This window comes from Harpia harpyja, chromosome 9 (assembly GCF_026419915.1).
Source record: "Harpia harpyja isolate bHarHar1 chromosome 9, bHarHar1 primary haplotype, whole genome shotgun sequence".
In the NCBI taxonomy this organism is placed as follows: domain Eukaryota; kingdom Metazoa; phylum Chordata; class Aves; order Accipitriformes; family Accipitridae; genus Harpia; species Harpia harpyja.
Genome location: NC_068948.1, coordinates 29,335,700 through 29,403,319, shown reverse-complemented (window position 1 = coordinate 29,403,319; position 67,620 = coordinate 29,335,700).

Below are 67,620 nucleotides of genomic sequence, written 5' to 3'. Positions count from 1 at the left end.
AAAGCACAGATCCCCACTGCTGTTGTGCCTGTAGATAGGGCGCCAAGTGACCGTGAAGAGCAGCAAGAGCTTTCAGGGCTGGGCCCTTCCTTGTGGGAGAAGGAGCCGGATGGTTGCCTTTTCGGCAAGAGGCTCTGCCTCGGCCGAGCGCCATGAGATGTTGCGTGTCTGGGAAAGCACAGATCCCCAGTGCTGTTGTGCCTGTAGATAGGGCACCAGGGCACCGTGAAGTGCAGCAAGAGCTTTCAGGGCTGGGCCCTTCCTTGTGGCAGAAGGAGCCGGACGGTTGCCTTTTCGGCAAGAGGCTCTGCTGCGGCCGAGCGCCATGAGATGTTGCGTCTCTGGGAAAGCACAGATCCCCAGTGCTGTTGTGCCTGTAGATAGGGCGCCAAGGGTAGGTGAGAAGCAGCAACAGCTTTCAGGGCTGGGCCCTTCCTTGTGGGAGAAGGAGCTGGACGTTTGCCTTTTCGGCAAGAGGCTCTGCCTCGGCCGAGCGCCATGAGATGTTGCGTCTCTGGGAAAGCACAGATCCCCAGTGCTGTTGTGTCTGTAGATAGGGCACCAGGGCACCGTGAAGAGCAGCAAGAGCTTTCAGGGCTGGGCCCTTCCTTGTGGCAGAAGGAGCTGGACGTTTGCCTTTTCGGCAGGAGGCTCTGCCGCGGCCGAGCACCATGAGATGTTGCGTCTCTGGGAAAGCACAGATCCCCAGTGCTGTTGTGCCTGTAGATAGGGTGCCAGGGCACAGTGAACAGCAGCAAGAGCTTTCAGGGCTGGGCCCTTCCTTGTGGGAGAAGGAGCCGGACGTTTGCCTTTTCGGCAAGAGGCTCTGCCGCGGCCGAGCACCATGAGATGTTGCGTCTCTGGGAAAGCACAGATCCCCAGTGCTGTTGTGCCTGTAGATAGGGCACCAGGGCACTGTGAAGAGCAGCAAGAGCTTTCAGGGCTGGGCCCTTCCTTGTGGGAGAAGGAGCCGGAGGTTGGCCTTTTGCGGCAATAGGCTCTGCTGCGGCCGAGCGCCATGAGATGTTGCGTCTCTGGGAAAGCACAGATCCCCAGTGCTGTTGTGCCTGTAGATAGGGCGGCAAGGGTAGGTGAGAAGCAGCAACAGCTTTCAGGGCTCTGCCCTTAATTCTGGGACAAGGAGCTGGACGGTTGCCTTTTCGGCAAGAGGCTCTGCCGCAGCCGAGCGCCATGAGATGTTGCGTCTCTGGGAAAGCACAGATCCCCAGTGCTGTTGTGCCTGTAGATAGGGCGCCAAGTGACCGTGAAGAGCAGCAAGAGCTTTCAGGGCTGGGCCCTTCCTTGTGGGAGAAGGAGCCGGACGTTTGCCTTTTCGGCAAGAGGCTCTGCCGCGGCCGAGCGCCATGAGATGTTGCGTCTCTGGGAAAGCACAGATCCCCAGTGCTGTTGTGCCTGTAGATAGGGCGCCAAGGGTAGGTGAGAAGCAGCAACAGCTTTCAGGGCTGGGCCCTTCCTTGTGGGAGAAGGAGCTGGACGTTTGCCTTTTCGGCAAGAGGCTCTGCCTCGGCCGAGCGCCATGAGATGTTGCGTCTCTGGGAAAGCACAGATCCCCAGTGCTTTTGGGCCTGTAGATAGGGCGCCGAGTGACTGTGAAGAGCAGCAAGAGCTTTCAGGGCTGGGCCCTTCCTTGTGGGAGAAGGAGCCGGACGTTTGCCTTTTCGGCAAGAGGCTCTGCCGCGGACGAGCGCCATGAGATGTTGCGTCTCTGGGAAAGCACAGATCCCCAGTGCTGTTGTGCCTGTAGATAGGGCGCCAAGGGTAGGTGAGAAGCAGCAACAGCTTTAAGGGCTCTGCCCTTAATTCTGGGACAAGGAGCTGGACGTTTGCCTTTTCGGCATGAGGCTCTGCCGCGGCGAAGCGCCATGAGATGTTGCGTCTCTGGGAAAGCACAGATCCCCACTGCTGTTGTGTCTGTAGATAGGGCACCAGGGCACCGTGAAGAGCAGCAAGAGCTTTCAGGGCTGGGCCCTTCCTTGTGGGAGAAGGAGCCGGACGTTTGCCTTTTCGGCAGGAGGCTCTGCCGCGGCCGAGCACCATGAGATGTTGCGTCTCTGGGAAAGCACAGATCCCCAGTGCTGTTGTGCCTGTAGATAGGGTGCCAGGGCACAGTGAAGAGCAGCAAGAGCTTTCAGGGCTGGGTCCTTCCTTGTGGGAGAAGGAGCCGGACGTTTGCCTTTTCGGCAAGAGGCTCTGCCGCGGCCGAGCGCCATGAGATGTTGCGTCTCTGGGAAAGCACAGATCCCCACTGCTGTTGTGTCTGTAGATAGGGCGCCAAGTGACCGTGAAGAGCAGCAATAGCTTTTAGGGCTGGGCCCTTCCTTGTGGGAGAAGGAGCCGGATGGTTGCCTTTTCGGCAAGAGGCTCTGCCTCGGCCGAGCTCCATGAGATGTTGCGTGTCTGGGAAAGCACAGATCCCCAGTGCTGTTGTGCCTGTAGATAGGGCACCAGGGCACCGTGAAGTGCAGCAAGAGCTTTCAGGGCTGGGCCCTTCCTTGTGGGAAAAGGAGCCGGACGTTTGCCTTTTCGACAAGAGAGTCTGCCGCGGACGAGCGCCATGAGATGTTGCGTGTCTGGGAAAGCACAGATCCCCACTGCTGTTGTGCCTGTAGATAGGGCACCAGGGCACTGTGAAGAGCAGCAATAGCTTTCAGGGCTGGGCCCTTCCTTGTGGCAGAAGGAGCCGGAGGTTTGCCTTTTCGGCATGAGGATCTGCCGCGGTCGAGCGCCATGAGATGTTGCGTCTCTGGGAAAGCACAGTTCCCCACTGCTGTTGTGCCTGTAGATAGGGCGCCAAGGGTAGGTGAGAAGCAGCAAGAGCTTTCAGGGCTGTGCCCTTCCTTGTGGGAGAAGGAGCCGGACGTTTGCCTTTTCGGCAAGAGGCTCTGCCGCGGCCGAGCACCATGAGATGTTGCGTCTCTGGGAAAGCACAGATCCCCAGTGCTGTTGTGCCTGTAGATAGGGCGCCAAGTGACCGTGAAGAGCAGCAAGAGCTTTCAGGGCTGGGCCCTTCCTTGTGGGAGAAGGAGCCGGACGTTTGCCTTTTCGGCAAGAGGCTCTGCCGCGGCCGAGCGCCATGAGATGTTGCGTCTCTGGGAAAGCACAGATCCCCACTGCTGTTGTGCCTGTAGATAGGGCGCCAAGTGACCGTGAAGAGCAGCAAGAGCTTTCAGGGCTGGGCCCTTCCTTGTGGGAGAAGGAGCCGGATGGTTGCCTTTTCGGCAAGAGGCTCTGCCTCGGCCGAGCGCCATGAGATGTTGCGTGTCTGGGAAAGCACAGATCCCCAGTGCTGTTGTGCCTGTAGATAGGGCACCAGGGCACCGTGAAGTGCAGCAAGAGCTTTCAGGGCTGGGCCCTTCCTTGTGGGAAAAGGAGCCGGACGTTTGCCTTTTCGACAAGAGAGTCTGCCGCGGACGAGCGCCATGAGATGTTGCGTCTCTGGGAAAGCACAGATCCCCACTGCTGTTGTGCCTGTAGATAGGGCGCCAGGGCACCGTGAAGAGCAGCAAGAGCTTTCAGGGCTGGGCCCTTCCTTGTGGCAGAAGGAGCCGGAGGTTTGCCTTTTCGGCATGAGGATCTGCCGCGGTCGAGCGCCATGAGATGTTGCGTCTCTGGGAAAGCACAGTTCCCCACTGCTGTTGTGCCTGTAGATAGGGCGCCAAGGGTAGGTGAGAAGCAGCAAGAGCTTTCAGGGCTGTGCCCTTCCTTGTGGGAGAAGGAGCCGGACGTTTGCCTTTTCGGCAAGAGGCTCTGCCGCGGCCGAGCACCATGAGATGTTGCGTCTCTGGGAAAGCACAGATCCCCAGTGCTGTTGTGCCTGTAGATAGGGCGCCAAGTGACCGTGAAGAGCAGCAAGAGCTTTCAGGGCTGGGCCCTTCCTTGTGGGAGAAGGAGCCGGACGTTTGCCTTTTCGGCAAGAGGCTCTGCCGCGGCCGAGCGCCATGAGATGTTGCGTCTCTGGGAAAGCACAGATCCCCACTGCTGTTGTGCCTGTAGATAGGGCGCCAATTGACCGTGAAGAGCAGCAAGAGCTTTCAGGGCTGGGCCCTTCCTTGTGGGAGAAGGAGCCGGATGGTTGCCTTTTTGGCAAGAGGCTCTGCCTCGGCCGAGCGCCATGAGATGTTGCGTGTCTGGGAAAGCACAGATCCCCAGTGCTGTTGTGCCTGTAGATAGGGCACCAGGGCACCGTGAAGTGCAGCAAGAGCTTTCAGGGCTGGGCCCTTCCTTGTGGGAAAAGGAGCCGGACATTTGCCTTTTCGACAAGAGAGTCTGCCGCGGAAGAGCGCCATGAGATGTTGCGTCTCTGGGAAAGCACAGATCCCCACTGCTGTTGTGCCTGTAGATAGGGCACCAGGGCACTGTGAAGAGCAGCAAGAGCTTTCAGGGCTGGGCCCTTCCTTGTGGGAGAAGGAGCCGGACGTTTGCCTTTTCGGCAAGAGGCTCTGCCGCGGACGAGCGCCATGAGATGTTGCGTCTCTGGGAAAGCACAGATCCCCAGTGCTGTTGTGCCTGTAGATAGGGCGCCAAGGGTAGGTGAGAAGCAGCAACAGCTTTAAGGGCTCTGCCCTTAATTCTGGGACAAGGAGCTGGACGTTTGCCTTTTCGGCATGAGGCTCTGCCGCGGCGAAGCGCCATGAGATGTTGCGTCTCTGGGAAAGCACAGATCCCCACTGCTGTTGTGTCTGTAGATAGGGCACCAGGGCACCGTGAAGAGCAGCAAGAGCTTTCAGGGCTGGGCCCTTCCTTGTGGGAGAAGGAGCCGGACGTTTGCCTTTTCGGCAGGAGGCTCTGCCGCGGCCGAGCACCATGAGATGTTGCGTCTCTGGGAAAGCACAGATCCCCAGTGCTGTTGTGCCTGTAGATAGGGTGCCAGGGCACAGTGAAGAGCAGCAAGAGCTTTCAGGGCTGGGTCCTTCCTTGTGGGAGAAGGAGCCGGACGTTTGCCTTTTCGGCAAGAGGCTCTGCCGCGGCCGAGCGCCATGAGATGTTGCGTCTCTGGGAAAGCACAGATCCCCACTGCTGTTGTGCCTGTAGATAGGGCGCCAAGTGACCGTGAAGAGCAGCAAGAGCTTTCAGGGCTGGGCCCTTCCTTGTGGGAGAAGGAGCCGGATGGTTGCCTTTTCGGCAAGAGGCTCTGCCTCGGCCGAGCGCCATGAGATGTTGCGTGTCTGGGAAAGCACAGATCCGCAGTGCTGTTGTGCCTGTAGATAGGGCACCAGGGCACCGTGAAGTGCAGCAAGAGCTTTCAGGGCTGGGCCCTTCCTTGTGGGAAAAGGAGCCGGACGTTTGCCTTTTCGACAAGAGAGTCTGCCGCGGACGAGCGCCATGAGATGTTGCGTGTCTGGGAAAGCACAGATCCCCACTGCTGTTGTGCCTGTAGATAGGGCGCCAGGGCACCGTGAAGAGCAGCAAGAGCTTTCAGGGCTGGGCCCTTCCTTGTGGCAGAAGGAGCCGGAGGTTTGCCTTTTCGGCATGAGGATCTGCCGCGGTCGAGCGCCATGAGATGTTGCGTCTCTGGGAAAGCACAGTTCCCCACTGCTGTTGTGCCTGTAGATAGGGCGCCAAGGGTAGGTGAGAAGCAGCAAGAGCTTTCAGGGCTGTGCCCTTCCTTGTGGGAGAAGGAGCCGGACGTTTGCCTTTTCGGCAAGAGGCTCTGCCGCGGCCGAGCACCATGAGATGTTGCGTCTCTGGGAAAGCACAGATCCCCAGTGCTGTTGTGCCTGTAGATAGGGCGCCAAGTGACCGTGAAGAGCAGCAAGAGCTTTCAGGGCTGGGCCCTTCCTTGTGGGAGAAGGAGCCGGACGTTTGCCTTTTCGGCAAGAGGCTCTGCCGCGGCTGAGCGCCATGAGATGTTGCGTCTCTGGGAAAGCACAGATCCCCACTGCTGTTGTGCCTGTAGATAGGGCGCCAATTGACCGTGAAGAGCAGCAAGAGCTTTCAGGGCTGGGCCCTTCCTTGTGGGAGAAGGAGCCGGATGGTTGCCTTTTTGGCAAGAGGCTCTGCCTCGGCCGAGCGCCATGAGATGTTGCGTGTCTGGGAAAGCACAGATCCCCAGTGCTGTTGTGCCTGTAGATAGGGCACCAGGGCACCGTGAAGTGCAGCAAGAGCTTTCAGGGCTGGGCCCTTCCTTGTGGGAAAAGGAGCCGGACGTTTGCCTTTTCGACAAGAGAGTCTGCCGCGGAAGAGCGCCATGAGATGTTGCGTCTCTGGGAAAGCACAGATCCCCACTGCTGTTGTGCCTGTAGATAGGGCACCAGGGCACTGTGAAGAGCAGCAAGAGCTTTCAGGGCTGGGCCCTTCCTTGTGGGAGAAGGAGCCGGACGTTTGCCTTTTCGGCAAGAGGCTCTGCCGCGGACGAGCGCCATGAGATGTTGCGTCTCTGGGAAAGCACAGATCCCCAGTGCTGTTGGGCCTGTAGATAGGGCGCCAAGGGTAGGTGAGAAGCAGCAACAGCTTTAAGGGCTCTGCCCTTAATTCTGGGACAAGGAGCTGGACGTTTGCCTTTTCGACAAGAGAGTCTGCCGCGGAAGAGCGCCATGAGATGTTGCGTCTCTGGGAAAGCACAGATCCCCACTGCTGTTGTGTCTGTAGATAGGGCACCAGGGCACCGTGAAGAGCAGCAAGAGCTTTCAGGGCTGGGCCCTTCCTTGTGGGAGAAGGAGCCGGACGTTTGCCTTTTCGGCAGGAGGCTCTGCCGCGGCCGAGCACCATGAGATGTTGCGTCTCTGGGAAAGCACAGATCCCCAGTGCTGTTGTGCCTGTAGATAGGGTGCCAGGGCACAGTGAAGAGCAGCAAGAGCTTTCAGGGCTGGGTCCTTCCTTGTGGGAGAAGGAGCCGGACGTTTGCCTTTTCGGCAAGAGGCTCTGCCGCGGCCGAGCGCCATGAGATGTTGCGTCTCTGGGAAAGCACAGATCCCCACTGCTGTTGTGCCTGTAGATAGGGCGCCAAGTGACCGTGAAGAGCAGCAAGAGCTTTCAGGGCTGGGCCCTTCCTTGTGGCAGAAGGAGCCGGAGGTTTGCCTTTTCGGCATGAGGATCTGCCGCGGTCGAGCGCCATGAGATGTTGCGTCTCTGGGAAAGCACAGTTCCCCACTGCTGTTGTGCCTGTAGATAGGGCGCCAAGGGTAGGTGAGAAGCAGCAAGAGCTTTCAGGGCTGTGCCCTTCCTTGTGGGAGAAGGAGCCGGACGTTTGCCTTTTCGGCAAGAGGCTCTGCCGCGGCCGAGCGCCATGAGATGTTGCGTCTCTGGGAAAGCACAGATCCCCAGTGCTGTTGTGCCTGTAGATAGGGCGCCAAGTGACCGTGAAGAGCAGCAAGAGCTTTCAGGGCTGGGCCCTTCCTTGTGAGAGAAGGAGCCGGACGTTTGCCTTTTCGGCAAGAGGCTCTGCCGCGGCCGAGCGCCATGAGATGTTGCGTCTCTGGGAAAGCACAGATCCCCACTGCTGTTGTGCCTGTAGATAGGGCGCCAATTGACCGTGAAGAGCAGCAAGAGCTTTCAGGGCTGGGCCCTTCCTTGTGGGAGAAGGAGCCGGATGGTTGCCTTTTCGGCAAGAGGCTCTGCCTCGGCCGAGCGCCATGAGATGTTGCGTGTCTGGGAAAGCACAGATCCCCAGTGCTGTTGTGCCTGTAGATAGGGCACCAGGGCACCGTGAAGTGCAGCAAGAGCTTTCAGGGCTGGGCCCTTCCTTGTGGGAAAAGGAGCCGGACGTTTGCCTTTTCGACAAGAGAGTCTGCCGCGGAAGAGCGCCATGAGATGTTGCGTCTCTGGGAAAGCACAGATCCCCACTGCTGTTGTGCCTGTAGATAGGGCACCAGGGCACTGTGAAGAGCAGCAATAGCTTTCAGGGCTGGGCCCTTCCTTGTGGCAGAAGGAGCCGGAGGTTTGCCTTTTCGGCATGAGGATCTGCCGCGGTCGAGCGCCATGAGATGTTGCGTCTCTGGGAAAGCACAGTTCCCCACTGCTGTTGTGCCTGTAGATAGGGCGCCAAGGGTAGGTGAGAAGCAGCAAGAGCTTTCAGGGCTGTGCCCTTCCTTGTGGGAGAAGGAGCCGGACGTTTGCCTTTTCGGCAAGAGGCTCTGCCGCGGCCGAGCACCATGAGATGTTGCGTCTCTGGGAAAGCACAGATCCCCAGTGCTGTTGTGCCTGTAGATAGGGCGCCAAGTGACCGTGAAGAGCAGCAAGAGCTTTCAGGGCTGGGCCCTTCCTTGTGAGAGAAGGAGCCGGACGTTTGCCTTTTCGGCAAGAGGCTCTGCCGCGGCCGAGCGCCATGAGATGTTGCGTCTCTGGGAAAGCACAGATCCCCACTGCTGTTGTGCCTGTAGATAGGGCACCAGGGCACCGTGAAGAGCAGCAAGACCTTTCAGGGCTGGGCCCTTCCTTGTGGGAGAAGGAGCCGGACGTTTGCCTTTTCGGCAAGAGGCTCTGCCGCGGCCGAGCGCCATGAGATGTTGCGTCTCTGGGAAAGCACAGATCCCCACTGCTGTTGTGCCTGTAGATAGGGCGCCAAGGGTAGGTGAGAAGCAGCAACAGCTTTCAGGGCTGGGCCCTTAATTCTGGGAGAAGGAGCTGGACGTTTGCCTTTTCGGCAAGAGGCTCTGCCGCGGCCGAGCGCCATGAGATGTTGCGTCTCTGGGAAAGCACAGATCCCCAGTGCTGTTGTGCCTGTAGATAGGGCGCCAATTGACCGTGAAGAGCAGCAAGAGCTTTCAGGGCTGGGCCCTTCCTTGTGGGAGAAGGAGCCGGATGGTTGCCTTTTCGGCAAGAGGCTCTGCCTCGGCCGAGCGCCATGAGATGTTGCGTGTCTGGGAAAGCACAGATCCCCAGTGCTGTTGTGCCTGTAGATAGGGCACCAGGGCACCGTGAAGTGCAGCAAGAGCTTTCAGGGCTGGGCCCTTCCTTGTGGGAAAAGGAGCCGGACGTTTGCCTTTTCGACAAGAGAGTCTGCCGCGGACGAGCGCCATGAGATGTTGCGTCTCTGGGAAAGCACAGATCCCCACTGCTGTTGTGCCTGTAGATAGGGCACCAGGGCACTGTGAAGAGCAGCAATAGCTTTCAGGGCTGGGCCCTTCCTTGTGGCAGAAGGAGCCGGAGGTTTGCCTTTTCGGCATGAGGATGTGCCGCGGTCGAGCGCCATGAGATGTTGCGTCTCTGGGAAAGCACAGTTCCCCACTGCTGTTGTGCCTGTAGATAGGGCGCCAAGGGTAGGTGAGAAGCAGCAAGAGCTTTCAGGGCTGTGCCCTTCCTTGTGGGAGAAGGAGCCGGACGTTTGCCTTTTCGGCAAGAGGCTCTGCCGTGGCCGAGCACCATGAGATGTTGCGTGTCTGGGAAAGCACAGATCCCCAGTGCTGTTGTGCCTGTAGATAGGGCGCCAAGTGACCGTGAAGAGCAGCAAGAGCTTTCAGGGCTGGGCCCTTCCTTGTGAGAGAAGGAGCCGGACGTTTGCCTTTTCGGCAAGAGGCTCTGCCGCGGCCGAGCGCCATGAGATGTTGCGTCTCTGGGAAAGCACAGATCCCCACTGCTGTTGTGCCTGTAGATAGGGCGCCAAGGGTAGGTGAGAAGCAGCAACAGCTTTAAGGGCTCTGCCCTTAATTCTGGGACAAGGAGCTGGACGTTTGCCTTTTCGGCAAGAGGCTCTGCCGCGGCGAAGCGCCATGAGATGTTGCGTCTCTGGGAAAGCACAGATCCCCACTGCTGTTGTGTCTGTAGATAGGGCACCAGGGCACCGTGAAGAGCAGCAAGAGCTTTCAGGGCTGGGCCCTTCGTTGTGGGAGAAGGAGCCGGACGTTTGCCTTTTCGGCAGGAGGCTCTGCCGCGGCCGAGCACCATGAGATGTTGCGTCTCTGGGAAAGCACAGATCCCCAGTGCTGTTGTGCCTGTAGATAGGGTGCCAGGGCACAGTGAAGAGCAGCAAGAGCTTTCAGGGCTGGGCCCTTCCTTGTGTGAGAAGGAGCCGGACGTTTGCCTTTTCGGCAAGAGGCTCTGCCGCGGCCGAGCGCCATGAGATGTTGCGTCTCTGGGAAAGCACAGATCCCCACTGCTGTTGTGCCTGTAGATAGGGCGCCAAGTGACCGTGAAGAGCAGCAAGAGCTTTCAGGGCTGGGCCCTTCCTTGTGGGAGAAGGAGCCGGATGGTTGCCTTTTCGGCAAGAGGCTCTGCCTCGGCCGAGCGCCATGAGATGTTGCGTGTCTGGGAAAGCACAGATCCCCAGTGCTGTTGTGCCTGTAGATAGGGCACCAGGGCACCGTGAAGTGCAGCAAGAGCTTTCAGGGCTGGGCCCTTCCTTGTGGGAAAAGGAGCCGGACGTTTGCCTTTTCGACAAGAGAGTCTGCCGCGGACGAGCGCCATGAGATGTTGCGTGTCTGGGAAAGCACAGATCCCCACTGCTGTTGTGCCTGTAGATAGGGCGCCAGGGCACCGTGAAGAGCAGCAAGAGCTTTCAGGGCTGGGCCCTTCCTTGTGGCAGAAGGAGCCGGAGGTTTGCCTTTTCGGCATGAGGATCTGCCGCGGTCGAGCGCCATGAGATGTTGCGTGTCTGGGAAAGCACAGTTCCCCACTGCTGTTGTGCCTGTAGATAGGGCGCCAAGGGTAGGTGAGAAGCAGCAAGAGCTTTCAGGGCTGTGCCCTTCCTTGTGGGAGAAGGAGCCGGACGTTTGCCTTTTCGGCAAGAGGCTCTGCCGCGTCCGAGCACCATGAGATGTTGCGTCTCTGGGAAAGCACAGATCCCCAGTGCTGTTGTGCCTGTAGATAGGGCGCCAAGTGACCGTGAAGAGCAGCAAGAGCTTTCAGGGCTGGGCCCTTCCTTGTGGGAGAAGGAGCCGGACGTTTGCCTTTTCGGCAAGAGGCTCTGCCGCGGCCGAGCGCCATGAGATGTTGCGTCTCTGGGAAAGCACAGATCCCCACTGCTGTTGTGCCTGTAGATAGGGCGCCAATTGACCGTGAAGAGCAGCAAGAGCTTTCAGGGCTGGGCCCTTCCTTGTGGGAGAAGGAGCCGGATGGTTGCCTTTTTGGCAAGAGGCTCTGCCTCGGCCGAGCGCCATGAGATGTTGCGTGTCTGGGAAAGCACAGATCCCCAGTGCTGTTGTGCCTGTAGATAGGGCACCAGGGCACCGTGAAGTGCAGCAAGAGCTTTCAGGGCTGGGCCCTTCCTTGTGGGAAAAGGAGCCGGACGTTTGCCTTTTCGACAAGAGAGTCTGCCGCGGAAGAGCGCCATGAGATGTTGCGTCTCTGGGAAAGCACAGATCCCCACTGCTGTTGTGCCTGTAGATAGGGCACCAGGGCACTGTGAAGAGCAGCAAGAGCTTTCAGGGCTGGGCCCTTCCTTGTGGGAGAAGGAGCCGGACGTTTGCCTTTTCGGCAAGAGGCTCTGCCGCGGACGAGCGCCATGAGATGTTGCGTCTCTGGGAAAGCACAGATCCCCAGTGCTGTTGGGCCTGTAGATAGGGCGCCAAGGGTAGGTGAGAAGCAGCAACAGCTTTAAGGGCTCTGCCCTTAATTCTGGGACAAGGAGCTGGACGTTTGCCTTTTCGACAAGAGAGTCTGCCGCGGAAGAGCGCCATGAGATGTTGCGTCTCTGGGAAAGCACAGATCCCCACTGCTGTTGTGTCTGTAGATAGGGCACCAGGGCACCGTGAAGAGCAGCAAGAGCTTTCAGGGCTGGGCCCTTCCTTGTGGGAGAAGGAGCCGGACGTTTGCCTTTTCGGCAGGAGGCTCTGCCGCGGCCGAGCACCATGAGATGTTGCGTCTCTGGGAAAGCACAGATCCCCAGTGCTGTTGTGCCTGTAGATAGGGTGCCAGGGCACAGTGAAGAGCAGCAAGAGCTTTCAGGGCTGGGTCCTTCCTTGTGGGAGAAGGAGCCGGACGTTTGCCTTTTCGGCAAGAGGCTCTGCCGCGGCCGAGCGCCATGAGATGTTGCGTCTCTGGGAAAGCACAGATCCCCACTGCTGTTGTGCCTGTAGATAGGGCGCCAAGTGACCGTGAAGAGCAGCAAGAGCTTTCAGGGCTGGGCCCTTCCTTGTGGCAGAAGGAGCCGGAGGTTTGCCTTTTCGGCATGAGGATCTGCCGCGGTCGAGCGCCATGAGATGTTGCGTCTCTGGGAAACACAGTTCCCCACTGCTGTTGTGCCTGTAGATAGGGCGCCAAGGGTAGGTGAGAAGCAGCAAGAGCTTTCAGGGCTGTGCCCTTCCTTGTGGGAGAAGGAGCCGGACGTTTGCCTTTTCGGCAAGAGGCTCTGCCGCGGCCGAGCGCCATGAGATGTTGCGTCTCTGGGAAAGCACAGATCCCCAGTGCTGTTGTGCCTGTAGATAGGGCGCCAAGTGACCGTGAAGAGCAGCAAGAGCTTTCAGGGCTGGGCCCTTCCTTGTGAGAGAAGGAGCCGGACGTTTGCCTTTTCGGCAAGAGGCTCTGCCGCGGCCGAGCGCCATGAGATGTTGCGTCTCTGGGAAAGCACAGATCCCCAGTGCTGTTGTGCCTGTAGATAGGGCGCCAATTGACCGTGAAGAGCAGCAAGAGCTTTCAGGGCTGGGCCCTTCCTTGTGGGAGAAGGAGCCGGATGGTTGCCTTTTCGGCAAGAGGCTCTGCCTCGGCCGAGCGCCATGAGATGTTGCGTGTCTGGGAAAGCACAGATCCCCAGTGCTGTTGTGCCTGTAGATAGGGCACCAGGGCACCGTGAAGTGCAGCAAGAGCTTTCAGGGCTGGGCCCTTCCTTGTGGGAAAAGGAGCCGGACGTTTGCCTTTTCGACAAGAGAGTCTGCCGCGGAAGAGCGCCATGAGATGTTGCGTCTCTGGGAAAGCACAGATCCCCACTGCTGTTGTGCCTGTAGATAGGGCACCAGGGCACTGTGAAGAGCAGCAATAGCTTTCAGGGCTGGGCCCTTCCTTGTGGCAGAAGGAGCCGGAGGTTTGCCTTTTCGGCATGAGGATCTGCCGCGGTCGAGCGCCATGAGATGTTGCGTCTCTGGGAAAGCACAGTTCCCCACTGCTGTTGTGCCTGTAGATAGGGCGCCAAGGGTAGGTGAGAAGCAGCAAGAGCTTTCAGGGCTGTGCCCTTCCTTGTGGGAGAAGGAGCCGGACGTTTGCCTTTTCGGCAAGAGGCTCTGCCGCGGCCGAGCACCATGAGATGTTGCGTCTCTGGGAAAGCACAGATCCCCAGTGCTGTTGTGCCTGTAGATAGGGCGCCAAGTGACCGTGAAGAGCAGCAAGAGCTTTCAGGGCTGGGCCCTTCCTTGTGAGAGAAGGAGCCGGACGTTTGCCTTTTCGGCAAGAGGCTCTGCCGCGGCCGAGCGCCATGAGATGTTGCGTCTCTGGGAAAGCACAGATCCCCACTGCTGTTGTGCCTGTAGATAGGGCACCAGGGCACCGTGAAGAGCAGCAAGACCTTTCAGGGCTGGGCCCTTCCTTGTGGGAGAAGGAGCCGGACGTTTGCCTTTTCGGCAAGAGGCTCTGCCGCGGCCCGAGCGCCATGAGATGTTGCGTCTCTGGGAAAGCACAGATCCCCAGTGCTGTTGGGCCTGTAGATAGGGCGCCAAGGGTAGGTGAGAAGCAGCAACAGCTTTCAGGGCTGGGCCCTTAATTCTGGGAGAAGGAGCTGGACGTTTGCCTTTTCGGCAAGAGGCTCTGCCGCGGCCGAGCGCCATGAGATGTTGCGTCTCTGGGAAAGCACAGATCCCCAGTGCTGTTGTGCCTGTAGATAGGGCGCCAATTGACCGTGAAGAGCAGCAAGAGCTTTCAGGGCTGGGCCCTTCCTTGTGGGAGAAGGAGCCGGATGGTTGCCTTTTCGGCAAGAGGCTCTGCCTCGGCCGAGCGCCATGAGATGTTGCGTGTCTGGGAAAGCACAGATCCCCAGTGCTGTTGTGCCTGTAGATAGGGCACCAGGGCACCGTGAAGTGCAGCAAGAGCTTTCAGGGCTGGGCCCTTCCTTGTGGGAAAAGGAGCCGGACGTTTGCCTTTTCGACAAGAGAGTCTGCCGCGGACGAGCGCCATGAGATGTTGCGTCTCTGGGAAAGCACAGATCCCCACTGCTGTTGTGCCTGTAGATAGGGCACCAGGGCACTGTGAAGAGCAGCAATAGCTTTCAGGGCTGGGCCCTTCCTTGTGGCAGAAGGAGCCGGAGGTTTGCCTTTTCGGCATGAGGATGTGCCGCGGTCGAGCGCCATGAGATGTTGCGTCTCTGGGAAAGCACAGTTCCCCACTGCTGTTGTGCCTGTAGATAGGGCGCCAAGGGTAGGTGAGAAGCAGCAAGAGCTTTCAGGGCTGTGCCCTTCCTTGTGGGAGAAGGAGCCGGACGTTTGCCTTTTCGGCAAGAGGCTCTGCCGTGGCCGAGCACCATGAGATGTTGCGTGTCTGGGAAAGCACAGATCCCCAGTGCTGTTGTGCCTGTAGATAGGGCGCCAAGTGACCGTGAAGAGCAGCAAGAGCTTTCAGGGCTGGGCCCTTCCTTGTGAGAGAAGGAGCCGGACGTTTGCCTTTTCGGCAAGAGGCTCTGCCGCGGCCGAGCGCCATGAGATGTTGCGTCTCTGGGAAAGCACAGATCCCCACTGCTGTTGTGCCTGTAGATAGGGCGCCAAGGGTAGGTGAGAAGCAGCAACAGCTTTAAGGGCTCTGCCCTTAATTCTGGGACAAGGAGCTGGACGTTTGCCTTTTCGGCAAGAGGCTCTGCCGCGGCGAAGCGCCATGAGATGTTGCGTCTCTGGGAAAGCACAGATCCCCACTGCTGTTGTGTCTGTAGATAGGGCACCAGGGCACCGTGAAGAGCAGCAAGAGCTTTCAGGGCTGGGCCCTTCGTTGTGGGAGAAGGAGCCGGACGTTTGCCTTTTCGGCAGGAGGCTCTGCCGCGGCCGAGCACCATGAGATGTTGCGTCTCTGGGAAAGCACAGATCCCCAGTGCTGTTGTGCCTGTAGATAGGGTGCCAGGGCACAGTGAAGAGCAGCAAGAGCTTTCAGGGCTGGGCCCTTCCTTGTGTGAGAAGGAGCCGGACGTTTGCCTTTTCGGCAAGAGGCTCTGCCGCGGCCGAGCGCCATGAGATGTTGCGTCTCTGGGAAAGCACAGATCCCCACTGCTGTTGTGCCTGTAGATAGGGCGCCAAGTGACCGTGAAGAGCAGCAAGAGCTTTCAGGGCTGGGCCCTTCCTTGTGGGAGAAGGAGCCGGATGGTTGCCTTTTCGGCAAGAGGCTCTGCCTCGGCCGAGCGCCATGAGATGTTGCGTGTCTGGGAAAGCACAGATCCCCAGTGCTGTTGTGCCTGTAGATAGGGCACCAGGGCACCGTGAAGTGCAGCAAGAGCTTTCAGGGCTGGGCCCTTCCTTGTGGGAGAAGGAGCCGGACGTTTGCCTTTTCGGCAAGAGGCACTGCCGCGGCCGAGCTCCATGAGAGGTTGAGTCACTGGGAAAGCACAGATCCCCAGTGCTGTTGGGCCTGTAGATAGGGTGCCAGGGCACCGTGAAGAGCAGCAAGAGCTTTCAGGGCTGGGCCCTTCCTTGTGGCAGAAGGAGCCGGACGGTTGCCTTTTCGGCAAGAGGCTCTGCTGCGGCCGAACGCCATGAGATGTTGCGTCTCTGGGAAAGCACAGATCCCCAGTGCTGTTGTGCCTGTAGTTAGGGCGCCAAGGGTAGGTGAGAAGCAGCAACAGCTTTCAGGGCTGGGCCCTTCCTTGTGGGAGAAGGAGCTGGACGTTTGCCTTTTCGGCAAGAGGCTCTGCCTCGGCCGAGCGCCATGAGATGTTGCGTCTCTGGGAAAGCACAGATCCCCAGTGCTGTTGTGTCTGTAGATAGGGCACCAGGGCACCGTGAAGAGCAGCAAGAGCTTTCAGGGCTGGGCCCTTCCTTGTGGCAGAAGGAGCTGGACATTTGCCTTTTCGGCAGGAGGCTCTGCCGCGGCCGAGCACCATGAGATGTTGCGTCTCTGGGAAAGCACAGATCCCCAGTGCTGTTGTGCCTGTAGATAGGGCGCCAAGGGTAGGTGAGAAGCAGCAACAGCTTTCAGGGCTCTGCCCTTAATTCTGGGACAAGGAGCTGGACGTTTACCTTTTCGGCAACAGAGTCTGCCGCGGCCGAGCGCCATGAGATGTTGCGTCTCTGGGAAAGCACAGATCCCCAGTGCTGTTGTGCCTGTAGATAGGGTGCCAAAGGACTGTGAAGAGCAGCAAGAGCTTTCAGGGCTGGGCCCTTCCTTGTGGGACAAGGAGTCGGAGGTTTGCCTTTTGCGGCAATAGGCTCTGCTGCGGCCGAGCGCCATGAGATGTTGCGTCTCTGGGAAAGCACAGATCCCCAGTGCTGTTGTGCCTGTAGATAGGGCGGCAAGGGTAGGTGAGAAGCAGCAACAGCTTTCAGGGCTCTGCCCTTCCTTGTGGGAGAAGGAGCTGGACGTTTGCCTTTTCGGCAAGAGGCTCTGCCGCGGCCGAGCGCCATGAGATGTTGCGTCTCTGGGAAAGCACAGATCCCCAGTGCTGTTGTGCCTGTAGATAGGGCGCCAAGTGACCGTGAAGAGCAGCAAGAGCTTTCAGGGCTGGGCCCTTCCTTGTGGGAGAAGGAGCCGGACGTTTGCCTTTTCGGCAAGAGGCTCTGCCGCGGCCGAGCGCCATGAGATGTTGCGTCTCTGGGAAAGCACAGATCCCCAGTGCTGTTGTGCCTGTAGATAGGGCGCCAAGGGTAGGTGAGAAGCAGCAACAGCTTTCAGGGCTGGGCCCTTCCTTGTGGGAGAAGGAGCTGGACGTTTGCCTTTTCGGCAAGAGGCTCTGCCTCGGCCGAGCGCCATGAGATGTTGCGTCTCTGGGAAAGCACAGATCCCCAGTGCTTTTGGGCCTGTAGATAGGGCGCCGAGTGACTGTGAAGAGCAGCAAGAGCTTTCAGGGCTGGGCCCTTCCTTGTGGGAGAAGGAGCCGGACGTTTGCCTTTTCGGCAAGAGGCTCTGCCGCGGACGAGCGCCATGAGATGTTGCGTCTCTGGGAAAGCACAGATCCCCAGTGCTGTTGTGCCTGTAGATAGGGCGCCAAGGGTAGGTGAGAAGCAGCAACAGCTTTAAGGGCTCTGCCCTTAATTCTGGGACAAGGAGCTGGACGTTTGCCTTTTCGGCATGAGGCTCTGCCGCGGCGAAGCGCCATGAGATGTTGCGTCTCTGGGAAAGCACAGATCCCCACTGCTGTTGTGTCTGTAGATAGGGCACCAGGGCACCGTGAAGAGCAGCAAGAGCTTTCAGGGCTGGGCCCTTCCTTGTGGGAGAAGGAGCCGGACGTTTGCCTTTTCGGCAGGAGGCTCTGCCCGCGGCCGAGCACCATGAGATGTTGCGTCTCTGGGAAAGCACAGATCCCCACTGCTGTTGGGCCTGTAGATAGGGTGCCAGGGCACAGTGAAGAGCAGCAAGAGCTTTCAGGGCTGGGTCCTTCCTTGTGGGAGAAGGAGCCGGACGTTTGCCTTTTCGGCAAGAGGCTCTGCCGCGGCCGAGCGCCATGAGATGTTGCGTCTCTGGGAAAGCACAGATCCCCACTGCTGTTGTGCCTGTAGATAGGGCGCCAATTGACCGTGAAGAGCAGCAAGAGCTTTCAGGGCTGGGCCCTTCCTTGTGGGAGAAGGAGCCGGATGGTTGCCTTTTCGGCAAGAGGCTCTGCCTCGGCCGAGCGCCATGAGATGTTGCGTGTCTGGGAAAGCACAGATCCCCAGTGCTGTTGTGCCTGTAGATAGGGCACCAGGGCACCGTGAAGTGCAGCAAGAGCTTTCAGGGCTGGGCCCTTCCTTGTGGGAAAAGGAGCCGGACGTTTGCCTTTTCGACAAGAGAGTCTGCCGCGGACGAGCGCCATGAGATGTTGTGTCTCTGGGAAAGCACAGATCCCCACTGCTGTTGTGCCTGTAGATAGGGCACCAAAGCACTGTGAAGAGCAGCAATAGCTTTCAGGGCTGGGCCCTTCCTTGTGGCAGAAGGAGCCGGAGGTTTGCCTTTTCGGCATGAGGATCTGCCGCGGTCGAGCGCCATGAGATGTTGCGTCTCTGGGAAAGCACAGTTCCCCACTGCTGTTGTGCCTGTAGATAGGGCGCCAAGGGTAGGTGAGAAGCAGCAAGAGCTTTCAGGGCTGGGCCCTTCCTTGTGGGAGAAGGAGCCGGACGTTTGCCTTTTCGGCAACAGAGTCTGCCGCGGCCGAGCACCATGAGATGTTGCGTCTCTGGGAAAGCACAGATCCCCAGTGCTGTTGTGCCTGTAGATAGGGCGCCAAGTGACCGTGAAGAGCAGCAAGAGCTTTCAGGGCTGGGCCCTTCCTTGTGGGAGAAGGAGCCGGACGTTTGCCTTTTCGGCAAGAGGCTCTGCCGCGGCCGAGCGCCATGAGATGTTGCGTCTCTGGGAAAGCACAGATCCCCACTGCTGTTGTGCCTGTAGATAGGGCGCCAAGTGACCGTGAAGAGCAGCAAGAGCTTTCAGGGCTGGGCCCTTCCTTGTGGGAGAAGGAGCCGGATGGTTGCCTTTTCGGCAAGAGGCTCTGCCTCGGCCGAGCGCCATGAGATGTTGCGTGTCTGGGAAAGCACAGATCCCCAGTGCTGTTGTGCCTGTAGATAGGGCACCAGGGCATCGTGAAGTGCAGCAACAGCTTTCAGGGCTGGGCCCTTCCTTGTGGGAAAAGGAGCCGGACGTTTGCCTTTTCGACAAGAGAGTCTGCCGCGGACGAGCGCCATGAGATGTTGCGTCTCTGGGAAAGCACAGATCCCCACTGCTGTTGTGCCTGTAGATAGGGCACCAGGGCACTGTGAAGAGCAGCAATAGCTTTCAGGGCTGGGCCCTTCCTTGTGGCAGAAGGAGCCGGAGGTTTGCCTTTTCGGCATGAGGATCTGCCGCGGTCGAGCGCCATAAGATGTTGCGTCTCTGGGAAAGCACAGTTCCCCACTGCTGTTGTGCCTGTAGATAGGGCGCCAAGGGTAGGTGAGAAGCAGCAAGAGCTTTCAGGGCTGTGCCCTTCCTTGTGGGAGAAGGAGCCGGACGTTTGCCTTTTCGGCAAGAGGCTCTGCCGCGGCCGAGCACCATGAGATGTTGCGTCTCTGGGAAAGCACAGATCCCCAGTGCTGTTGTGCCTGTAGATAGGGCACCAGGGCACCGTGAAGAGCAGCAAGAGCTTTCAGGGCTGGGCCCTTCCTTGTGAGAGAAGGAGCCGGACGTTTGACTTTTCGGCAAGAGGCTCTGCCGCGGCCGAGCGCCATGAGATGTTGCGTCTCTGGGAAAGCACAGATCCCCACTGCTGTTGTGCCTGTAGATAGGGCACCAGGGCACCGTGAAGAGCAGCAAGACCTTTCAGGGCTGGGCCCTTCCTTGTGGGAGAAGGAGCCGGACGTTTGCCTTTTCGGCAAGAGGCTCTGCCGCGGCCGAGCGCCATGAGATGTTGCGTCTCTGGGAAAGCACAGATCCCCACTGCTGTTGTGCCTGTAGATAGGGCGCCAAGGGTAGGTGAGAAGCAGCAACAGCTTTCAGGGCTGGGCCCTTAATTCTGGGAGAAGGAGCTGGACGTTTGCCTTTTCGGCAAGAGGCTCTGCCGCGGCCGAGCGCCATGAGATGTTGCGTCTCTGGGAAAGCACAGATCCCCAGTGCTGTTGTGCCTGTAGATAGGGCGCCAAGGGTAGGTGAGAAGCAGCAACAGCTTTAAGGGCTCTGCCCTTAATTCTGGGACAAGGAGCTGGACGTTTGCCTTTTCGGCAAGAGGCTCTGCCGCGGCGAAGCGCCATGAGATGTTGCGTCTCTGGGAAAGCACAGATCCCCACTGCTGTTGTGCCTGTAGATAGGGCACCAGGGCACCGTGAAGAGCAGCAAGAGCTTTCAGGGCTGGGCCCTTCCTTGTGAGAGAAGGAGCCGGACGTTTGCCTTTTCGGCAAGAGGCTCTGCCGCGGCCGAGCGCCATGAGATGTTGCGTCTCTGGGAAAGCACAGATCCCCACTGCTGTTGTGCCTGTAGATAGGGCACCAGGGCACCGTGAAGAGCAGCAAGACCTTTCAGGGCTGGGCCCTTCCTTGTGGGAGAAGGAGCCGGACGTTTGCCTTTTCGGCAAGAGGCTCTGCCGCGGCCGAGCGCCATGAGATGTTGCGTCTCTGGGAAAGCACAGATCCCCACTGCTGTTGTGCCTGTAGATAGGGCGCCAAGGGTAGGTGAGAAGCAGCAACAGCTTTCAGGGCTCTGCCCTTAATTCTGGGAGAAGGAGCTGGACGTTTGCCTTTTCGGCAAGAGGCTCTGCCTCGGCCGAGCGCCATGAGATGTTGCGTCTCTGGGAAAGCACAGATCCCCAGTGCTGTTGTGCCTGTAGATAGGGCGCCAATTGACCGTGAAGAGCAGCAAGAGCTTTCAGGGCTGGGCCCTTCCTTGTGGGAGAAGGAGCCGGATGGTTGCCTTTTCGGCAAGAGGCTCTGCCTCGGCCGAGCGCCATGAGATGTTGCGTGTCTGGGAAAGCACAGATCCCCAGTGCTGTTGTGCCTGTAGATAGGGCACCAGGGCACCGTGAAGTGCAGCAAGAGCTTTCAGGGCTGGGCCCTTCCTTGTGGGAAAAGGAGCCGGACGTTTGCCTTTTCGACAAGAGAGTCTGCCGCGGACGAGCGCCATGAGATGTTGCGTCTCTGGGAAAGCACAGATCCCCACTGCTGTTGTGCCTGTAGATAGGGCACCAGGGCACTGTGAAGAGCAGCAATAGCTTTCAGGGCTGGGCCCTTCCTTGTGGCAGAAGGAGCCGGAGGTTTGCCTTTTCGGCATGAGGATGTGCCGCGGTCGAGCGCCATGAGATGTTGCGTCTCTGGGAAAGCACAGTTCCCCACTGCTGTTGTGCCTGTAGATAGGGCGCCAAGGGTAGGTGAGAAGCAGCAAGAGCTTTCAGGGCTGTGCCCTTCCTTGTGGGAGAAGGAGCCGGACGTTTGCCTTTTCGGCAAGAGGCTCTGCCGTGGCCGAGCACCATGAGATGTTGCGTGTCTGGGAAAGCACAGATCCCCAGTGCTGTTGTGCCTGTAGATAGGGCGCCAAGTGACCGTGAAGAGCAGCAAGAGCTTTCAGGGCTGGGCCCTTCCTTGTGAGAGAAGGAGCCGGACGTTTGCCTTTTCGGCAAGAGGCTCTGCCGCGGCCGAGCGCCATGAGATGTTGCGTCTCTGGGAAAGCACAGATCCCCACTGCTGTTGTGCCTGTAGATAGGGCGCCAAGGGTAGGTGAGAAGCAGCAACAGCTTTAAGGGCTGGGCCCTTCCTTGTGGGAGAAGGAGCCGGATGGTTGCCTTTTCGGCAAGAGGCTCTGCCGTGGCCGAGCACCATGAGATGTTGCGTGTCTGGGAAAGCACAGATCCCCAGTGCTGTTGTGCCTGTAGATAGGGCGCCAAGTGACCGTGAAGAGCAGCAAGAGCTTTCAGGGCTGGGCCCTTCCTTGTGGGAGAAGGAGCCGGACGTTTGCCTTTTCGGCAAGAGGCACTGCCGCGGCCGAGCTCCATGAGAGGTTGAGTCACTGGGAAAGCACAGATCCCCAGTGCTGTTGGGCCTGTAGATAGGGTGCCAGGGCACCGTGAAGAGCAGCAAGAGCTTTCAGGGCTGGGCCCTTCCTTGTGGCAGAAGGAGCCGGACGGTTGCCTTTTCGGCAAGAGGCTCTGCTGCGGCCGAACGCCATGAGATGTTGCGTCTCTGGGAAAGCACAGATCCCCAGTGCTGTTGTGCCTGTAGATAGGGCGCCAAGGGTAGGTGAGAAGCAGCAACAGCTTTCAGGGCTGGGCCCTTCCTTGTGGGAGAAGGAGCTGGACGTTTGCCTTTTCGGCAAGAGGCTCTGCCTCGGCCGAGCGCCATGAGATGTTGCGTCTCTGGGAAAGCACAGATCCCCAGTGCTGTTGTGTCTGTAGATAGGGCACCAGGGCACCGTGAAGAGCAGCAAGAGCTTTCAGGGCTGGGCCCTTCCTTGTGGCAGAAGGAGCTGGACATTTGCCTTTTCGGCAGGAGGCTCTGCCGCGGCCGAGCACCATGAGATGTTGCGTCTCTGGGAAAGCACAGATCCCCAGTGCTGTTGTGCCTGTAGATAGGGTGCCAGGGCACAGTGAACAGCAGCAAGAGCTTTCAGGGCTGGGTCCTTCCTTGTGGGAGAAGGAGCCGGACGTTTGCCTTTTCGGCAAGAGGCTCTGCCGCGGCCGAGCGCCATGAGATGTTGCGTGTCTGGGAAAGCACAGATCCCCAGTGCTGTTGTGCCTGTAGATAGGGCACCAGGGCACTGTGAAGAGCAGCAAGAGCTTTCAGGGCTGGGCCCTTCCTTGTGGGAGAAGGAGCCGGAGGTTTGCCTTTTGCGGCAATAGGCTCTGCTGCGGCCGAGCGCCATGAGATGTTGCGTCTCTGGGAAAGCACAGATCCCCAGTGCTGTTGTGCCTGTAGATAGGGCGGCAAGGGTAGGTGAGAAGCAGCAACAGCTTTCAGGGCTCTGCCCTTCCTTGTGGGAGAAGGAGCTGGACGTTTGCCTTTTCGGCAAGAGGCTCTGCCGCGGCCGAGCGCCATGAGATGTTGCGTCTCTGGGAAAGCACAGATCCCCAGTGCTGTTGTGCCTGTAGATAGGGCGCCAAGTGACCGTGAAGAGCAGCAAGAGCTTTCAGGGCTGGGCCCTTCCTTGTGGGAGAAGGAGCCGGACGTTTGCCTTTTCGGCAAGAGGCTCTGCCGCGGCCGAGCGCCATGAGATGTTGCGTCTCTGGGAAAGCACAGATCCCCAGTGCTGTTGTGCCTGTAGATAGGGCGCCAAGGGTAGGTGAGAAGCAGCAACAGCTTTCAGGGCTGGGCCCTTCCTTGTGGGAGAAGGAGCTGGACGTTTGCCTTTTCGGCAAGAGGCTCTGCCTCGGCCGAGCGCCATGAGATGTTGCGTCTCTGGGAAAGCACAGATCCCCAGTGCTTTTGGGCCTGTAGATAGGGCGCCGAGTGACTGTGAAGAGCAGCAAGAGCTTTCAGGGCTGGGCCCTTCCTTGTGGGAGAAGGAGCCGGACGTTTGCCTTTTCGGCAAGAGGCTCTGCCGCGGACGAGCGCCATGAGATGTTGCGTCTCTGGGAAAGCACAGATCCCCAGTGCTGTTGTGCCTGTAGATAGGGCGCCAAGGGTAGGTGAGAAGCAGCAACAGCTTTAAGGGCTCTGCCCTTAATTCTGGGACAAGGAGCTGGACGTTTGCCTTTTCGGCATGAGGCTCTGCCGCGGCGAAGCGCCATGAGATGTTGCGTCTCTGGGAAAGCACAGATCCCCACTGCTGTTGTGTCTGTAGATAGGGCACCAGGGCACCGTGAAGAGCAGCAAGAGCTTTCAGGGCTGGGCCCTTCCTTGTGGGAGAAGGAGCCGGACGTTTGCCTTTTCGGCAGGAGGCTCTGCCGCGGCCGAGCACCATGAGATGTTGCGTCTCTGGGAAAGCACAGATCCCCACTGCTGTTGGGCCTGTAGATAGGGTGCCAGGGCACAGTGAAGAGCAGCAAGAGCTTTCAGGGCTGGGTCCTTCCTTGTGGGAGAAGGAGCCGGACGTTTGCCTTTTCGGCAAGAGGCTCTGCCGCGGCCGAGCGCCATGAGATGTTGCGTCTCTGGGAAAGCACAGATCCCCACTGCTGTTGTGCCTGTAGATAGGGCGCCAATTGACCGTGAAGAGCAGCAAGAGCTTTCAGGGCTGGGCCCTTCCTTGTGGGAGAAGGAGCCGGATGGTTGCCTTTTCGGCAAGAGGCTCTGCCTCGGCCGAGCGCCATGAGATGTTGCGTGTCTGGGAAAGCACAGATCCCCAGTGCTGTTGTGCCTGTAGATAGGGCACCAGGGCACCGTGAAGTGCAGCAAGAGCTTTCAGGGCTGGGCCCTTCCTTGTGGGAAAAGGAGCCGGACGTTTGCCTTTTCGACAAGAGAGTCTGCCGCGGACGAGCGCCATGAGATGTTGCGTCTCTGGGAAAGCACAGATCCCCACTGCTGTTGTGCCTGTAGATAGGGCACCAAAGCACTGTGAAGAGCAGCAATAGCTTTCAGGGCTGGGCCCTTCCTTGTGGCAGAAGGAGCCGGAGGTTTGCCTTTTCGGCATGAGGATCTGCCGCGGTCGAGCGCCATGAGATGTTGCGTCTCTGGGAAAGCACAGTTCCCCACTGCTGTTGTGCCTGTAGATAGGGCGCCAAGGGTAGGTGAGAAGCAGCAAGAGCTTTCAGGGCTGGGCCCTTCCTTGTGGGAGAAGGAGCCGGACGTTTGCCTTTTCGGCAACAGAGTCTGCCGCGGCCGAGCACCATGAGATGTTGCGTCTCTGGGAAAGCACAGATCCCCAGTGCTGTTGTGCCTGTAGATAGGGCGCCAAGTGACCGTGAAGAGCAGCAAGAGCTTTCAGGGCTGGGCCCTTCCTTGTGGGAGAAGGAGCCGGACGTTTGCCTTTTCGGCAAGAGGCTCTGCCGCGGCCGAGCGCCATGAGATGTTGCGTCTCTGGGAAAGCACAGATCCCCACTGCTGTTGTGCCTGTAGATAGGGCGCCAAGTGACCGTGAAGAGCAGCAAGAGCTTTCAGGGCTGGGCCCTTCCTTGTGGGAGAAGGAGCCGGATGGTTGCCTTTTCGGCAAGAGGCTCTGCCTCGGCCGAGCGCCATGAGATGTTGCGTGTCTGGGAAAGCACAGATCCCCAGTGCTGTTGTGCCTATAGATAGGGCACCAGGGCATCGTGAAGTGCAGCAACAGCTTTCAGGGCTGGGCCCTTCCTTGTGGGAAAAGGAGCCGGACGTTTGCCTTTTCGACAAGAGAGTCTGCCGCGGACGAGCGCCATGAGATGTTGCGTCTCTGGGAAAGCACAGATCCCCACTGCTGTTGTGCCTGTAGATAGGGCACCAGGGCACTGTGAAGAGCAGCAATAGCTTTCAGGGCTGGGCCCTTCCTTGTGGCAGAAGGAGCCGGAGGTTTGCCTTTTCGGCATGAGGATCTGCCGCGGTCGAGCGCCATAAGATGTTGCGTCTCTGGGAAAGCACAGTTCCCCACTGCTGTTGTGCCTGTAGATAGGGCGCCAAGGGTAGGTGAGAAGCAGCAAGAGCTTTCAGGGCTGTGCCCTTCCTTGTGGGAGAAGGAGCCGGACGTTTGCCTTTTCGGCAAGAGGCTCTGCCGCGGCCGAGCACCATGAGATGTTGCGTCTCTGGGAAAGCACAGATCCCCAGTGCTGTTGTGCCTGTAGATAGGGCGCCAAGTGACCGTGAAGAGCAGCAAGAGCTTTCAGGGCTGGGCCCTTCCTTGTGAGAGAAGGAGCCGGACGTTTGACTTTTCGGCAAGAGGCTCTGCCGCGGCCGAGCGCCATGAGATGTTGCGTCTCTGGGAAAGCACAGATCCCCACTGCTGTTGTGCCTGTAGATAGGGCACCAGGGCACCGTGAAGAGCAGCAAGACCTTTCAGGGCTGGGCCCTTCCTTGTGGGAGAAGGAGCCGGACGTTTGCCTTTTCGGCAAGAGGCTCTGCCGCGGCCGAGCGCCATGAGATGTTGCGTCTCTGGGAAAGCACAGATCCCCACTGCTGTTGTGCCTGTAGATAGGGCGCCAAGGGTAGGTGAGAAGCAGCAACAGCTTTCAGGGCTGGGCCCTTAATTCTGGGAGAAGGAGCTGGACGTTTGCCTTTTCGGCAAGAGGCTCTGCCGCGGCCGAGCGCCATGAGATGTTGCGTCTCTGGGAAAGCACAGATCCCCAGTGCTGTTGTGCCTGTAGATAGGGCGCCAAGGGTAGGTGAGAAGCAGCAACAGCTTTAAGGGCTCTGCCCTTAATTCTGGGACAAGGAGCTGGACGTTTGCCTTTTCGGCAAGAGGCTCTGCCGCGGCGAAGCGCCATGAGATGTTGCGTCTCTGGGAAAGCACAGATCCCCACTGCTGTTGTGCCTGTAGATAGGGCACCAGGGCACCGTGAAGAGCAGCAAGAGCTTTCAGGGCTGGGCCCTTCCTTGTGGGAGAAGGAGCCGGACGTTTGCCTTTTCGGCAGGAGGCTCTGCCGCGGCCGAGCACCATGAGATGTTGCGTCTCTGGGAAAGCACAGATCCCCAGTGCTGTTGTGCCTGTAGATAGGGTGCCAGGGCACAGTGAAGAGCAGCAAGAGCTTTCAGGGCTGGGCCCTTCCTTGTGGGAGAAGGAGCCGGACGTTTGCCTTTTCGGCAAGAGGCTCTGCCGCGGCCGAGCGCCATGAGATGTTGCGTCTCTGGGAAAGCACAGATCCCCACTGCTGTTGTGCCTGTAGATAGGGCGCCAAGGGTAGGTGAGAAGCAGCAACAGCTTTCAGGGCTGGGCCCTTAATTCTGGGAGAAGGAGCTGGACGTTTGCCTTTTCGGCAAGAGGCTCTGCCGCGGCCGAGCGCCATGAGATGTTGCGTCTCTGGGAAAGCACAGATCCCCAGTGCTGTTGTGCCTGTAGATAGGGCGCCAAGGGTAGGTGAGAAGCAGCAACAGCTTTAAGGGCTCTGCCCTTAATTCTGGGACAAGGAGCTGGACGTTTGCCTTTTCGGCAAGAGGCTCTGCCGCGGCGAAGCGCCATGAGATGTTGCGTCTCTGGGAAAGCACAGATCCCCACTGCTGTTGTGCCTGTAGATAGGGCACCAGGGCACCGTGAAGAGCAGCAAGAGCTTTCAGGGCTGGGCCCTTCCTTGTGAGAGAAGGAGCCGGACGTTTGCCTTTTCGGCAAGAGGCTCTGCCGCGGCCGAGCGCCATGAGATGTTGCGTGTCTGGGAAAGCACAGATCCCCACTGCTGTTGTGCCTGTAGATAGGGCACCAGGGCACCGTGAAGAGCAGCAAGACCTTTCAGGGCTGGGCCCTTCCTTGTGGGAGAAGGAGCCGGACGTTTGCCTTTTCGGCAAGAGGCTCTGCCGCGGCCGAGCGCCATGAGATGTTGCGTCTCTGGGAAAGCACAGATCCCCACTGCTGTTGTGCCTGTAGATAGGGCGCCAAGGGTAGGTGAGAAGCAGCAACAGCTTTCAGGGCTGGGCCCTTAATTCTGGGAGAAGGAGCTGGACGTTTGCCTTTTCGGCAAGAGGCTCTGCCGCGGCCGAGCGCCATGAGATGTTGCGTCTCTGGGAAAGCACAGATCCCCAGTGCTGTTGTGCCTGTAGATAGGGCGCCAATTGACCGTGAAGAGCAGCAAGAGCTTTCAGGGCTGGGCCCTTCCTTGTGGGAGAAGGAGCCGGATGGTTGCCTTTTCGGCAAGAGGCTCTGCCTCGGCCGAGCGCCATGAGATGTTGCGTGTCTGGGAAAGCACAGATCCCCAGTGCTGTTGTGCCTGTAGATAGGGCACCAGGGCACCGTGAAGTGCAGCAAGAGCTTTCAGGGCTGGGCCCTTCCTTGTGGGAAAAGGAGCCGGACGTTTGCCTTTTCGACAAGAGAGTCTGCCGCGGACGAGCGCCATGAGATGTTGCGTCTCTGGGAAAGCACAGATCCCCACTGCTGTTGTGCCTGTAGATAGGGCACCAGGGCACTGTGAAGAGCAGCAATAGCTTTCAGGGCTGGGCCCTTCCTTGTGGCAGAAGGAGCCGGAGGTTTGCCTTTTCGGCATGAGGATGTGCCGCGGTCGAGCGCCATGAGATGTTGCGTCTCTGGGAAAGCACAGTTCCCCACTGCTGTTGTGCCTGTAGATAGGGCGCCAAGGGTAGGTGAGAAGCAGCAAGAGCTTTCAGGGCTGTGCCCTTCCTTGTGGGAGAAGGAGCCGGACGTTTGCCTTTTCGGCAAGAGGCTCTGCCGTGGCCGAGCACCATGAGATGTTGCGTGTCTGGGAAAGCACAGATCCCCACTGCTGTTGTGCCTGTAGATAGGGCGCCAAGTGACCGTGAAGAGCAGCAAGAGCTTTCAGGGCTGGGCCCTTCCTTGTGAGAGAAGGAGCCGGACGTTTGCCTTTTCGGCAAGAGGCTCTGCCGCGGCCGAGCGCCATGAGATGTTGCGTCTCTGGGAAAGCACAGATCCCCACTGCTGTTGTGCCTGTAGATAGGGCGCCAAGGGTAGGTGAGAAGCAGCAACAGCTTTAAGGGCTCTGCCCTTAATTCTGGGACAAGGAGCTGGACGTTTGCCTTTTCGGCAAGAGGCTCTGCCGCGGCGAAGCGCCATGAGATGTTGCGTCTCTGGGAAAGCACAGATCCCCACTGCTGTTGTGTCTGTAGATAGGGCACCAGGGCACCGTGAAGAGCAGCAAGAGCTTTCAGGGCTGGGCCCTTCGTTGTGGGAGAAGGAGCCGGACGTTTGCCTTTTCGGCAGGAGGCTCTGCCGCGGCCGAGCACCATGAGATGTTGCGTCTCTGGGAAAGCACAGATCCCCAGTGCTGTTGTGCCTGTAGATAGGGTGCCAGGGCACAGTGAAGAGCAGCAAGAGCTTTCAGGGCTGGGCCCTTCCTTGTGTGAGAAGGAGCCGGACGTTTGCCTTTTCGGCAAGAGGCTCTGCCGCGGCCGAGCGCCATGAGATGTTGCGTCTCTGGGAAAGCACAGATCCCCACTGCTGTTGTGCCTGTAGATAGGGCGCCAAGTGACCGTGAAGAGCAGCAAGAGCTTTCAGGGCTGGGCCCTTCCTTGTGGGAGAAGGAGCCGGATGGTTGCCTTTTCGGCAAGAGGCTCTGCCTCGGCCGAGCGCCATGAGATGTTGCGTGTCTGGGAAAGCACAGATCCCCAGTGCTGTTGTGCCTGTAGATAGGGCACCAGGGCACCGTGAAGTGCAGCAAGAGCTTTCAGGGCTGGGCCCTTCCTTGTGGGAGAAGGAGCCGGACGTTTGCCTTTTCGGCAAGAGGCACTGCCGCGGCCGAGCTCCATGAGAGGTTGAGTCACTGGGAAAGCACAGATCCCCAGTGCTGTTGGGCCTGTAGATAGGGTGCCAGGGCACCGTGAAGAGCAGCAAGAGCTTTCAGGGCTGGGCCCTTCCTTGTGGCAGAAGGAGCCGGACGGTTGCCTTTTCGGCAAGAGGCTCTGCTGCGGCCGAACGCCATGAGATGTTGCGTCTCTGGGAAAGCACAGATCCCCAGTGCTGTTGTGCCTGTAGATAGGGCGCCAAGGGTAGGTGAGAAGCAGCAACAGCTTTCAGGGCTGGGCCCTTCCTTGTGGGAGAAGGAGCTGGACGTTTGCCTTTTCGGCAAGAGGCTCTGCCTCGGCCGAGCGCCATGAGATGTTGCGTCTCTGGGAAAGCACAGATCCCCAGTGCTGTTGTGTCTGTAGATAGGGCACCAGGGCACCGTGAAGAGCAGCAAGAGCTTTCAGGGCTGGGCCCTTCCTTGTGGCAGAAGGAGCTGGACATTTGCCTTTTCGGCAGGAGGCTCTGCCGCGGCCGAGCACCATGAGATGTTGCGTCTCTGGGAAAGCACAGATCCCCAGTGCTGTTGTGCCTGTAGATAGGGTGCCAGGGCACAGTGAACAGCAGCAAGAGCTTTCAGGGCTGGGTCCTTCCTTGTGGGAGAAGGAGCCGGACGTTTGCCTTTTCGGCAAGAGGCTCTGCCGCGGCCGAGCGCCATGAGATGTTGCGTGTCTGGGAAAGCACAGATCCCCAGTGCTGTTGTGCCTGTAGATAGGGCACCAGGGCACTGTGAAGAGCAGCAAGAGCTTTCAGGGCTGGGCCCTTCCTTGTGGGAGAAGGAGCCGGAGGTTTGCCTTTTGCGGCAATAGGCTCTGCTGCGGCCGAGCGCCATGAGATGTTGCGTCTCTGGGAAAGCACAGATCCCCAGTGCTGTTGTGCCTGTAGATAGGGCGGCAAGGGTAGGTGAGAAGCAGCAACAGCTTTCAGGGCTCTGCCCTTCCTTGTGGGAGAAGGAGCTGGACGTTTGCCTTTTCGGCAAGAGGCTCTGCCGCGGCCGAGCGCCATGAGATGTTGCGTCTCTGGGAAAGCACAGATCCCCAGTGCTGTTGTGCCTGTAGATAGGGCGCCAAGTGACCGTGAAGAGCAGCAAGAGCTTTCAGGGCTGGGCCCTTCCTTGTGGGAGAAGGAGCCGGACGTTTGCCTTTTCGGCAAGAGGCTCTGCCGCGGCCGAGCGCCATGAGATGTTGCGTCTCTGGGAAAGCACAGATCCCCAGTGCTGTTGTGCCTGTAGATAGGGCGCCAAGGGTAGGTGAGAAGCAGCAACAACTTTCAGGGCTGGGCCCTTCCTTGTGGGAGAAGGAGCTGGACGTTTGCCTTTTCGGCAAGAGGCTCTGCCTCGGCCGAGCGCCATGAGATGTTGCGTCTCTGGGAAAGCACAGATCCCCAGTGCTTTTGGGCCTGTAGATAGGGCGCCGAGTGACTGTGAAGAGCAGCAAGAGCTTTCAGGGCTGGGCCCTTCCTTGTGGGAGAAGGAGCCGGACGTTTGCCTTTTCGGCAAGAGGCTCTGCCGCGGACGAGCGCCATGAGATGTTGCGTCTCTGGGAAAGCACAGATCCCCAGTGCTGTTGTGCCTGTAGATAGGGCGCCAAGGGTAGGTGAGAAGCAGCAACAGCTTTAAGGGCTCTGCCCTTAATTCTGGGACAAGGAGCTGGACGTTTGCCTTTTCGGCATGAGGCTCTGCCGCGGCGAAGCGCCATGAGATGTTGCGTCTCTGGGAAAGCACAGATCCCCACTGCTGTTGTGTCTGTAGATAGGGCACCAGGGCACCGTGAAGAGCAGCAAGAGCTTTCAGGGCTGGGCCCTTCCTTGTGGGAGAAGGAGCCGGACGTTTGCCTTTTCGGCAGGAGGCTCTGCCGCGGCCGAGCACCATGAGATGTTGCGTCTCTGGGAAAGCACAGATCCCCACTGCTGTTGGGCCTGTAGATAGGGTGCCAGGGCACAGTGAAGAGCAGCAAGAGCTTTCAGGGCTGGGTCCTTCCTTGTGGGAGAAGGAGCCGGACGTTTGCCTTTTCGGCAAGAGGCTCTGCCGCGGCCGAGCGCCATGAGATGTTGCGTCTCTGGGAAAGCACAGATCCCCACTGCTGTTGTGCCTGTAGATAGGGCGCCAATTGACCGTGAAGAGCAGCAAGAGCTTTCAGGGCTGGGCCCTTCCTTGTGGGAGAAGGAGCCGGATGGTTGCCTTTTCGGCAAGAGGCTCTGCCTCGGCCGAGCGCCATGAGATGTTGCGTGTCTGGGAAAGCACAGATCCCCAGTGCTGTTGTGCCTGTAGATAGGGCACCAGGGCACCGTGAAGTGCAGCAAGAGCTTTCAGGGCTGGGCCCTTCCTTGTGGGAAAAGGAGCCGGACGTTTGCCTTTTCGACAAGAGAGTCTGCCGCGGACGAGCGCCATGAGATGTTGCGTCTCTGGGAAAGCACAGATCCCCACTGCTGTTGTGCCTGTAGATAGGGCACCAAAGCACTGTGAAGAGCAGCAATAGCTTTCAGGGCTGGGCCCTTCCTTGTGGCAGAAGGAGCCGGAGGTTTGCCTTTTCGGCATGAGGATCTGCCGCGGTCGAGCGCCATGAGATGTTGCGTCTCTGGGAAAGCACAGTTCCCCACTGCTGTTGTGCCTGTAGATAGGGCGCCAAGGGTAGGTGAGAAGCAGCAAGAGCTTTCAGGGCTGGGCCCTTCCTTGTGGGAGAAGGAGCCGGACGTTTGCCTTTTCGGCAACAGAGTCTGCCGCGGCCGAGCACCATGAGATGTTGCGTCTCTGGGAAAGCACAGATCCCCAGTGCTGTTGTGCCTGTAGATAGGGCGCCAAGTGACCGTGAAGAGCAGCAAGAGCTTTCAGGGCTGGGCCCTTCCTTGTGGGAGAAGGAGCCGGACGTTTGCCTTTTCGGCAAGAGGCTCTGCCGCGGCCGAGCGCCATGAGATGTTGCGTCTCTGGGAAAGCACAGATCCCCACTGCTGTTGTGCCTGTAGATAGGGCGCCAAGTGACCGTGAAGAGCAGCAAGAGCTTTCAGGGCTGGGCCCTTCCTTGTGGGAGAAGGAGCCGGATGGTTGCCTTTTCGGCAAGAGGCTCTGCCTCGGCCGAGCGCCATGAGATGTTGCGTGTCTGGGAAAGCACAGATCCCCAGTGCTGTTGTGCCTGTAGATAGGGCACCAGGGCATCGTGAAGTGCAGCAACAGCTTTCAGGGCTGGGCCCTTCCTTGTGGGAAAAGGAGCCGGACGTTTGCCTTTTCGACAAGAGAGTCTGCCGCGGACGAGCGCCATGAGATGTTGCGTCTCTGGGAAAGCACAGATCCCCACTGCTGTTGTGCCTGTAGATAGGGCACCAGGGCACTGTGAAGAGCAGCAATAGCTTTCAGGGCTGGGCCCTTCCTTGTGGCAGAAGGAGCCGGAGGTTTGCCTTTTCGGCATGAGGATCTGCCGCGGTCGAGCGCCATAAGATGTTGCGTCTCTGGGAAAGCACAGTTCCCCACTGCTGTTGTGCCTGTAGATAGGGCGCCAAGGGTAGGTGAGAAGCAGCAAGAGCTTTCAGGGCTGTGCCCTTCCTTGTGGGAGAAGGAGCCGGACGTTTGCCTTTTCGGCAAGAGGCTCTGCCGCGGCCGAGCACCATGAGATGTTGCGTCTCTGGGAAAGCACAGATCCCCACTGCTGTTGTGCCTGTAGATAGGGCGCCAAGTGACCGTGAAGAGCAGCAAGAGCTTTCAGGGCTGGGCCCTTCCTTGTGAGAGAAGGAGCCGGACGTTTGACTTTTCGGCAAGAGGCTCTGCCGCGGCCGAGCGCCATGAGATGTTGCGTCTCTGGGAAAGCACAGATCCCCAATGCTGTTGTGCCTGTAGATAGGGCACCAGGGCACCGTGAAGAGCAGCAAGACCTTTCAGGGCTGGGCCCTTCCTTGTGGGAGAAGGAGCCGGACGTTTGCCTTTTCGGCAAGAGGCTCTGCCGCGGCCGAGCGCCATGAGATGTTGCGTCTCTGGGAAAGCACAGATCCCCACTGCTGTTGTGCCTGTAGATAGGGCGCCAAGGGTAGGTGAGAAGCAGCAACAGCTTTCAGGGCTGGGCCCTTAATTCTGGGAGAAGGAGCTGGACGTTTGCCTTTTCGGCAAGAGGCTCTGCCGCGGCCGAGCGCCATGAGATGTTGCGTCTCTGGGAAAGCACAGATCCCCAGTGCTGTTGTGCCTGTAGATAGGGCGCCAAGGGTAGGTGAGAAGCAGCAACAGCTTTAAGGGCTCTGCTCTTAATTCTGGGACAAGGAGCTGGACGTTTGCCTTTTCGGCAAGAGGCTCTGCCGCGGCGAAGCGCCATGAGATGTTGCGTCTCTGGGAAAGCACAGATCCCCACTGCTGTTGTGCCTGTAGATAGGGCACCAGGGCACCGTGAAGAGCAGCAAGAGCTTTCAGGGCTGGGCCCTTCCTTGTGGGAGAAGGAGCCGGACGTTTGCCTTTTCGGCAGGAGGCTCTGCCGCGGCCGAGCACCATGAGATGTTGCGTCTCTGGGAAAGCACAGATCCCCAGTGCTGTTGTGCCTGTAGATAGGGTGCCAGGGCACAGTGAAGAGCAGCAAGAGCTTTCAGGGCTGGGCCCTTCCTTGTGGGAGAAGGAGCCGGACGTTTGCCTTTTCGGCAAGAGGCTCTGCCGCGGCCGAGCGCCATGAGATGTTGCGTCTCTGGGAAAGCACAGATCCCCACTGCTGTTGTGCCTGTAGATAGGGTGCCAAGTGACCGTGAAGAGCAGCAAGAGCTTTCAGGGCTGGGCCCTTCCTTGTGGGAGAAGGAGCCGGATGGTTGCCTTTTCGGCAAGAGGCTGTGCCGCGGCCGAGCGCCATGAGATGTTGCGTGTCTGGGAAAGCACAGATCCCCACTGCTGTTGTGCCTGTAGATAGGGCACCAAAGCACTGTGAAGAGCAGCAATAGCTTTCAGGGCTGGGCCCTTCCTTGTGGCAGAAGGAGCCGGAGGTTTGCCTTTTCGGCATGAGGATCTGCCGCGGTCGAGCGCCATGAGATGTTGCGTCTCTGGGAAAGCACAGTTCCCCACTGCTGTTGTGCCTGTAGATAGGGCGCCAAGGGTAGGTGAGAAGCAGCAAGAGCTTTCAGGGCTGGGCCCTTCCTTGTGGGAGAAGGAGCCGGACGTTTGCCTTTTCGGCAACAGAGTCTGCCGCGGCCGAGCACCATGAGATGTTGCGTCTCTGGGAAAGCACAGATCCCCAGTGCTGTTGTGCCTGTAGATAGGGCGCCAAGTGACCGTGAAGAGCAGCAAGAGCTTTCAGGGCTGGGCCCTTCCTTGTGGGAGAAGGAGCCGGACGTTTGCCTTTTCGGCAAGAGGCTCTGCCGCGGCCGAGCGCCATGAGATGTTGCGTCTCTGGGAAAGCACAGATCCCCACTGCTGTTGTGCCTGTAGATAGGGCGCCAAGTGACCGTGAAGAGCAGCAAGAGCTTTCAGGGCTGGGCCCTTCCTTGTGGGAGAAGGAGCCGGATGGTTGCCTTTTCGGCAAGAGGCTCTGCCTCGGCCGAGCGCCATGAGATGTTGCGTGTCTGGGAAAGCACAGATCCCCAGTGCTGTTGTGCCTGTAGATAGGGCACCAGGGCATCGTGAAGTGCAGCAACAGCTTTCAGGGCTGGGCCCTTCCTTGTGGGAAAAGGAGCCGGACGTTTGCCTTTTCGACAAGAGAGTCTGCCGCGGACGAGCGCCATGAGATGTTGCGTCTCTGGGAAAGCACAGATCCCCACTGCTGTTGTGCCTGTAGATAGGGCACCAGGGCACTGTGAAGAGCAGCAATAGCTTTCAGGGCTGGGCCCTTCCTTGTGGCAGAAGGAGCCGGAGGTTTGCCTTTTCGGCATGAGGATCTGCCGCGGTCGAGCGCCATAAGATGTTGCGTCTCTGGGAAAGCACAGTTCCCCACTGCTGTTGTGCCTGTAGATAGGGCGCCAAGGGTAGGTGAGAAGCAGCAAGAGCTTTCAGGGCTGTGCCCTTCCTTGTGGGAGAAGGAGCCGGACGTTTGCCTTTTCGGCAAGAGGCTCTGCCGCGGCCGAGCACCATGAGATGTTGCGTCTCTGGGAAAGCACAGATCCCCAGTGCTGTTGTGCCTGTAGATAGGGCGCCAAGTGACCGTGAAGAGCAGCAAGAGCTTTCAGGGCTGGGCCCTTCCTTGTGAGAGAAGGAGCCGGACGTTTGACTTTTCGGCAAGAGGCTCTGCCGCGGCCGAGCGCCATGAGATGTTGCGTCTCTGGGAAAGCACAGATCCCCAATGCTGTTGTGCCTGTAGATAGGGCACCAGGGCACCGTGAAGAGCAGCAAGACCTTTCAGGGCTGGGCCCTTCCTTGTGGGAGAAGGAGCCGGACGTTTGCCTTTTCGGCAAGAGGCTCTGCCGCGGCCGAGCGCCATGAGATGTTGCGTCTCTGGGAAAGCACAGATCCCCACTGCTGTTGTGCCTGTAGATAGGGCGCCAAGGGTAGGTGAGAAGCAGCAACAGCTTTCAGGGCTGGGCCCTTAATTCTGGGAGAAGGAGCTGGACGTTTGCCTTTTCGGCAAGAGGCTCTGCCGCGGCCGAGCGCCATGAGATGTTGCGTCTCTGGGAAAGCACAGATCCCCAGTGCTGTTGTGCCTGTAGATAGGGCGCCAAGGGTAGGTGAGAAGCAGCAACAGCTTTAAGGGCTCTGCTCTTAATTCTGGGACAAGGAGCTGGACGTTTGCCTTTTCGGCAAGAGGCTCTGCCGCGGCGAAGCGCCATGAGATGTTGCGTCTCTGGGAAAGCACAGATCCCCACTGCTGTTGTGCCTGTAGATAGGGCACCAGGGCACCGTGAAGAGCAGCAAGAGCTTTCAGGGCTGGGCCCTTCCTTGTGGGAGAAGGAGCCGGACGTTTGCCTTTTCGGCAGGAGGCTCTGCCGCGGCCGAGCACCATGAGATGTTGCGTCTCTGGGAAAGCACAGATCCCCAGTGCTGTTGTGCCTGTAGATAGGGTGCCAGGGCACAGTGAAGAGCAGCAAGAGCTTTCAGGGCTGGGCCCTTCCTTGTGGGAGAAGGAGCCGGACGTTTGCCTTTTCGGCAAGAGGCTCTGCCGCGGCCGAGCGCCATGAGATGTTGCGTCTCTGGGAAAGCACAGATCCCCACTGCTGTTGTGCCTGTAGATAGGGTGCCAAGTGACCGTGAAGAGCAGCAAGAGCTTTCAGGGCTGGGCCCTTCCTTGTGGGAGAAGGAGCCGGATGGTTGCCTTTTCGGCAAGAGGCTGTGCCGCGGCCGAGCGCCATGAGATGTTGCGTCTCTGGGAAAGCACAGATCCCCACTGCTGTTGTGCCTGTAGATAGGGCGCCAGGGCACCGTGAAGAGCAGCAAGAGCTTTCAGGGCTGGGCCCTTCCTTGTGGGACAAGGAGCTGGACTTTTGCCTTTTCGGCAAGAGAGTCTGCCGCGGCCGAGCGCCATGAGATGTTGCGTCTCTGGGAAAGCACAGATCCCCACTGCTGTTGTGCCTGTAGATAGGGCACCAGGGCACTGTGAAGAGCAGCAATAGCTTTCAGGGCTGGGCCCTTCCTTGTGGCAGAAGGAGCCGGACGTTTGCCTTTTCGGCATGAGGATCTGCCGCGGTCGAGCGCCATGAGATGTTGCGTCTCTGGGAAAGCACAGTTCCCCACTGCTGTTGTGCCTGTAGATAGGGCGCCAAGTGACCGTGAAGAGCAGCAAGAGCTTTCAGGGCTGGGCCCTTCCTTGTGGGAGAAGGAGCCGGACGTTTGCCTTTTCGGCAAGAGGCTCTGCCGCGGCCGAGCGCCATGAGATGTTGCGTCTCTGGGAAAGCACAGATCCCCACTGCTGTTGTGCCTGTAGATAGGGCGCCAAGTGACCGTGAAGAGCAGCAAGAGCTTTCAGGGCTGGGCCCTTCCTTGTGGGAGAAGGAGCCGGATGGTTGCCTTTTCGGCAAGAGGCTCTGCCTCGGCCGAGCGCCATGAGATGTTGCGTGTCTGGGAAAGCACAGATCCCCAGTGCTGTTGTGCCTGTAGATAGGGCACCAGGGCATCGTGAAGTGCAGCAACAGCTTTCAGGGCTGGGCCCTTCCTTGTGGGAAAAGGAGCCGGACGTTTGCCTTTTCGACAAGAGAGTCTGCCGCGGACGAGCGCCATGAGATGTTGCGTCTCTGGGAAAGCACAGATCCCCACTGCTGTTGTGCCTGTAGATAGGGCACCAGGGCACTGTGAAGAGCAGCAATAGCTTTCAGGGCTGGGCCCTTCCTTGTGGCAGAAGGAGCCGGAGGTTTGCCTTTTCGGCATGAGGATCTGCCGCGGTCGAGCGCCATAAGATGTTGCGTCTCTGGGAAAGCACAGTTCCCCACTGCTGTTGTGCCTGTAGATAGGGCGCCAAGGGTAGGTGAGAAGCAGCAAGAGCTTTCAGGGCTGTGCCCTTCCTTGTGGGAGAAGGAGCCGGACGTTTGCCTTTTCGGCAAGAGGCTCTGCCGCGGCCGAGCACCATGAGATGTTGCGTCTCTGGGAAAGCACAGATCCCCAGTGCTGTTGTGCCTGTAGATAGGGCGCCAAGTGACCGTGAAGAGCAGCAAGAGCTTTCAGGGCTGGGCCCTTCCTTGTGAGAGAAGGAGCCGGACGTTTGACTTTTCGGCAAGAGGCTCTGCCGCGGCCGAGCGCCATGAGATGTTGCGTCTCTGGGAAAGCACAGATCCCCACTGCTGTTGTGCCTGTAGATAGGGCACCAGGGCACCGTGAAGAGCAGCAAGACCTTTCAGGGCTGGGCCCTTCCTTGTGGGAGAAGGAGCCGGACGTTTGCCTTTTCGGCAAGAGGCTCTGCCGCGGCCGAGCGCCATGAGATGTTGCGTCTCTGGGAAAGCACAGATCCCCACTGCTGTTGTGCCTGTAGATAGGGCGCCAAGGGTAGGTGAGAAGCAGCAACAGCTTTCAGGGCTGGGCCCTTAATTCTGGGAGAAGGAGCTGGACGTTTGCCTTTTCGGCAAGAGGCTCTGCCGCGGCCGAGCGCCATGAGATGTTGCGTCTCTGGGAAAGCACAGATCCCCAGTGCTGTTGTGCCTGTAGATAGGGCGCCAAGGGTAGGTGAGAAGCAGCAACAGCTTTAAGGGCTCTGCCCTTAATTCTGGGACAAGGAGCTGGACGTTTGCCTTTTCGGCAAGAGGCTCTGCCGCGGCGAAGCGCCATGAGATGTTGCGTCTCTGGGAAAGCACAGATCCCCACTGCTGTTGTGCCTGTAGATAGGGCACCAGGGCACCGTGAAGAGCAGCAAGAGCTTTCAGGGCTGGGCCCTTCCTTGTGGGAGAAGGAGCCGGACGTTTGCCTTTTCGGCAGGAGGCTCTGCCGCGGCCGAGCACCATGAGATGTTGCGTCTCTGGGAAAGCACAGATCCCCAGTGCTGTTGTGCCTGTAGATAGGGTGCCAGGGCACAGTGAAGAGCAGCAAGAGCTTTCAGGGCTGGGCCCTTCCTTGTGGGAGAAGGAGCCGGACGTTTGCCTTTTCGGCAAGAGGCTCTGCCGCGGCCGAGCGCCATGAGATGTTGCGTCTCTGGGAAAGCACAGATCCCCACTGCTGTTGTGCCTGTAGATAGGGTGCCAAGTGACCGTGAAGAGCAGCAAGAGCTTTCAGGGCTGGGCCCTTCCTTGTGGGAGAAGGAGCCGGATGGTTGCCTTTTCGGCAAGAGGCTCTGCCTCGGCCGAGCGCCATGAGATGTTGCGTGTCTGGGAAAGCACAGATCCCCAGTGCTGTTGTGCCTGTAGATAGGGCACCAGGGCACCGTGAAGTGCAGCAAGAGCTTTCAGGGCTGGGCCCTTCCTTGTGGGAGAAGGAGCCGGACGTTTGCCTTTTCGGCAAGAGGCTGTGCCGCGGCCGAGCGCCATGAGATGTTGCGTCTCTGGGAAAGCACAGATCCCCACTGCTGTTGTGCCTGTAGATAGGGCGCCAGGGCACCGTGAAGAGCAGCAAGAGCTTTCAGGGCTGGGCCCTTCCTTGTGGGACAAGGAGCTGGACTTTTGCCTTTTCGGCAAGAGAGTCTGCCGCGGCCGAGCGCCATGAGATGTTGCGTCTCTGGGAAAGCACAGATCCCCACTGCTGTTGTGCCTGTAGATAGGGCACCAGGGCACTGTGAAGAGCAGCAATAGCTTTCAGGGCTGGGCCCTTCCTTGTGGCAGAAGGAGCCGGACGTTTGCCTTTTCGGCATGAGGATCTGCCGCGGTCGAGCGCCATGAGATGTTGCGTCTCTGGGAAAGCACAGTTCCCCACTGCTGTTGTGCCTGTAGATAGGGCGCCAAGGGTAGGTGAGAAGCAGCAAGAGCTTTCAGGGCTGGGCCCTTCCTTGTGGGAGAAGGAGCCGGACGTTTGCCTTTTCGGCAAGAGGCTATGCCGCGGCCGAGCACCATGAGATGTTGCGTCTCTGGGAAAGCACAGATCCCCAGTGCTGTTGTGCCTGTAGATAGGGCGCCAAGTGACCGTGAAGAGCAGCAAGAGCTTTCAGGGCTGGGCCCTTCCTTGTGGGAGAAGGAGCCGGACGTTTGCCTTTTCGGCAAGAGGCTCTGCCGCGGCCGAGCGCCATGAGATGTTGCGTCTCTGGGAAAGCACAGATCCCCACTGCTGTTGTGCCTGTAGATAGGGCACCAGGGCACCGTGAAGAGCAGCAAGACCTTTCAGGGCTGGGCCCTTCCTTGTGGGAGAAGGAGCCGGACATTTGCCTTTTCGGCAAGAGGCTCTGCCGCGGCCGAGCGCCATGAGATGTTGCGTCTCTGGGAAAGCACAGATCCCCAGTGCTGTTGTGCCTGTAGATAGGGCGCCAAAGGTAGGTAAAGAGCAGCAAGAGCTTTCAGGGCTGGGCCCTTCCTTGTGGGAGAAGGAGCCGGACGTTTGCCTTTTCGGCAAGAGGCTCTGCCGCGGCCGAGCGCCATGAGATGTTGCGTCTCTGGGAAAGCACAGATCCCCACTGCTGTTGTGCCTGTAGATAGGGCGCCAAGCATAAGTGAAGAGCAGCAAGAGCTTTCAGGGCTGGGCCCTTCCTTGTGGGAGAAGGAGCCGGACGTTTGCCTTTTCGGCAGGAGGCTCTGCCGCGGCCGAGCGCCATGAGATGTTGCGTCTCTGGGAAAGCACAGATCCCCACTGCTGTTGTGCCTGTAGATAGGGCGCCAAGTGACCGTGAAGAGCAGCAAGAGCTTTCAGGGCTGGGCCCTTCCTTGTGGGAGAAGGAGCCGGACGTTTGCCTTTTCGGCAAGAGAGTCTGCCGCGGCCGAGCGCCATGAGATGTTGCGTGTTTGGAAAAGCACAGATCCCCACTGCTGTTGTGCCTGTAGATAGGGCACCAGGGCACCGTGAAGAGCAGCAAGAGCTTTCAGGGCTGGGCCCTTCCTTGTGGGAGAAGGAGCCGCAGGTTTGCCTTTTCGGCTGGAGGCTCTGCCGCGGCCGAGCGCCATGAGATGTTGCGTCTCTGGGAAAGCACAGATCCCCAGTGGTGTTGTGTCTGCAGATAGGGCACCAAGTGACCGTGAAGAGCGGCCAGATCTTTCAGGGCTGGGCCCTTCCTTGTGGGAGAAGGAGCCGGACGTTTGCCTTTTCGGCAAGAGGTTCTGCCGCGCTCGAGCGCCATGAGATGTTGCGTCTCTGGGAAAGCACAGATCCCCAGTGGTGTTGTGCCTGTAGATAGGGCGCCAAGTGACCGTGAAGAGCAGCAAGAGCTTTCAGGGCTGGGCCCTTCGTTGTGGGAGAAGGAGCCGGACGTTTGCCTTTTCGGCAAGAGGCTCTGCCGCGGCCGAGCACCATGAGATGTTGCGTCACTGGGAAAGCACAGATCCCCAGTGCTGTTGTGCCTGTAGATAGGGCGCCAGGGCACAGTGAAGAGCAGCAAGAGCTTTCAGGGCTGGGCCCTTCCTTGTGGGAGAGGGAGCCGGACGTTTGCCTTTTCGGCAAGAGGCTCTGCCGCGGCCGAGCGCCATGAGATGTTGCGTCTCTGGGAAAGCACAGATCCCCAGTGCTCTTGTGCCTGTAGATAGGGTGCCAAGTGACCGTGAAGAGCAGCAAGAGCTTTCAGGGCTGGGCCCTTCCTTGTGGGAGATGGAGCCGGACGTTTGCCTTTTCGGCAAGAGAGTCTGCCGCGGCCGAGCGCCATGAGATGTTGCGTCTCTGGGAAAGCACAGATCCCCACTGCTGTTGTGCCTGTAGATAGGGCGCCAAGTGACCGTGAAGAGCAGCAAGAGCTTTCAGGGCTGGGCCCTTCCTTGTGGCAGAAGGAGCCGAATGTTTGCCTTTTCGGCATGAGGCTCTCCCGCGGCCGAGTGCCATGAGATGTTGCGTCTCTGGGAAAGCACAGATCCCCACTGCTGTTGTGCCTGTAGATAGGGCGCCAAGTGACCGTGAAGAGCAGGAAGAGCTTTCAGGGGTGGGCCCTTCCTTGTGGGAGAAGGAGCCGGACGTTTGCCTTTTCGGCAAGAGGCTCTGCCGCGGCCGAGCGCCATGAGATGTTGTGTCTCTGGGAAAGCACAGATCCCCAGTGCTGTTGTGCCTGTAGATAGGGCACCAAGTGACCGTGAAGAGCAGCCAGAGCTTTCAGGGCTGGGCCCTTCCTTTTGGGAGAAGGAACCAGACGTTTGCCTTTTCGGCAAGAGGCTCTGCCGCGGCCGAGCGCCATGAGATGTTGCGTCTCTGGGAAAGCACAGATCCCCACTGCTGTTGTGCCTGTAGATAGGGCGCCAAGTGACCGTGAAGAGCAGCAAGAGCTTTCAGGGCTGGGCCCTTCGTTGTGGGACAAGGAGCTGGACGTTTGCCTTTTCGGCAAGAGGCACTGCCGCGGCCGAGCTCCATGAGAGGTTGAGTCACTGGGAAAGCACAGATCCCCAGTGCTGTTGGGCCTGTAGATAGGGTGCCAGGGCACCGTGAAGAGCAGCAAGAGCTTTCAGGGCTGGGCCCTTCCTTGTGGCAGAAGGAGCCAGACGTTTGCCTTTTCGGCAAGAGGCTCTGCAGCGGCCGAGCGCCATGAGATGTTGCGTCTCTGGGAAAGCACAGATCCCCACTGCTGTTGTGCCTGTAGATAGGGCGCCAAGCATAAGTGAAGAGCAGCAAGAGCTTTCAGGGCTGGGCCCTTCCTTGTGGGAGAAGGAGCCGGACGTTTGCCTTTTCGGCAGGAGGCTCTGCCGCGGCCGAGCGCCATGAGATGTTGCGTCTCTGGGAAAGCACAGATCCCCACTGCTGTTGTGCCTGTAGATAGGGCGCCAAGTGACCGTGAAGAGCAGCAAGAGCTTTCAGGGCTGGGCCCTTCCTTGTGGGAGAAGGAGCCGGACGTTTGCCTTTTCGGCAAGAGGCTCTGCCGCGGCCGAGCGCCATGAGATGTTGCGTCTCTGGGAAAGCACAGATCCCCGCTGCTGTTGTGCCTGTAGATAGGGAGCCAAGGGTAGGTGAGAAGCAGTAACAGCTTTCAGGGCTCTCCCCTTTATTCTGGGACAAGGAGCTAGACGTTTGCCTTTTCGGCAAGAGGCTCTGCCGCGGCCGAGCTCCATGAGATGTTGAGTCTCTGGGAAAGCACAGATCCCCAGTGCTGTTGGGCCTGTAGATAGGGCGCCAAGTGACCGTGAAGAGCAGCAAGAGCTTTCAGGGCTGGGCCCTTCCTTGTGGCAGAAGGAGCCGTACGGTTGCCTTTTCGGCAAGAGGCTCTGCTGCGGCCGAGCGCCATGAGATGTTGCGTCTCTGGGAAAGCACAGATCCCCAGTGCTGTTGTGCCTGTAGATAGGGCGCCAAGTGACCGTGAAGAGCAGCAAGAGCTTTCAGGGCTGGGCCCTTCCTTGTGGGAGAATTAGCTGGACGTTTGCCTTTTGGGCAAGAGAGTCTGCCGCGGCCGAGCGCCATGAGATGTTGCGTGTTTGGAAAAGCACAGATCCCCACTGCTGTTGTGCCTGTAGATAGGGCACCAGGGCACCGTGAAGAGCAGCAAGAGCTTTCAGGGCTGGGCCCTTCCTTGTGGCAGAAGGAGCCGCAGGTTTGCCTTTTCGGCTGGAGGCTCTGCCGCGGCCGAGCGCCATGAGATGTTGCGTCTCTGGGAAAGCACAGATCCCCAGTGGTGTTGTGTCTGCAGATAGGGCACCAAGTGACCGTGAAGAGCGGCCAGATCTTTCAGGGCTGGGCCCTTCCTTGTGGGAGAAGGAGCCGGACGTTTGCCTTTTCGGCAAGAGGCTCTGCCGCGGCCGAGCGCCATGAGATGTTGCGTCTCTGGGAAAGCACAGATCCCCAGTGGTGTTGTGCCTGTAGATAGGGCGCCAAGTGACCGTGAAGAGCAGCAAGAGCTTTCAGGGCTGGGCCCTTCGTTGTGGGAGAAGGAGCCGGACGTTTGCCTTTTCGGCAAGAGGCTCTGCCGCGGCCGAGCACCATGAGATGTTGCGTCACTGGGAAAGCACAGATCCCCAGTGCTGTTGTGCCTGTAGATAGGGCGCCAGGGCACAGTGAAGAGCAGCAAGAGCTTTCAGGGCTGGGCCCTTCCTTGTGGGAGAGGGAGCCGGACGTTTGCCTTTTCGGCAAGAGGCTCTGCCGCGGCCGAGCGCCATGAGATGTTGCGTCTCTGGGAAAGCACAGATCCCCAGTGCTCTTGTGCCTGTAGATAGGGCGCCAAGTGACCGTGAAGAGCAGCAAGAGCTTTCAGGGCTGGGCCCTTCCTTGTGGCAGAAGGAGACGAAGGTTTGCCTTTTCGGCATGAGGCTCTCCCGCGGCCGAGTGCCATGAGATGTTGCGTCTCTGGGAAAGCACAGATCCCCACTGCTGTTGTGCCTGTAGATAGGGCGCCAAGCATAAGTGAAGAGCAGCAAGAGCTTTCAGGGCTGGGCCCTTCGTTATGGGAGAAGGAGCCGGACGTTTGCCTTTTCGGCAAGGGGCTCTGCCGCGGCCGAGCGCCATGAGATGTTGCGTCTCTGGGAAAGCACAGATCCCCCGTGCTGTTGTGCCTGTAGATAGGGCACCAAGTGACCGTGAAGAGCAGGAAGAGCTTTCAGGGGTGGGCCCTTCCTTGTGGGAGAAGGAGCCGGACGTTTGCCTTTTCGGCAAGAGGCTCTGCCGCGGCCGAGCGCCATGAGATGTTGTGTCTCTGGGAAAGCACAGATCCCCAGTGCTGTTGTGCCTGTAGATAGGGCACCAAGTGACCGTGAAGAGCAGCCAGAGCTTTCAGGGCTGGGCCCTTCCTTTTGGGAGAAGGAACCAGACGTTTGCCTTTTCGGCAAGAGGCTCTGCCGCGGCCGAGCGCCATGAGATGTTGCGTCTCTGGGAAAGCACAGATCCCCACTGCTGTTGTGCCTGTAGATAGGGCACCAGGGCACTGTGAAGAGCAGCAATAGCTTTCAGGGCTGGGCCCTTCCTTGTGGCAGAAGGAGCCGGACGTTTGCCTTTTCGGCATGAGGATCTGCCGCGGTCGAGCGCCATGAGATGTTGCGTCTCTGGGAAAGCACAGTTCCCCACTGCTGTTGTGCCTGTAGATAGGGCGCCAAGTGACCGTGAAGAGCAGCCAGAGCTTTCAGGGCTGGGCCCTTCCTTGTGGGAGAAGGAGCCGGACGTTTGCCTTTTCGGCAAGAGGCTCTGCCGCGGCCGAGCGCCATGAGATGTTGCGTCTCTGGGAAAGCACAGATCCCCACTGCTGTTGTGCCTGTAGATAGGGCGCCAAGTGACCGTGAAGAGCAGCAAGAGCTTTCAGGGCTGGGCCCTTCCTTGTGGGAGAAGGAGCCGGATGGTTGCCTTTTCGGCAAGAGGCTCTGCCTCGGCCGAGCGCCATGAGATGTTGCGTGTCTGGGAAAGCACAGATCCCCAGTGCTGTTGTGCCTGTAGATAGGGCACCAGGGCATCGTGAAGTGCAGCAACAGCTTTCAGGGCTGGGCCCTTCCTTGTGGGAAAAGGAGCCGGACGTTTGCCTTTTCGACAAGAGAGTCTGCCGCGGACGAGCGCCATGAGATGTTGCGTCTCTGGGAAAGCACAGATCCCCACTGCTGTTGTGCCTGTAGATAGGGCACCAGGGCACTGTGAAGAGCAGCAATAGCTTTCAGGGCTGGGCCCTTCCTTGTGGCAGAAGGAGCCGGAGGTTTGCCTTTTCGGCATGAGGATCTGCCGCGGTCGAGCGCCATAAGATGTTGCGTCTCTGGGAAAGCACAGTTCCCCACTGCTGTTGTGCCTGTAGATAGGGCGCCAAGGGTAGGTGAGAAGCAGCAAGAGCTTTCAGGGCTGTGCCCTTCCTTGTGGGAGAAGGAGCCGGACGTTTGCCTTTTCGGCAAGAGGCTCTGCCGCGGCCGAGCACCATGAGATGTTGCGTCTCTGGGAAAGCACAGATCCCCAGTGCTGTTGTGCCTGTAGATAGGGCGCCAAGTGACCGTGAAGAGCAGCAAGAGCTTTCAGGGCTGGGCCCTTCCTTGTGAGAGAAGGAGCCGGACGTTTGACTTTTCGGCAAGAGGCTCTGCCGCGGCCGAGCGCCATGAGATGTTGCGTCTCTGGGAAAGCACAGATCCCCACTGCTGTTGTGCCTGTAGATAGGGCACCAGGGCACCGTGAAGAGCAGCAAGACCTTTCAGGGCTGGGCCCTTCCTTGTGGGAGAAGGAGCCGGACGTTTGCCTTTTCGGCAAGAGGCTCTGCCGCGGCCGAGCGCCATGAGATGTTGCGTCTCTGGGAAAGCACAGATCCCCACTGCTGTTGTGCCTGTAGATAGGGCGCCAAGGGTAGGTGAGAAGCAGCAACAGCTTTCAGGGCTGGGCCCTTAATTCTGGGAGAAGGAGCTGGACGTTTGCCTTTTCGGCAAGAGGCTCTGCCGCGGCCGAGCGCCATGAGATGTTGCGTCTCTGGGAAAGCACAGATCCCCAGTGCTGTTGTGCCTGTAGATAGGGCGCCAAGGGTAGGTGAGAAGCAGCAACAGCTTTAAGGGCTCTGCCCTTAATTCTGGGACAAGGAGCTGGACGTTTGCCTTTTCGGCAAGAGGCTCTGCCGCGGCGAAGCGCCATGAGATGTTGCGTCTCTGGGAAAGCACAGATCCCCACTGCTGTTGTGCCTGTAGATAGGGCACCAGGGCACCGTGAAGAGCAGCAAGAGCTTTCAGGGCTGGGCCCTTCCTTGTGGGAGAAGGAGCCGGACGTTTGCCTTTTCGGCAGGAGGCTCTGCCGCGGCCGAGCACCATGAGATGTTGCGTCTCTGGGAAAGCACAGATCCCCAGTGCTGTTGTGCCTGTAGATAGGGTGCCAGGGCACAGTGAAGAGCAGCAAGAGCTTTCAGGGCTGGGCCCTTCCTTGTGGGAGAAGGAGCCGGACGTTTGCCTTTTCGGCAAGAGGCTCTGCCGCGGCCGAGCGCCATGAGATGTTGCGTCTCTGGGAAAGCACAGATCCCCACTGCTGTTGTGCCTGTAGATAGGGTGCCAAGTGACCGTGAAGAGCAGCAAGAGCTTTCAGGGCTGGGCCCTTCCTTGTGGGAGAAGGAGCCGGATGGTTGCCTTTTCGGCAAGAGGCTCTGCCTCGGCCGAGCGCCATGAGATGTTGCGTGTCTGGGAAAGCACAGATCCCCAGTGCTGTTGTGCCTGTAGATAGGGCACCAGGGCACCGTGAAGTGCAGCAAGAGCTTTCAGGGCTGGGCCCTTCCTTGTGGGAGAAGGAGCCGGACGTTTGCCTTTTCGGCAAGAGGCTGTGCCGCGGCCGAGCGCCATGAGATGTTGCGTCTCTGGGAAAGCACAGATCCCCACTGCTGTTGTGCCTGTAGATAGGGCGCCAGGGCACCGTGAAGAGCAGCAAGAGCTTTCAGGGCTGGGCCCTTCCTTGTGGGACAAGGAGCTGGACTTTTGCCTTTTCGGCAAGAGAGTCTGCCGCGGCCGAGCGCCATGAGATGTTGCGTCTCTGGGAAAGCACAGATCCCCACTGCTGTTGTGCCTGTAGATAGGGCACCAGGGCACTGTGAAGAGCAGCAATAGCTTTCAGGGCTGGGCCCTTCCTTGTGGCAGAAGGAGCCGGACGTTTGCCTTTTCGGCATGAGGATCTGCCGCGGTCGAGCGCCATGAGATGTTGCGTCTCTGGGAAAGCACAGTTCCCCACTGCTGTTGTGCCTGTAGATAGGGCGCCAAGGGTAGGTGAGAAGCAGCAAGAGCTTTCAGGGCTGGGCCCTTCCTTGTGGGAGAAGGAGCCGGACGTTTGCCTTTTCGGCAAGAGGCTCTGCCGCGGCCGAGCACCATGAGATGTTGCGTCTCTGGGAAAGCACAGATCCCCAGTGCTGTTGTGCCTGTAGATAGGGCGCCAAGTGACCGTGAAGAGCAGCAAGAGCTTTCAGGGCTGGGCCCTTCCTTGTGAGAGAAGGAGCCGGACGTTTGCCTTTTCGGCAAGAGGCTCTGCCGCGGCCGAGCGCCATGAGATGTTGCGTCTCTGGGAAAGCACAGATCCCCACTGCTGTTGTGCCTGTAGATAGGGCACCAGGGCACCGTGAAGAGCAGCAAGACCTTTCAGGGCTGGGCCCTTCCTTGTGGGAGAAGGAGCCGGACATTTGCCTTTTCGGCAAGAGGCTCTGCCGCGGCCGAGCGCCATGAGATGTTGCGTCTCTGGGAAAGCACAGATCCCCAGTGCTGTTGTGCCTGTAGATAGGGCGCCAAAGGTAGGTAAAGAGCAGCAAGAGCTTTCAGGGCTGGGCCCTTCCTTGTGGCAGAATGAGCCGGAGGATTGCCTTTTCGGCAAGAGGCTCTGCCGCGGCCGAGCGCCATGAGATGTTGCGTCTCTGGGAAAGCACAGATCCCCACTGCTGTTGTGCCTGTAGATAGGGCGCCAAGTGACCGTGAAGAGCAGCAAGAGCTTTCAGGGCTGGGCCCTTCCTTGTGGCAGAAGGAGCCGGAGGTTTGCCTTTTCGGCAAGAGGCTCTGCCGCGGCCGAGCGCCATGAGATGTTGCGTCTCTGGGAAAGCACAGATCCCCACTGCTGTTGTGCCTGTAGATAGGGTGCCAAGGGTAGGTGAGAAGCAGCAAGAGCTTTCAGGGCTGGGCCCTTCCTTCTGGGAGAAGGAGCTGGACGTTTGCCTTTTCGGCAAGAGGCTCTGCCGCGGCCGAGCGCCATGAGATGTTGCGTGTCTGGGAAAGCACAGATCCCCAGTGCTGTTGTGCCTGTAGATAGGGCGCCAAGTGACCGTGAAGAGCAGCAAGAGCCTTCAGGGCTGGGCCCTTCTTTGTGGGAGAAGGAGCCGGACGTTTGCCTTTTCGGCAAGAGGCTCTGCCGCGGCCGAGCGCCATGAGATGTTGCGTCTCTGGGAAAGCACAGATCCCCACTGCTGTTGTGCCTGTAGATAGGGCACCAGGGCACCGTGAAGAGCAGCAAGAGCTTTCAGGGCTGGGCCCTTCCTTGTGGGAGAAGGAGCTGGACGTTTGCCTTTTCGGCAAGAGGCTCTGCCGCAGCGGAGTGCCATGAGACGTTGCGTCTCTGGGAAAGCACAGATCCCCAGTGCTGTTTTGTCTGTAGGTGGGGTCACAAGTGACCGTGAAGAGCAGCAAGAGCTTTCAGGGCTGGGCCCTTCCTTGTGGCAGAAGGAGCCAGACGTTTGCCTTTTCGGCAAGAGGCTCTGCCGCGGCCGAGCGCCATGAGATGTTGCGTCTCTGGGAAAGCACAGATCCCCACTGCTGTTGTGCCTGTAGATAGGGTGCCAGGGCACAGTGAAGAGCAGCAAGAGCTTTCAGGGCTGGGCCCTTCCTTGTGGGAGAAGGAGCCGGACGTTTGCCTTTTCGGCAGGAGGCTCTGCCGCGGCCGAGCGCCATGAGATGTTGCGTCTCTGGGAAAGCACAGATCCCCACTGCTGTTGTGCCTGTAGATAGGGCGCCAAGTGACCGTGAAGAGCAGCAAGAGCTTTCAGGGCTGGGCCCTTCCTTGTGGGAGAAGGAGCCGGACGTTTGCCTTTTCGGCAAGAGAGTCTGCCGCGGCCGAGCGCCATGAGATGTTGCGTGTTTGGAAAAGCACAGATCCCCACTGCTGTTGTGCCTGTAGATAGGGCACCAGGGCACCGTGAAGAGCAGCAAGAGCTTTCAGGGCTGGGCCCTTCCTTGTGGGAGAAGGAGCCGCAGGTTTGCCTTTTCGGCTGGAGGCTCTGCCGCGGCCGAGCGCCATGAGATGTTGCGTCTCTGGGAAAGCACAGATCCCCAGTGGTGTTGTGTCTGCAGATAGGGCACCAAGTGACCGTGAAGAGCGGCCAGATCTTTCAGGGCTGGGCCCTTCCTTGTGGGAGAAGGAGCCGGACGTTTGCCTTTTCGGCAAGAGGCTCTGCCGCGCTCGAGCGCCATGAGATGTTGCGTCTCTGGGAAAGCACAGATCCCCAGTGGTGTTGTGCCTGTAGATAGGGCGCCAAGTGACCGTGAAGAGCAGCAAGAGCTTTCAGGGCTGGGCCCTTCGTTGTGGGAGAAGGAGCCGGACGTTTGCCTTTTCGGCAAGAGGCTCTGCCGCGGCCGAGCACCATGAGATGTTGCGTCACTGGGAAAGCACAGATCCCCAGTGCTGTTGTGCCTGTAGATAGGGCGCCAGGGCACAGTGAAGAGCAGCAAGAGCTTTCAGGGCTGGGCCCTTCCTTGTGGGAGAGGGAGCCGGACGTTTGCCTTTTCGGCAAGAGGCTCTGCCGCGGCCGAGCGCCATGAGATGTTGCGTCTCTGGGAAAGCACAGATCCCCAGTGCTCTTGTGCCTGTAGATAGGGTGCCAAGTGACCGTGAAGAGCAGCAAGAGCTTTCAGGGCTGGGCCCTTCCTTGTGGGAGATGGAGCCGGACGTTTGCCTTTTCGGCAAGAGAGTCTGCCGCGGCCGAGCGCCATGAGATGTTGCGTCTCTGGGAAAGCACAGATCCCCACTGCTGTTGTGCCTGTAGATAGGGCGCCAAGTGACCGTGAAGAGCAGCAAGAGCTTTCAGGGCTGGGCCCTTCCTTGTGGCAGAAGGAGCCGAAGGTTTGCCTTTTCGGCATGAGGCTCTCCCGCGGCCGAGTGCCATGAGATGTTGCGTCTCTGGGAAAGCACAGATCCCCACTGCTGTTGTGCCTGTAGATAGGGCGCCAAGTGACCGTGAAGAGCAGGAAGAGCTTTCAGGGGTGGGCCCTTCCTTGTGGGAGAAGGAGCCGGACGTTTGCCTTTTCGGCAAGAGGCTCTGCCGCGGCCGAGCGCCATGAGATGTTGTGTCTCTGGGAAAGCACAGATCCCCAGTGCTGTTGTGCCTGTAGATAGGGCACCAAGTGACCGTGAAGAGCAGCCAGAGCTTTCAGGGCTGGGCCCTTCCTTTTGGGAGAAGGAACCAGACGTTTGCCTTTTCGGCAAGAGGCTCTGCCGCGGCCGAGCGCCATGAGATGTTGCGTCTCTGGGAAAGCACAGATCCCCACTGCTGTTGTGCCTGTAGATAGGGCGCCAAGTGACCGTGAAGAGCAGCAAGAGCTTTCAGGGCTGGGCCCTTCGTTGTGGGAGAAGGAGCTGGACGTTTGCCTTTTCGGCAAGAGAGTCTGCCACGGCCGAGCGCCATGAGATGTTGCGTCTCTGGGAAAGCACAGATCCCCACTGCTGTTGTGCCTGTAGATAGGGCACCAGGGCAACGTGAAGAGCAGCAAGAGCTTTCAGGGCTGGGCCCTTCCTTGTGGGAGAAGGAGCCGCAGGTTTGCCTTTTCGGCATGAGGCTCTGCCGCGGCCGAGCGCCATGAGATGTTTCGTGTCTGGGAAAGCACAGATCCCCAGTGCTGTTGTGCCTGTAGATAGGGCGCCAAGTGACCGTGAAGAGCAGCAAGAGCTTTCAGGGCTGGGCCCTTCGTTGTGGGAGAAGGAGCCGGAAGTTTGCCTTTTCGGCAAGAGGCTCTGCCGCGGCCGAGCGCCATGAGATGTTGCGTGTCTGGGAAAGCACAGATCCCCGCTGCTGTTGTGCCTGTAGATAGGGCGCCAAGGGTAGGTGAGAAGAAGTAACAGCTTTCAGGGCTCTCCCCTTTATTCTGGGACAAGGAGCTGGACGTTTGCCTTTTCGGCAAGAGGCACTGCCGCGGCCGAGCTCCATGAGAGGTTGAGTCACTGGGAAAGCACAGATCCCCAGTGCTGTTGGGCCTGTAGATAGGGTGCCAGGGCACCGTGAAGAGCAGCAAGAGCTTTCAGGGCTGGGCCCTTCCTTGTGGCAGAAGGAGCCAGACGTTTGCCTTTTCGGCAAGAGGCTCTGCAGCGGCCGAGCGCCATGAGATGTTGCGTCTCTGGGAAAGCACAGATCCCCACTGCTGTTGTGCCTGTAGATAGGGCGCCAAGCATAAGTGAAGAGCAGCAAGAGCTTTCAGGGCTGGGCCCTTCCTTGTGGGAGAAGGAGCCGGACGTTTGCCTTTTCGGCAGGAGGCTCTGCCGCGGCCGAGCGCCATGAGATGTTGCGTCTCTGGGAAAGCACAGATCCCCACTGCTGTTGTGCCTGTAGATAGGGCGCCAAGTGACCGTGAAGAGCAGCAAGAGCTTTCAGGGCTGGGCCCTTCCTTGTGGGAGAAGGAGCCGGACGTTTGCCTTTTCGGCAAGAGGCTCTGCCGCGGCCGAGCGCCATGAGATGTTGCGTCTCTGGGAAAGCACAGATCCCCGCTGCTGTTGTGCCTGTAGATAGGGAGCCAAGGGTAGGTGAGAAGCAGTAACAGCTTTCAGGGCTCTCCCCTTTATTCTGGGACAAGGAGCTAGACGTTTGCCTTTTCGGCAAGAGGCTCTGCCGCGGCCGAGCTCCATGAGATGTTGAGTCTCTGGGAAAGCACAGATCCCCAGTGCTGTTGGGCCTGTAGATAGGGCGCCAAGTGACCGTGAAGAGCAGCAAGAGCTTTCAGGGCTGGGCCCTTCCTTGTGGCAGAAGGAGCCGTACGGTTGCCTTTTCGGCAAGAGGCTCTGCTGCGGCCGAGCGCCATGAGATGTTGCGTCTCTGGGAAAGCACAGATCCCCAGTGCTGTTGTGCCTGTAGATAGGGCGCCAAGTGACCGTGAAGAGCAGCAAGAGCTTTCAGGGCTGGGCCCTTCCTTGTGGGAGAATTAGCTGGACGTTTGCCTTTTGGGCAAGAGAGTCTGCCGCGGCCGAGCGCCATGAGATGTTGCGTGTTTGGAAAAGCACAGATCCCCACTGCTGTTGTGCCTGTAGATAGGGCACCAGGGCACCGTGAAGAGCAGCAAGAGCTTTCAGGGCTGGGCCCTTCCTTGTGGCAGAAGGAGCCGCAGGTTTGCCTTTTCGGCTGGAGGCTCTGCCGCGGCCGAGCGCCATGAGATGTTGCGTCTCTGGGAAAGCACAGATCCCCAGTGGTGTTGTGTCTGCAGATAGGGCACCAAGTGACCGTGAAGAGCGGCCAGATCTTTCAGGGCTGGGCCCTTCCTTGTGGGAGAAGGAGCCGGACGTTTGCCTTTTCGGCAAGAGGCTCTGCCGCGGCCGAGCGCCATGAGATGTTGCGTCTCTGGGAAAGCACAGATCCCCAGTGGTGTTGTGCCTGTAGATAGGGCGCCAAGTGACCGTGAAGAGCAGCAAGAGCTTTCAGGGCTGGGCCCTTCCTTGTGGCAGAAGGAGACGAAGGTTTGCCTTTTCGGCATGAGGCTCTCCCGCGGCCGAGTGCCATGAGATGTTGCGTCTCTGGGAAAGCACAGATCCCCACTGCTGTTGTGCCTGTAGATAGGGCGCCAAGCATAAGTGAAGAGCAGCAAGAGCTTTCAGGGCTGGGCCCTTCGTTATGGGAGAAGGAGCCGGACGTTTGCCTTTTCGGCAAGGGGCTCTGCCGCGGCCGAGCGCCATGAGATGTTGCGTCTCTGGGAAAGCACAGATCCCCCGTGCTGTTGTGCCTGTAGATAGGGCGCCAAGTGACCGTGAAGAGCAGCCAGAGCTTTCAGGGCTGGGCCCTTCCTTTTGGGAGAAGGAACCAGACGTTTGCCTTTTCGGCAAGAGGCTCTGCCGCGGCCGAGCGCCATGAGATGTTGCGTCTCTGGGAAAGCACAGATCCCCACTGCTGTTGTGCCTGTAGATAGGGCGCCAAGTGACCGTGAAGAGCAGCAAGAGCTTTCAGGGCTGGGCCCTTCGTTGTGGGAGAAGGAGCTGGACGTTTGCCTTTTCGGCAAGAGAGTCTGCCGCGGCCGAGCGCCATGAGATGTTGCGTCTCTGGGAAAGCACAGATCCCCACTGCTGTTGTGCCTGTAGATAGGGCACCAGGGCAACGTGAAGAGCAGCAAGAGCTTTCAGGGCTGGGCCCTTCCTTGTGGGAGAAGGAGCCGCAGGTTTGCCTTTTCGGCATGAGGCTCTGCCGCGGCCGAGCGCCATGAGATGTTGCGTGTCTGGGAAAGCACAGATCCCCAGTGCTGTTGTGCCTGTAGATAGGGCGCCAGGGCACCGTGAAGAGCAGCAAGAGCTTTCAGGGCTGGGCCCTTCCTTGTGGGAGAAGGAGCCGGACGTTTGCCTTTTTGGCTAGAGGCTCTGCCGCGGCCGAGCGCCATGAGATGTTGCGTATCTGGGAAAGCACAGATCCCCAGTGCTGTTGGGCCTGTAGATAGGGCGCCAAGTGACCGTAAAGAGGAGAAAGAGCTTTCAGGGCTGGGCCCTTCCTTGTGGGAGAAGGAGGCGGACGTTTGCCTTTTCGGCAAGAGGCTCTGCCGCGGCCGAGCGCCATGAGATGTTGCGTCTCTGGGAAAGCACAGATCCCCAGTGCTCTTGTGCCTGTAGATAGGGTGCCAAGTGACCGTGAAGAGCAGCAAGAGCTTTCAGGGCTGGGCCCTTCCTTGTGGGAGATGGAGCCGGACGTTTGCCTTTTCGGCAAGAGAGTCTGCCGCGGCCGAGCGCCATGAGATGTTGCGTCTCTGGGAAAGCACAGATCCCCACTGCTGTTGTGCCTGTAGATAGGGCGCCAAGTGACCGTGAAGAGCAGCAAGAGCTTTCACGGCTGGGCCCTTCCTTGTGGCAGAAGGAGCCGAAGGTTTGCCTTTTCGGCATGAGGCTCTCCCGCGGCCGAGTGCCATGAGATGTTGCGTCTCTGGGAAAGCACAGATCCCCACTGCTGTTGTGCCTGTAGATAGGGCGCCAAGTGACCGTGAAGAGCAGGAAGAGCTTTCAGGGGTGGGCCCTTCCTTGTGGGAGAAGGAGCCGGACGTTTGCCTTTTCGGCAAGAGGCTCTGCCGCGGCCGAGCGCCATGAGATGTTGTGTCTCTGGGAAAGCACAGATCCCCAGTGCTGTTGTGCCTGTAGATAGGGCACCAAGTGACCGTGAAGAGCAGCCAGAGCTTTCAGGGCTGGGCCCTTCCTTTTGGGAGAAGGAACCAGACGTTTGCCTTTTCGGCAAGAGGCTCTGCCGCGGCCGAGCGCCATGAGATGTTGCGTCTCTGGGAAAGCACAGATCCCCACTGCTGTTGTGCCTGTAGATAGGGCGCCAAGTGACCGTGAAGAGCAGCAAGAGCTTTCAGGGCTGGGCCCTTCCTTGTGGCAGAAGGAGCCAGACGTTTGCCTTTTCGGCAAGAGGCTCTGCCACGGCCGAGCGCCATGAGATGTTGCGTCTCTGGGAAAGCACAGATCCCCACTGCTGTTGTGCCTGTAGATAGGGCACCAGGGCAACGTGAAGAGCAGCAAGAGCTTTCAGGGCTGGGCCCTTCCTTGTGGGAGAAGGAGCCGCAGGTTTGCCTTTTCGGCATGAGGCTCTGCCGCGGCCGAGCGCCATGAGATGTTGCGTGTCTGGGAAAGCACAGATCCCCAGTGCTGTTGTGCCTGTAGATAGGGCGCCAAGTGACCGTGAAGAGCAGCAAGAGCTTTCAGGGCTGGGCCCTTCGTTGTGGGAGAAGGAGCCGGAAGTTTGCCTTTTCGGCAAGAGGCTCTGCCGCGGCCGAGCGCCATGAGATGTTGCGTGTCTGGGAAAGCACAGATCCCCGCTGCTGTTGTGCCTGTAGATAGGGCGCCAAGGGTAGGTGAGAAGAAGTAACAGCTTTCAGGGCTCTCCCCTTTATTCTGGGACAAGGAGCTGGACGTTTGCCTTTTCGGCAAGAGGCACTGCCGCGGCCGAGCTCCATGAGAGGTTGAGTCACTGGGAAAGCACAGATCCCCAGTGCTGTTGGGCCTGTAGATAGGGTGCCAGGGCACCGTGAAGAGCAGCAAGAGCTTTCAGGGCTGGGCCCTTCCTTGTGGCAGAAGGAGCCAGACGTTTGCCTTTTCGGCAAGAGGCTCTGCAGCGGCCGAGCGCCATGAGATGTTGCGTCTCTGGGAAAGCACAGATCCCCAGTGCTGTTGTGCCTGTAGATAGGGCGCCAAGTGACCGTGAAGAGCAGCAAGAGCTTTCAGGGCTGGGCCCTTCCTTGTGGGAGAAGGAGCCGGACGTTTGCCTTTTCGGCAGGAGGCTCTGCCGCGGCCGAGCGCCATGAGATGTTGCGTCTCTGGGAAAGCACAGATCCCCACTGCTGTTGTGCCTGTAGATAGGGCGCCAAGTGACCGTGAAGAGCAGCAAGAGCTTTCAGGGCTGGGCCCTTCCTTGTGGGAGAAGGAGCCGGACGTTTGCCTTTTCGGCAAGAGGCTCTGCCGCGGCCGAGCGCCATGAGATGTTGCGTCTCTGGGAAAGCACAGATCCCCGCTGCTGTTGTGCCTGTAGATAGGGAGCCAAGGGTAGGTGAGAAGCAGTAACAGCTTTCAGGGCTCTCCCCTTTATTCTGGGACAAGGAGCTAGACGTTTGCCTTTTCGGCAAGAGGCTCTGCCGCGGCCGAGCTCCATGAGATGTTGAGTCTCTGGGAAAGCACAGATCCCCAGTGCTGTTGGGCCTGTAGATAGGGCGCCAAGTGACCGTGAAGAGCAGCAAGAGCTTTCAGGGCTGGGCCCTTCCTTGTGGCAGAAGGAGCCGTACGGTTGCCTTTTCGGCAAGAGGCTCTGCTGCGGCCGAGCGCCATGAGATGTTGCGTCTCTGGGAAAGCACAGATCCCCAGTGCTGTTGTGCCTGTAGATAGGGCGCCAAGTGACCGTGAAGAGCAGCAAGAGCTTTCAGGGCTGGGCCCTTCCTTGTGGGAGAATTAGCTGGACGTTTGCCTTTTGGGCAAGAGAGTCTGCCGCGGCCGAGCGCCATGAGATGTTGCGTGTTTGGAAAAGCACAGATCCCCACTGCTGTTGTGCCTGTAGATAGGGCACCAGGGCACCGTGAAGAGCAGCAAGAGCTTTCAGGGCTGGGCCCTTCCTTGTGGCAGAAGGAGCCGCAGGTTTGCCTTTTCGGCTGGAGGCTCTGCCGCGGCCGAGCGCCATGAGATGTTGCGTCTCTGGGAAAGCACAGATCCCCAGTGGTGTTGTGTCTGCAGATAGGGCACCAAGTGACCGTGAAGAGCGGCCAGATCTTTCAGGGCTGGGCCCTTCCTTGTGGGAGAAGGAGCCGGACGTTTGCCTTTTCGGCAAGAGGCTCTGCCGCGGCCGAGCGCCATGAGATGTTGCGTCTCTGGGAAAGCACAGATCCCCAGTGGTGTTGTGCCTGTAGATAGGGCGCCAAGTGACCGTGAAGAGCAGCAAGAGCTTTCAGGGCTGGGCCCTTCGTTGTGGGAGAAGGAGCCGGACGTTTGCCTTTTCGGCAAGAGGCTCTGCCGCGGCCGAGCACCATGAGATGTTGCGTCACTGGGAAAGCACAGATCCCCAGTGCTGTTGTGCCTGTAGATAGGGCGCCAGGGCACAGTGAAGAGCAGCAAGAGCTTTCAGGGCTGGGCCCTTCCTTGTGGGAGAGGGAGCCGGACGTTTGCCTTTTCGGCAAGAGGCTCTGCCGCGGCCGAGCGCCATGAGATGTTGCGTCTCTGGGAAAGCACAGATCCCCAGTGCTCTTGTGCCTGTAGATAGGGTGCCAAGTGACCGTGAAGAGCAGCAAGAGCTTTCAGGGCTGGGCCCTTCCTTGTGGGAGATGGAGCCGGACGTTTGCCTTTTCGGCAAGAGAGTCTGCCGCGGCCGAGCGCCATGAGATGTTGCGTCTCTGGGAAAGCACAGATCCCCACTGCTGTTGTGCCTGTAGATAGGGCGCCAAGTGACCGTGAAGAGCAGCAAGAGCTTTCAGGGCTGGGCCCTTCCTTGTGGCAGAAGGAGACGAAGGTTTGCCTTTTCGGCATGAGGCTCTCCCGCGGCCGAGTGCCATGAGATGTTGCGTCTCTGGGAAAGCACAGATCCCCACTGCTGTTGTGCCTGTAGATAGGGCGCCAAGCATAAGTGAAGAGCAGCAAGAGCTTTCAGGGCTGGGCCCTTCGTTATGGGAGAAGGAGCCGGACGTTTGCCTTTTCGGCAAGGGGCTCTGCCGCGGCCGAGCGCCATGAGATGTTGCGTCTCTGGGAAAGCACAGATCCCCCGTGCTGTTGTGCCTGTAGATAGGGCGCCAAGTGACCGTGAAGAGCAGGAAGAGCTTTCAGGGGTGGGCCCTTCCTTGTGGGAGAAGGAGCCGGACGTTTGCCTTTTCGGCAAGAGGCTCTGCCGCGGCCGAGCGCCATGAGATGTTGTGTCTCTGGGAAAGCACAGATCCCCAGTGCTGTTGTGCCTGTAGATAGGGCACCAAGTGACCGTGAAGAGCAGCCAGAGCTTTCAGGGCTGGGCCCTTCCTTTTGGGAGAAGGAACCAGACGTTTGCCTTTTCGGCAAGAGGCTCTGCCGCGGCCGAGCGCCATGAGATGTTGCGTCTCTGGGAAAGCACAGATCCCCACTGCTGTTGTGCCTGTAGATAGGGCGCCAAGTGACCGTGAAGAGCAGCAAGAGCTTTCAGGGCTGGGCCCTTCGTTGTGGGAGAAGGAGCTGGACGTTTGCCTTTTCGGCAAGAGGCTCTGCCGCGGCCGAGCGCCATGAGATGTTGCGTCTCTGGGAAAGCACAGATCCCCACTGCTGTTGTGCCTGTAGATAGGGCACCAGGGCAACGTGAAGAGCAGCAAGAGCTTTCAGGGCTGGGCCCTTCCTTGTGGGAGAAGGAGCCGCAGGTTTGCCTTTTCGGCATGAGGCTCTGCCGCGGCCGAGCGCCATGAGATGTTGCGTGTCTGGGAAAGCACAGATCCCCACTGCTGTTGTGCCTGTAGATAGGGTGCCAAGTGACCGTGAAGAGCAGCAAGAGCTTTCAGGGCTGGGCCCTTCGTTGTGGGAGAAGGAGCCGGAAGTTTGCCTTTTCGGCAAGAGGCTCTGCCGCGGCCGAGCGCCATGAGATGTTGCGTGTCTGGGAAAGCACAGATCCCCGCTGCTGTTGTGCCTGTAGATAGGGCGCCAAGGGTAGGTGAGAAGAAGTAACAGCTTTCAGGGCTCTCCCCTTTATTCTGGGACAAGGAGCTGGACGTTTGCCTTTTCGGCAAGAGGCACTGCCGCGGCCGAGCTCCATGAGAGGTTGAGTCACTGGGAAAGCACAGATCCCCAGTGCTGTTGGGCCTGTAGATAGGGTGCCAGGGCACCGTGAAGAGCAGCAAGAGCTTTCAGGGCTGGGCCCTTCCTTGTGGCAGAAGGAGCCGGACGGTTGCCTTTTCGGCAAGAGGCTCTGCTGCGGCCGAGCGCCATGAGATGTTGCGTCTCTGGGAAAGCACAGATCCCCAGTGCTGTTGTGCCTGTGGATAGGGCGCCAAGTGACCGTGAAGAGCAGCAAGAGCTTTCAGGGCTGGGCCCTTACTTGTGGGAGAATTAGCTGGACGTTTGCCTTTTGGGCAAGAGAGTCTGCCGCGGCCGAGCGCCATGAGATGTTGCGTGTCTGGAAAAGCACAGATCCCCACTGCTGTTGTGCCTGTAGATAGGGCACCAGGGCACTGTGAAGAGCAGCAAGAGCTTTCAGGGCTGGGCCCTTCCTTGTGGCAGAAGGAGCCGCAGGTTTGCCTTTTCGGCAAGAGGCTCTGCCGCGGCCGAGCGCCATGAGATGTTGCGTCTCTGGGAAAGCACAGATCCCCCATGCTGTTGTGCCTGTAGATAGGGCGCCAGGGCACCGTGAAGAGCAGCAAGAGCTTTCAGGGCTGGGCCCTTCCTTGTGGGAGAAGGAGCCGGAGGTTTGCCTTTTCGGCAAGAGGCTCTGCCGCGGCCGAGCGCCATGAGATGTTGCGTCTCTGGGAAAGCACAGATCCCCAGTGCTGTTGTGCCTGTAGATAGGGCACCAAGGGTAGGTAAAGAGCAGGAAGAGCTTTCAGGGCTGGGCCCTTCCTTGTGGGAGAAGGAGCCGGACATTTGCCTTTTCGGCAAGAGGCTCTGCCGCGGCCGAGCGCCATGAGATGTTGCGTGTCTGGGAAAGCACAGATCCCCACTGCTGTTGTGCCTGTAGATAGGGCGCCAGGGCAACGTGAAGAGCAGCAAGAGCTTTCAGGGCTGGGCCCTTCCTTGTGGGAGAAGGAGCCGGACGTTTGCCTTTTCGGCAAGAGGCTCTGCCGCGGCCGAGCGCCATGAAATGTTGCGTCTCTGGGAAAGCACAGATCCCCACTGCTGTTGTGCCTGTAGATAGGGCGCCAAGGGTAGGTGAGAAGCAGCAAGAGCTTTCAGGGCTCTGCCCTTTATTCTGGGACAAGGAGCTGGACGTTTGCCTTTTCGGCAAGAGGCTCTGCCGCGGCCGAGCGCCATGAGATGTTGCGTGTCTGAGAAAGCACAGATCCCCAGTGCTGTTGTACCTGTAGATAGGGCACCAGGGCACCGTGAAGAGCAGCAAGAGCTTTCAGGGCTGGGCCCTTCCTTGTGGGAGAAGGAGCCAGACGTTTGCCTTTTTGGCAAGAGGCTCTGCCGTGGACGAGCGCCATGAGATGTTGCGTCTCTGGGAAAGCACAGATCCCCACTGCTGTTGTGCCTGTACATAGGGCGCCAAGTGACCGTGAAGAGCAGCAAGAGCTTTCAGGGCTGGGCCCTTCGTTGTGGGAGAAGGAGCCGGACATTTGCCTTTTCGGCAAGAGGCTCTGCCGCGGCCGAGCGCCATGAGATGTTGCGTCTCTGGGAATGCACAGATCCCCACTGGTGTTCTGTCTGTAGATAGGGCGCCAAGGGTAGGTGAGAAGCAGCAAGAGCTTTCAGGGCTGGGCCCTTCCTTGTGAGAGAAGGAGCCGGACGTTTGCCTTTTCGGCAAGAGGCTCTGCCTCGGCGGATCGCCATGAGATGTTGCGTCTCTGGGAAAGCACAGATCCCCACTGCTGTTGTGCCTGTAGATAGGGCACCAAGGGTAGGTGAGAAGCAGCAACAGCTTTCAGGGCTGGGCCCTTAATTCTGGGAGAAGGAGCTGGACGTTTGCCTTTTCGGCAAGAGGCTCTGCCGCGGCCGAGCGCCATGAGATGTTGCGTCTCTGGGAAAGCACAGATCCCCAGTGCTGTTGGGCCTGTAGATAGGGCGCCAAGTGACTGTGAAGAGCAGCCAGAGCTTTCAGGGCTGGGCCCTTCCTTGTGGGAGAAGGAGCCGGAGGTTTGCCTTTTCGGCAAGAGGCCCTGCCGCGGCCGAGCGCCATGAGATGTTGCGTCTCTGGGAAAGCACAGATCCCCACTGCTGTTGTGCCTGTAGATAGGGCGCCAAATGACCGTGAAGAGCAGCAAGAGCTTTCAGGGCTGGGCCCTTCGTTGTGGGAGAAGGAGCCGGACGTTTGCCTTTTCTGCAAGAGGCTCTGCCGCGGCCGAGCGCCATGAGATGTTGCGTCTCTGGGAAAGCACAGATCCCCACTGCTGTTGTGCCTGTAGATAGGGCGCCAGGGCACCGTGAAAAGCAGCAAGAGCTTTCAGGGCTGCGCCCTTCCTTGTGGGAGAAGGAGCCGGACGTTTGCCTTTTCGGCAAGAGGCTCTGCCGCGGCCGAGCGCCATGAGATGTTGCATGTCTGGGAAAGCACAGATCCCCAGTGGTGTTCTGTCTGTAGATAGGGCGCCAAGTGACCGTGAAGAGCAGCAAGAGCTTTCAGGGCTGGGCCCTTCGTTGTGGGAGAAGGAGCCGGACATTTGCCTTTTCGGCAAGAGGCTCTGCCGCGGCCGAGCGCCATGAGATGTTGCGTCTCTGGGAAAGCACAGATCCCCAGTGCTGTTGGGCCTGTAGATAGGGCGCCAAGTGACTGTGAAGAGCAGCAAGAGCTTTCAGGGCTGGGCCCTTCCTTGTGGGAGAAGGAGCCGGAGGTTTGCCGTTTCGGAAAGAGACCCTGCCGCGGCCGAGCGCCATGAGATGTTGCGTCTCTGGGAAAGCACAGATCCCCACTGCTGTTGTGCCTGTAGATAGGGCGCCAAATGACCGTGAAGAGCAGCAAGAGCTTTCAGGGCTGGGCCCTTCGTTGTGGGAGAAGGAGCCGGACGTTTGCCTTTTCTGCAAGAGGCTCTGCCGCGGCCGAGCGCCATGAGATGTTGCGTCTCTGGGAAAGCACAGATCCCCACTGCTGTTGTGCCTGTAGATAGGGCGCCAGGGCACCGTGAAAAGCAGCAAGAGCTTTCAGGGCTGCGCCCTTCCTTGTGGGAGAAGGAGCCGGACGTTTGCCTTTTCGGCAAGAGGCTCTGCCGCGGACGAGCGCCATGAGATGTTGCGTCTCTGGGAAAGCACAGATCCCCAGTGCTGTTGTGCCTGTAGATGGGGCACCAAGGGTTGGTGAGAAACAGCAAGAGCTTTCAGGGCTGGGCCCTTCCTTGTGGGAGAAGGAGCCGGACGTTTGCCTTTTCGGCAAGAGGCTCTGCCGCGGCCGAGCGCCATGAGATGTTGCATGTCTGGGAAAGCACAGATCCCCAGTGGTGTTCTGTCTGTAGATAGGGCGCCAAGGGTAGGTGAGAAGCAGCAAGAGCTTTCAGGGCTGGGCCCTTCCTTGTGAGAGAAGGAGCCGGACGTTTGCCTTTTCGGCAAGAGGCTCTGCCTCGGCGGATCGCCATGAGATGTTGCGTCTCTGGGAAAGCACAGATCCCCACTGCTGTTGTGCCTGTAGATAGGGCACCAAGGGTAGGTGAGAAGCAGCAACAGCTTTCAGGGCTGGGCCTTTAATTCTGGGAGAAGGAGCTGGACGTTTGCCTTTTCGGCAAGAGGCTCTGCCGCGGCCGAGCGCCATGAGATGTTGCGTCTCTGGGAAAGCACAGATCCCCAGTGCTGTTGGGCCTGTAGATAGGGCACCAACTGACCGTGAAGAGCAGCCACAGCTTTCAGGGCTGGGCCCTTCGTTGTGGGAGAAGGAGCCGGACGGTTGCCTTTTCGGCAAGAGGCTCTGCCACGGCCAAGCGCCATGAGATGTTGTGTCTCCGGGAAAGCACAGATCCCCACTGCTGTTGTGCCTGTAGATAGGGCCCAAAGGGTAGGTAAAGAGCAGCAACAGCTTTCAGGGCTGGGCCCTTCGTTGTGGGAGAAGGAGCCGGACGTTTGCCTTTTCTGCAAGAGGCTCTGCCGCGGCCGAGCGCCATGAGATGTTGCGACTCTGGGAAAGCACAGATCCCCACTGCTGTTGTGCCTGTAGATAGGGCGCCAGGGCACCGTGAAAAGCAGCAAGAGCTTTCAGGGCTGGGCCCTTCCTTGTGGGACAAGGAGCCGAACGTTTGCCTTTTCGGCAAGAGGCTCTGCCGCGGCCGAGCGCCATGAGATGTTGCATCTCTGGGAAAGCACAGATCCCCACTGCTGTTGTGCCTGTAGATAGGGCGCCAGGGCACCGTGAAGAGCAGCCAGAGCTTTCAGGGCTGGGCCCTTCCTTGTGGGAGAAGGAGCCGGACGTTTGCCTTTTCGGCAAGAGGCTCTGCCGCGGCCGAGCGCCATGAGATGTTGCGTGACTGGAAAAGCACAGATCCCCACTGCTGTTGTGCCTGTAGATAGGGCACCAGGGCACCGTGAAGAGCAGCAACAGCTTTCAGGGCTGGGCCCTTCCTTGTGGCAGAAGGAGCCGCAGGTTTGCCTTTTCGGCATGAGGATCTGCCGCGGTCGAGCGCCATGAGATGTTGCGTCTCTGGGAAAGCACAGATCCCCAGTGCTGTTGTGCCAGTAGATAGGGCACCAAGCATAAGTGAAAAGCAGCAAGAGCTTTCAGGGCTGGGCCCTTCCTTGTGGGAGAAGGAGCCGGACGTTTGCCTTTTCGGCAAGAGGCTCTGCCGCGGACGAGCGCCATGAGATGTTGCGTCTCTGGGAAAGCACAGATCCCCAGTGCTGTTGTGCCTGTAGATAGGGCGCCAAGTGACCGTGAAGAGCAGCCAGAGCTTTCAGGGCTGGGCCCTTCCTTGTGGGAGAAGGAGCCGGACATTTGCCTTTTCGGCAAGAGGCTGTGCCGCGGCCGATCGCCATGAGATGTTGCGTGTCTGGGAAAGCACAGATCCCCAGTGCTGTTGTTCCTGTAGATAGGGCACCAAGGGTAGGTAAAGAGCAGCAAGAGCTTTCAGGGCTGGGCCCTTCGTTGTGGGAGAAGGAGCCGGAGGTTTGCCTTTTCGGCAAGAGGCTCTGCCGCGGCCGAGCGCCATGAGATGTTGCGTGTCTGGGAAAGCACAGATCCCCAGTGCTGTTGTGCCTGTAGATAGGGCGCCAAGTGACCGTGAAGAGCAGCAAGAGCTTCCAGGGTTGGGCCCTTCATTGTGGGAGAAGGAGCCGGACGTTTGCCTTTTCGGCAAGAGGCTTTGCCGCGGCCGAGCGCCATGAGATGTTGCGTCTCTGGGAAAGCACAGATCCCCACTGCTGCTGTGCCTGTAGATAGGGCACCAGGGCACCGTGAAGAGCAGCAAGAGCTTTCAGGGCTTGGCCCTTCCTTGTGGGAGAAGGAGCCGGACGTTTGCCTTTTCGGCATGAGGCTCTGCCGCGGCCGAGCGCCATGAGATGTTGCGTCTCTGGGAAAGCACAGATCCCCAGTGCTGTTGTGCCTGTAGATAGGGCGCCAAGCTAAAGTGAAAAGCAGCAAGAGCTTTCAGGGCTGGGCCCTTCCTTGTGGGAGAAGGAGCCGGACGTTTGCCTTTTCGGCAAGAGGCTCTGCCGCGGCCGAGTGCCATGAGATGTTGCGTCTCTGGGAAAGCACAGATCCCCACTGCTGTTGTGCCTGTAGATAGGGCGCCAAGTGACTGTGAAGACCAGCAAGAGCTTTCAGGGCTGGGGCCTTCCTTGTGGGAGAAGGAGCCAGACGTTTGCCTTTTCGGCATGAGGCTCTGCCACGGCCGAGCGCCATGAGATGTTGCGTCTCTGGGAAAGCACAGATCCCCAGTGCTGTTGTGCCTGTAGATAGGGCGCCAAGGGTAGGTGAGAAGCAGCAAGAGCTTTCAGGGCTGGGCCCTTCCTTGTGGGAGAAGGAGCCGGACGTTTGCCTTTTCGGCAAGAGGCTCTGCCGCGGCCGAGCGCCATGAGATGTTGCGTCTCTGGGAAAGCACAGATCCCCAGTGCTGTTGTGCCTGTAGATAGGGCGCCAAGGGTAGGTGAGAAGCAGCAAGAGCTTTCAGGGCTGGGCCCTTCCTTGTGGGAGAAGGAGCCGGACGTTTGCCTTTTCGGCAAGAGGCTCTGCCGCGGCCGAGCGCCATGAGATGTTGCGTCTCTGGGAAAGCACAGATCCCCACTGCTGTTGTGCCTGTAGATAGGGCGCCAAGGGTAGGTGAGAAGCAGCAACAGCTTTCAGGGCTCTGCCCTTTATTCTGGGAGAAGGAGCTGGATGTTTGCCTTTTCGGCAAGAGGCTCTGCCGCGGCCGAGCGCCATGAGATGTTGCGTGTCTGAGAAAGCACAGATCCCCAGTGCTGTTGTACCTGTAGATAGGGCACCAAGTGACCGTGAAGAGCAGCCAGAGCTTTCAGGGCTGGGCCCTTCCTTGTGGGAGAAGGAGCCGGACATTTGCCTTTTCGGCAAGAGGCTCTGCCGCGGCCGAGCGCCATGAGATGTTGCGTGTCTGGGAAAGCACAGATCCCCACTGCTGTTGTTCCTGTATATAGGGCCCAAAGGGTAGGTAAAGAGCAGGAAGAGCTTTCAGGGCTGGGCCCTTCGTTGTGGGAGAAGGAGCCGGACGTTTGCCTTTTCTGCAAGAGGCTCTGCCGCGGCCGAGCGCCATGAGATGTTGCGTCTCTGGGAAAGCACAGATCCCCACTGCTGTTGTGCCTGTAGATAGGGCGCCAGGGCACGGTGAAAAGCAGCAAGAGCTTTCAGGTCTGGGCCCTTCCTTGTGGGACAAGGAGCCGAACGTTTGCCTTTTCGGCAAGAGGCTCTGCCGCGGCCGAGCGCCATGAGATGTTGCATCTCTGGGAAAGCACAGATCCCCACTGCTGTTGTGCCTGTAGATAGGGCGCCAGGGCACCGTGAAGAGCAGCAAGAGCTTTCAGGGCTGGGCCCTTCCTTGTAGGAGAAGGAGCCGGACGTTTGCCTTTTCGGCAAGAGGCTCTGCCGCGGCCGAGCGCCATGAGATGTTGCGTCTCTGGGAAAGCACAGATCCCCAGTGGTGTTCTGTCTGTAGATAGGGCGCCAAGGGTAGGTGAGAAGCAGCAAGAGCTTTCACGGCTGGGCCCTTCCTTGTGAGAGAAGGAGCCGGACGTTTGCCTTTTCGGCAAGAGGCTCTGCCTCGGCGGAGCGCCATGAGATGTTGCATCTCTGGGAAAGCACAGATCCCCACTGCTGTTGTGCCTGTAGATAGGGCGCCAGGGCACCGTGAAGAGCAGCCAGAGCTTTCAGGGCTGGGCCCTTCCTTGTGGGAGAAGGAGCCGGACGTTTGCCTTTTCGGCAAGAGGCTCTGCCGCGGCCGAGCGCCATGAGATGTTGCGTGACTGGAAAAGCACAGATCCCCACTGCTGTTGTGCCTGTAGATAGGGCACCAGGGCACCGTGAAGAGCAGCAACAGCTTTCAGGGCTGGGCCCTTCCTTGTGGCAGAAGGAGCCGCAGGTTTGCCTTTTCGGCATGAGGATCTGCCGCGGTCGAGCGCCATGAGATGTTGCGTCTCTGGGAAAGCACAGATCCCCAGTGCTGTTGTGCCAGTAGATAGGGCACCAAGCATAAGTGAAAAGCAGCAAGAGCTTTCAGGGCTGGGCCCTTCCTTGTGGGAGAAGGAGCCGGACGTTTGCCTTTTCGGCAAGAGGCTCTGCCGCGGACGAGCGCCATGAGATGTTGCGTCTCTGGGAAAGCACAGATCCCCAGTGCTGTTGTGCCTGTAGATAGGGCGCCAAGTGACCGTGAAGAGCAGCCAGAGCTTTCAGGGCTGGGCCCTTCCTTGTGGGAGAAGGAGCCGGACATTTGCCTTTTCGGCAAGAGGCTGTGCCGCGGCCGATCGCCATGAGATGTTGCGTGTCTGGGAAAGCACAGATCCCCAGTGCTGTTGTTCCTGTAGATAGGGCACCAAGGGTAGGTAAAGAGCAGCAAGAGCTTTCAGGGCTGGGCCCTTCGTTGTGGGAGAAGGAGCCGGAGGTTTGCCTTTTCGGCAAGAGGCTCTGCCGTGGCCGAGCGCCATGAGATGTTGCGTGTCTGGGAAAGCACAGATCCCCAGTGCTGTTGTGCCTGTAGATAGGGCGCCAAGTGACCGTGAAGAGCAGCAAGAGCTTCCAGGGTTGGGCCCTTCATTGTGGGAGAAGGAGCCGGACGTTTGCCTTTTCGGCAAGAGGCTTTGCCGCGGCCGAGCGCCATGAGATGTTGCGTCTCTGGGAAAGCACAGATCCCCACTGCTGCTGTGCCTGTAGATAGGGCACCAGGGCACCGTGAAGAGCAGCAAGAGCTTTCAGGGCTTGGCCCTTCCTTGTGGGAGAAGGAGCCGGACGTTTGCCTTTTCGGCATGAGGCTCTGCCGCGGCCGAGCGCCATGAGATGTTGCGTCTCTGGGAAAGCACAGATCCCCAGTGCTGTTGTGCCTGTAGATAGGGCGCCAAGCTAAAGTGAAAAGCAGCAAGAGCTTTCAGGGCTGGGCCCTTCCTTGTGGGAGAAGGAGCCGGACGTTTGCCTTTTCGGCAAGAGGCTCTGCCGCGGCCGAGTGCCATGAGATGTTGCGTCTCTGGGAAAGCACAGATCCCCACTGCTGTTGTGCCTGTAGATAGGGCGCCAAGTGACTGTGAAGACCAGCAAGAGCTTTCAGGGCTGGGGCCTTCCTTGTGGGAGAAGGAGCCAGACGTTTGCCTTTTCGGCATGAGGCTCTGCCACGGCCGAGCGCCATGAGATGTTGCGTCTCTGGGAAAGCACAGATCCCCAGTGCTGTTGTGCCTGTAGATAGGGCGCCAAGGGTAGGTGAGAAGCAGCAAGAGCTTTCAGGGCTGGGCCCTTCCTTGTGGGAGAAGGAGCCGGACGTTTGCCTTTTCGGCAAGAGGCTCTGCCGCGGCCGAGCGCCATGAGATGTTGCGTCTCTGGGAAAGCACAGATCCCCAGTGCTGTTGTGCCTGTAGATAGGGTGCCAAGGGTAGGTGAGAAGCAGCAAGAGCTTTCAGGGCTGGGCCCTTCCTTTTGGGAGAAGGAGCCGGACGTTTGCCTTTTCGGCAAGAGGCTCTGCCGCGGCCGAGCGCCATGAGATGTTGCGTCTCTGGGAAAGCACAGATCCCCACTGCTGTTGTGCCTGTAGATAGGGCGCCAAGGGTAGGTGAGAAGCAGCAACAGCTTTCAGGGCTCTGCCCTTTATTCTGGGAGAAGGAGCTGGATGTTTGCCTTTTCGGCAAGAGGCTCTGCCGCGGCCGAGCGCCATGAGATGTTGCGTGTCTGAGAAAGCACAGATCCCCAGTGCTGTTGTACCTGTAGATAGGGCACCAAGTGACCGTGAAGAGCAGCCAGAGCTTTCAGGGCTGGGCCCTTCCTTGTGGGAGAAGGAGCCGGACATTTGCCTTTTCGGCAAGAGGCTCTGCCGCGGCCGAGCGCCATGAGATGTTGCGTGTCTGGGAAAGCACAGATCCCCACTGCTGTTGTTCCTGTATATAGGGCCCAAAGGGTAGGTAAAGAGCAACAAGAGCTTTCAGGGCTGGGCCCTTCGTTGTGGGAGAAGGAGCCGGACGTTTGCCTTTTCTGCAAGAGGCTCTGCCGCGGGCCGAGCGCCATGAGATGTTGCGTCTCTGGGAAAGCACAGATCCCCACTGCTGTTGTGCCTGTAGATAGGGCGCCAGGGCACGGTGAAAAGCAGCAAGAGCTTTCAGGTCTGGGCCCTTCCTTGTGGGACAAGGAGCCGAACGTTTGCCTTTTCGGCAAGAGGCTCTGCCGCGGC